The sequence below is a fragment of the Schistocerca nitens genome, chromosome 7, assembly GCF_023898315.1.
Source record: "Schistocerca nitens isolate TAMUIC-IGC-003100 chromosome 7, iqSchNite1.1, whole genome shotgun sequence".
NCBI classification, from domain to species: domain Eukaryota; kingdom Metazoa; phylum Arthropoda; class Insecta; order Orthoptera; family Acrididae; genus Schistocerca; species Schistocerca nitens.
This window is the reverse complement of record NC_064620.1, coordinates 210,200,476-210,272,564: the sequence shown is the minus strand read 5'-3', so window position 1 is coordinate 210,272,564 and position 72,089 is coordinate 210,200,476.

The following is a 72,089-nucleotide window of genomic DNA, read 5'->3' as shown; positions in this document are numbered from 1 at the left end:
TCTACAACTGGACTAAGACACAAAGAGTTGATGGACTTCAATGAACTTTTACTATCAATAGCTGTAGTAGATGTTGAGCCTTTTTACATGGTCATGCCATGGTGTTATAGTTTAAGATCAAAAAATATCATATATACAGCCGTTTACATATTTATAAGTCTAATTAGACAAAGCGGGAAACAACAGTCGGCGGTGGCCTTACTGTCGCAATCAACGGGACATTTGCCAGACGTAACTTATTGACAGCAGCGGAAGGATTAATCAAGGTGGCCGGCTTTAGACTGTCTATATTCCCCGTCTCCCCATAGGTCAGGAGTACCCTAAACAAAGGACGCAGAGTGTTTGTGGAGTGCACTTGAAGTTTTTTAGGCTAGGCGGTTGCTTGAGATGTTCTGATGAACACTCGCCATTCTATTCACATCAAGAAAAGTCAAACGGCGTTCGGAATAAAGACAGATTAACTTAATTTTATCAGTAAATGGTCGAAATATTCGTAATAAAGATCCCTAATTTAATGCCTTCTAGGATAGTCCTCGCGCTCAAATTATACTTGGGACTGAGAGCTGGCTGAAACCTGAAGTGGAAAGCTTTGAGATATTTAAGGAGCCGTAGGAAGTATATCGGAAAGACATAAAAATGGCTCTGAGCACTATGGGACTCAATTGCTGTGGTCATCAGTCCCCTATAACTTAGAACTACTTAAACCTAACTAACCTAAGGACATCACACACATCCATGCCCGAGGCAGGCTTCGAACCTGCGACCGTAGTATCGGAAAGACAGCTAAGAGCCCAAAGGAGGGGGAGCTTTCATTACAGTTGAGAAAAATATTGTCTTTATTGAGTTCGAAGTTGAGTGTGACAGTGAAATCGTCTGGTCGCGTGTAACAGGTGTAGGTGAAACTAAGTTAAGTGTTGGATGTTTTTACCGGCGGCCCGATCCCTTTGTGGCAGTTCTAGAGTCATTCAAAGAAAATCTACGATCAATTGCGCGTAAATACTCAGATCACGGAGGAGACTTTAACCTGCCGAGTACGGACTGGGATGTCTATGGATTCATTGCGAAGTGTACAGACAGACAGTCACGCGAAATAGTTTTGATCACGGTTTCTGAAAATTGTCTCAAGTAGCTATTTCGGCAGCCCACAAGCAGTGGAAATATCTTAGTCCTTGTAGTTACAAATAGGCCGGACCATATCGCTAACGCCAGTATAGAAACGGAGATTTGCGATCATGATGTCATTTTATTAACTATGATTACGAAAGTTATGAAATCAAACAAGAAGGATAGGAGACTGTTTCTGCTAGAGAGAGCAGGTAAGCAGTTATTCAGTTATTAACATCATACTTACACAGTGAATTGGAACCACTCAGTACCAGTAGGATGCATGTAGAGGAATTATGGGCAAAGTTTCAGCAGCCTGTAAATCGTGGTCTGGAGAGTTACGTGCCAAGCAAGTGTATAAAGTGTGGAAAAGACTCACCATGGTTAATAACGAAATTCCTATAATGCTGAGGAAGCTGAGGCTGTTGCACTCTGCGTTCAAGCATACAACTACCACCGTCATATCCTAGCAAAACATGTGGCAAAGAACTCGAGAACGTTCTGGTCGTATGTTAAATAGCTAAGCCGGTCTAAGGATTCCATTTAGTCCCTTGTTGACCTATCTGGCGTGGCAGTTGAAGATATCAAAACGAAAGACGAAGTTTCAAATTTCACGTTCAAGAAATCGTTCATGCAGGAGGACCGTACATGCACACCGTTATTTGACCATAAGATAGACTCCCGTTTGGAAGACATACAAATAAGCAAACCCGGCGTAGACAAGTAACGTAAAAAATTTAAAAACGATTAAATCACCAGGTCTGGATGGAATCCCAGATCGATTTTACAAAGAGTACTCTATGTCATTGGCCCCTTATCTAGCTTGCATTTATAGTGAATCTCTCATCCAGAAAATAGGCCCAAGCGAGTGGAAAAAAAAAACACAGATGACTCCAGTACAAAAGAGAGGTCAAGGAACGAACCCGCAAAATTACGGACCAAAATCTCTAACTTGTGTTTGCTGCAGAATCCTAGAACCCATTCTCAGTTCGAGTATAATAAACTTTCTTCAGAGTAAGCAACTTCTGCCCACGAATCAGCATGGCTTTAGAAATCATCGCTCTTGCGAAACTCAACTTACCCCCCTTTCTCAAATGACACTGAGAACTATGGATGAAGGTCAACAGGCACATTCCATATATACAGGGTGAGTCACCTAACATTACCGCTGGATATATTTCGTAAACCACATCAAATACTGACGAATCGATTCCACAGACCGAACGTGAGGAGAGGGGCTAGTGTAATTGGTTAATACAAACCATAAAAAAATACACGGAAGTATGTTTTTTAACACAAACCTAGGTTTTTTTAAATGGAACCCCGTTAGTTTTGTTAGCACATCTGAACATATAAACAAATACGTAATCAGTTCCGTTTGTTGCATTGTAAAATGTTAATTATATCCGGAGATATTGGTAACCTAAAGTTGACGCTTGAGTACCACTCCTCCGCTGTTCGATCGTGTGTATCGGAGAGCACAGAATTACGTAGGGATTCAGTTACGGAGTGGAATAGAGTCTATCCCGACATGTCAGGCCAATAGATGTTCAATGTGGTGGCCATCATTTGCTGCACACAATTGCAATCTCTGGCGTAATGAATGTCGTACACGCCGCAGTACATCTGGTGTAATGTCGCCGCAGGCTGCCACAATACGTTGTTTCATATCCTCTGGGGTTGTAGGCACACATTCTCCTTTAACGTACCCCACAGAAAGAAGTCCAGAGGTGTAAGATCAGGAGAACGAGCTGGCCAATTTATGCGTCCTCCACGCCCTATGAAACGCCTGTCGAACATCCTGTCAAGGGTCAGCCTACTGTTAATTGCGGAATGTGCAGGTGCACCATCATGCTGATACCACATACGTCGACGCGTTTCCAGTGGGACATTTTGGAGCAACGTTGGCAGATCATTCTGTAGAAACGCGATGTATGTTGCAGCTGTTTGGGCCCCTGCAATGAAGTGAGGACCAATGAGGTGGTCGCCAAGGATTCCGCACCATACATTTACAGTCCACGGTCGCTGTCGCTCTACCTGTCTGAGCCAGCGAGGATTGTCCACGGACGAGTAATGCATGTTACGTAGATTCACTGCCCCGTGGTTTGTGAAACCCGCTTCATCGGTAAACAGGTAGAACTGCAACGCATTCTCTGTTAATGCCAATTGACAGAATTGCACTCGATGATTAAAGTCATCACCATGTAATTGCTGATGTAGCGACACATGAAAAGGGTGAAAGCGGTGACGATGCAGTATGCGCATGACACTACTTTGACTCAGTCCACCGGCTCTCGCAACGTCCCGTGTACTCATGTGTGGGTTCATGGCAACAGCAGCTAGCACACCAACTGCACCCGCTTCTCCTGTGACGGGCCTGTTACGGACCCGTTTGCGTGCTACGACCGTACCTGTGGCATACAGTTGGCGGTAGATGTTTTGCAATGTGCGGCACGTTGGATGCTCTCTGTCCGGGTACCGTTCTGCATACACACTGCAGGCTTCAGCTGCATTTCGTCGACACTCGCCATAGATGAGTATCATCTCCGCCTTTTAAGAGTTCGAATACACCATGGTCACAGTTCCTACAACACTACACTATCACAGACGTCTGGTAACACGGTGTACTACAGTTGGTCTGCGTGCGGAGACGAATGCAGAATAACAATAGCAGCAAGCGCTACATGCGGACACTGCGACAGCTAGACCAAACGACAACAGTGCACTACAGCCACACTCGTAAATGCGGTCGTCATCGTAAACATGTCCCTGCAGATGCTGCTCGCCGACCGTGGCCCGTGTTTGTTACAACACGCAACTGAACGTCGGAGGTTTCAAGCGTCAACTTTAGGTTACAATATCTCCGGATGTAATTAACATTTTAAAATGCAACAAACGGCACTGATTACGTATTTGTTTATATGTTCAGATGTGCTAACAGAACTAACGTGGTTCCATTAAACAAATCGTAGGTTTGTGTTAAAAAATATACTTCCGTGCATTTTTGTATGGTTTGTAAAAAACAATTACACTAGGCCCTCTCCTCACGTTCGGTCTGTGGAATCGGCTCGTCAGTATTTGATGTGGTTTACGAAATATATCCAGCGGTAACGTTAGGTGACTCACCCTGCATAGATTTCCGGAAAGCGTTTTACCCGTTGTGCCATTGCAGGCTGTTAACGAAGATACGAATATATGGAATGTATGTGAGTGGCTAGAAGACTTCTTAAACAATAGAACCCAGTATGTTGTCCTCGACGGCAAGTGTTGGTCAGAGACAAGGATATCGTCAAGATTGCCCCAAGGAAGAATGTTAGGACTGCTGTAGTTCTCATTATACACAAATGATTTGGTAGACAGGGTGGGCAGCAGTCTGTGGTTGTTTGTTGATGATGCCGTGGTGTACGGTAAGGTGTCGAAGTTGAGTGACTTTAGGAAGATACAAGACGACTTAGGCAAACTTTCCAGTTGGTGCAACAAATGACAGTTAGCCCTAAATGTGGAAAAATATGAGTTAATGTGGACGAGTAGGAAGGAAAAAACCTGTAATCTACGGATACAGTATTACTAGTGTCCAGCTAGATGCAGTCAACTAATTTAAATATCCGGGGTAACGTTGCAAAGCGATATGAGGTGGAACGAGCATGTGAAAACTCTGGTCGGTAAGGCAAATTTCGGTTTATTGGGAGAATTTTAGGAAAGGGTGGTTCACCTGTAAAGGAGACGCCATATAGGACGCTAGTGCGACCTATTCTTGAGTACAACCCCAGTGTTTGGGATCCGTACGAGGCCGAATTGAAGGAAGACATCGAAGCAATTTCGAGGAGGGCTGCTACATTTGTTCCCGGTTGGTTCGAACAAAAGTGTCACCGAGAATGCACCTTACTGTGGCTTGTGGAGTACCTATGTAGATGTGCATGTACATGTAGAATACTTGACCGATCTGTTAGAAAACAGTGCTACCTCGTTAGGGTTATCTCTAATGAACATTAATACTCTCTTTATTTGTCGGCCGCGGTGGTCTAGCGGTTCTGGCGCTGCAGTCCGGAACCGTGGGACTGCTACGGTCGCAGGTTCGAATCCTGCCTCTGGCATGGGTGTGTGTGTTGTCCTTAGGTTCGTTAGGTTTACGTAGTTCTAAGTTCTAGGGGACTTATGACCTAAGATGTTGAGTCCCAAAGTGCTCAGAGCCATTTGAACCAACTCTCTTTATTTGAAATTCGACTGAAGTTACTGCACGCTGCAAAAGGCTGATGCTGGACATCAGTCACTGTACACAGTGTATAAACAGCATCAGAAAATATTAGGACAATGACAATGAAGTTTAAGTTTCCCATTAATATTTGTCAATCAGCTGGCAAGCTGCGGAGAAGCTGAGGTTTAATTGAGGTCTGCGTTAGCTCTAATCTTAGTGCACAATTTGGTGCATATCATCGGAAACAGCCGTTATATATATCTTTTATCCTTCATGATTATAGCTTATATTGTACTTAACCAGCAAAACCTCGTCCCTGCCAACCCATAACACCCCCCCCCCCCGCCCAAGGTTCTTTACATAATCGATTCCTCATGTATAAAACAGCATTAAAGGCCTGGTTACTTCACAAATGAGTCGATGTGCTAAGTATCTGACGTTGAGCCAGTAAGCTAGAAGAACCTTAGGAATGATTTGAAATTAGATTTAAAGTTTGTTGGATGTCGCTAAGAGCTCTCTTTATCAAACACTGCAAGAATATAGTCTGAGTAATTTGCACGCCGTGATATATCCTGCGTCAAAACATATACATAGATTGTAACTGTAATGCATGTCTTACTGCAGGTAACAAACGATTATACCTCTTACTGACTATATTATGACAGCACCTTGAAATTTTGAAATCGGCCACTAATTACATGAGATTCATAAATTAAAATTTTTGTTGCACCTCGAAACGTTTATATAAGCTGCATGGTACTGTGACCATGCAGCATGAACTGGTTTACACGTTTCGTAACATAGAGTCACAGTACTCATAAGAAAGATAGACCTCTGAAGTTCACCTCTTTATCCACCAATGATTTCTGTCAATCATCGGAAAATTATATCCAGCAGTGAGATATCGATCTCCAAGAGATAGGTGGCACCTATTTTAACATGTGTAGTGCGACTATTATCCTAACTCCAACGATCTGGTTAATGTCAGTCATCAAGACTACGAGAGTTCATATTGTAGCCTCTTGCTGCAGTTACCCAATCTAAAAAGTTCGGTGACACATTTTCGTGAGTCGCATTATGCAGCCGGAGCAGCGCCTGGGGCACGTTGTCCCTACGTGCTGCGGGGTGCACCTCGCCAGAGAGTAGGGAGTGGGAGCGCCGCTGCATAGCAAGTGGCCGCCGGGCCGTAATGCAAGCCAAAGAGCTCCAATGAACATCGAACGTGACCGGGGTGTGCACTGAATCAGAAGAGGTCCCCCGTCCCAGCTCATCAGCCTGGGCCGAAGATGGTGACGCGCTATGGGTGTCTCACTCAGCCTTTCTTTTCTCTCCGTTTGCTGAAGACGCTCTCGTATACGCGAAAGTTTTCTAGTTGAGCGACTGTAGAGCGATACAGAATGACTTGGACACGATTTCTATTCGGTTTCATGAATATCACATTGCACCAGATGTACTAAAGTGTAAGTAAATGCAGATAAAAAGGATATACAGTCCTGTAATATTCTAAAATGAAATATCTACGCGTAATATTGCAAGCCGATATGAAACAGAATGAGCACCTAAGGCTGATAGTAGGAAAGATGAATGATGGGTTTCTATTTGTTGGTCAAACTTTTGGAAATTGCGGCTCACGTGTAAAGGATAATGCGTGTAGGCCACTGGTACGACCCCTTCTTGAATACTACTCGAGTGCTTGGGATACCCACCACATCGAAGGAAGTCAGTGGTGTGCTGCTAGATTTCTCATCTGTAGGTTCGATCGATACATTATGACGTAGATGATTCGTGAGCGCAAATGGGAGTCCCGGTAGAGACGACGAAATTGTTTTCGGTAAACACTATTGAAAAAATTTTTAGAGAATCAGCATTGGAGGCCGAGTGCAGAGCGATTCTACTTTTGCCAATGTTCATTTCGCCTAAGGACCGCAAATACAAGATAAGAGAAATTAGAGCCCATATGGAGGTAAATCGAGAATCACTTTTCTCTCGCTCCATCTGAAAATTTAACACGAGAGGAAATGACTGGGTTGCGCAGTATGCAGGTAGACATGCAGATGTATTACTCACAAAGATTACTTTTTTAGGTTCTTCTTCATAAATTCATTCGGCCAAAGGAGACAGTGCAGCATCATAATATACTCTCCAACCGTTAGAGTTTAGGAAGTGCAGTGCATGTAAAACACATATTAAGAGATCGTAAAATGGCAGATGATGTTTCCAGAAAATTATCTCACTATGTCTACACTAGATGAACGTCGCGACATCTGTGTAATTGTGCTTCATGATGGTATTTCAACAGGAGGATGAACAAGAAAATGACGACCAGAGTGATGGTGGAACGTAGGATTGGCAAATGAAATGTGTTAAATTTTATTCCGAGATCCGGTGTAGTGAACATGGTCCATACGTGCTTGTGGTAGATATGGTTGCAGTAGTATTAGAGGTGATACATGTAGTAAGGTGGAACAAGATTTGTACAGGGGAATCTAGACGGGAGATAGTGAAATGTACGTGATTCTGAGAGAATTTGCCGATAGAATTAATATGATTGTAATGAGGTCTCTTACAGGTGTGATAATTTTGTGGGATAACCTAGAAAAGGCAGATTACAGCTTTAGTGGCCGGGCCTAAAGAAAGGATTAGGTGGATTGGCGCGTTGATGGAGGAGATAGGGACAGTTATTTCGCCATTTTGTGGGAGAAAGCGCATCGCCTTGTGGTAGTTGTCTGGGCAGGATAAGATACAATCATTGTATTCGAATGGGGACTGAAAGTTCAGGAGACTATTGGATTTAAAATTTTGAACGGGTTAGTTTCTACATTATTGCTTTTGGTAGTCGTCGTTTATTAGGGCTAAGAGATTAACCAAGGTCTACGTTGTGCCTTCGGTGCTGAGTAGGGGCAATAGGTAATTATCTGTAGTTGAGGGACATTTCGAAAATTCACAGACAAAAAATGTGTTTACATAATTGAGATTGAGGATTGGAGTCGAGTCTTCAACGAATTTCGTTCGCTGCGGTACACCAGCTTGAGAACAGTGGTTTGGGTTAACGAGTAACATTGTGTTCAGTGTTCCTTGGGACGTGGGGGGATACGAGGGAACAATGGGGAGGGAGGAACAATAGTAGTAGGGGATTTAGTACAGTACGATAATGATGATTTAAGAATCTAAATGTGGGGCAAGTTATAGTCGGAAAAGTGTATTTTTATTTATGAGGCAAGGTCTTAAATTTAACAGATTGGTTTGCAGTCGTGACAGAGGTCAAGAAAAGGATAGGACCTAAAGTTTGATTCCTTTGGTTCATTGTTTCAGGCACGAATGAACTTACTTTGGTGTCTATGTTCGTTGAGATGTTAGAGTTCCATTGGTTTTGGGGTGAAAACTGAAGAGGGCACCTTTGATACGGTGCAAGCGAGAAAAAGGAGGAAAATGGGGTGCGCGAAAGTAGAGCGTGTGTGTGGAGGCGGATGTCGCGGTAAGATCAGGGCAGAGGTGGGTGTGAGTGATGTTGATGCTATGGTGCTCGGATGATGCGCATTGATAACATCAACATCTGGGTAAGCTCGGCAACAAAGACGAAAGCAGAAATATAGAGAAAGAGAGGAAGGAATGATCAGGATAAGGAGATGACAGTGCAGATGACTGCGATGACAGAAGGAACGACCCTGGACATGGCAGACGGCGGGATAATACATAGGTGACAGACGGAGAGAGTTGAGAATTGGGTTGACCATGAAAGGTGAGGACACCTCAGGCGGTGAGCGAAAAACGAGGCAGCATCGAGTGAAGAGAATTTATTGTTTCACGAAAGAGAACCTAGGAAGCTGTCCTGATATCTGAATGTTGTCAGTTGTGATCGTGTATACTGATGTACTAGGGCCATGTTTGTATCACAAGAAAGTGTGAGACAACATCTACAGTGAACTACGTTGAATTGATACGCTGTTTTACGTAGAATGCGCCTTAATGTTTCGAGACTCTACCACTACCGTTCTTCACAGAATGGCGATCGTAGGTGGTCTGTGCTCGGCTCTTAATAAATGGCGGTCGATTGCAACTGAGTCCGCGCTTTAGCACAAGTGCAGCGCACCAGACACTAACTTGCTGTTGAGAAATGCAATTAGGAAAGTATCGGCCATACTACTGCTCGCCCATTATATCGCTCAAAACAATCAAAACTTCACAATGGGTCCGATGTCAAACAGCTCGCTCTTCTCCATGGAGCGTAAAAATAAAAAATAAAAATAAACATTAAAAAGTTGCATTAAAAGTGAGTTACGTTACCTGTAGTCAACGATTCCTATTCACTTCGCTTGAGTGGCAAGGGGAGGCATGAAATATCGCGTTTGCAGGAAGAAATGGTTGATGATGCCATTTACAAGGCACTAAATAAACTTATAAAAGAAGTAAACGAAAAATTCAGTCCCCAGAGCTTTTTGAACAGCTCTATTTTAATCCATTTTTCCATCTGAAATTTTGATGGGTTGGCCTTCTGCATTTTCTAGCAGCTTCCAAGCGTTATACTATTCGCCAATATGCTGTTATGGCGCGTCCAGAGGTCCGCTGTCTAGAGTGGTGACGGGTTCGGTAAGTGCAAGTCAAGTAGCTAAGTCCTTGTGGCAGACATCATCCTTCTACACTGAAGCGCCAAAGAAACTGGTATACGCACGCCTATTCAAATACAGTGATGTGTAAACAGGCAGAATACGGTGCAGCGGTCGGCAACGTCTATATAAGGCAACAAGTGTCTGGTGCAGCTAGATCGATTACAAGTTTTAAGTGAGTTTGAACGTGGCGTTATAGTCGGCGTACGAGCTATAAGGCACAGCAACTCCGAGGTAGCGATGAAGTAGTGACCTTGCCGTACGACCATTGTAACCTCCCCGCGGATAATTTCAAAGAGACAATATTTATTAGAAATGGAGCCAAAGCTAACCTCCCCGCAAGAAAATGAAAAGATAATGCTCTAATGCAAATGGACCTAGAGCTAAATGTAAGCTCCCCAGAAAAATTTAACGACAGTGACAATAAATGAAAAATAGCAATCTGACCCAAGTACAAGTTCTCCACAAAAAATGTAAGTCAAATTAATGATAATGAAATCTCACTCACAATAAAAAATGCAAATAGACCGAAATGTCGATCTTAGGCCCTGTTCAGTAATTAAACTGTTATTGTTACCCTTACTAAAACTGCATCTGCTCTTATCTGTGACCATAGCTTGGAGGAAATGCATCGCAAAAATAATTTTTTTTTGAATTTAACTGAAAATTTTCTTTAAGGAAATGCAAGGGAATCAAATGATTTTTTTTTGTAAAAATTGCTTTGAAATCAAAATTATTATTGGGGCGATTCTTGAAAGTTAATTACAATAAATATACATTAGATTATCTGATGAGCGCAATGCTGCTTGAATACGTTATTTTAATAAAATATACCTCGTCCTGAATCATGACCAGAGTGCGATGTCGACGCCCGCCGACTCCTCACACACAACTAAACTCTCTCGCATCTAGACCGCGACTACGTCATCTCCGGCGCGCTACTACTCTCCAACCACTAGCTCGCAACTGAACTGTCTCGTAACTCGACTGCAACAGAACTGCACTCTCGCGCGGTCAAGCGCAGACTAGGAACTCTGGTCAAAGATTTTATCATGCCTCACCATCGCTGCTACCGAGTACATACACGTTTCATAACCCTCCACTCGGGGGGCAAAAATTTGGCAGCGATGGTGAGTCATTTGGACTTGCCAAGCGCGGCAAAATTTTTTTTAACTAATTAAATTTACAATTACAGCATATATACAGATGTAGTACATGAATTAAATGTGATGCGCATGCACCGAGTACAAAACATTTCAGACAAAGACAAAATATGAGTACAAAACATATCAGGAAAATGTATATACAAATTATTTGATAGATAACAAAGTGCACACGCACTGAAAGATTCTGTAGCATTTTCAGAACAAATAAATAGAATGGCAAAAAATCATGTTGACAAAAGGTATACAGAATAAGTACAAATCATATTGAAAACTGAGAAAAAAAGCACAGGCACTAAAGTTTAGTAGCAGACATATTAACACATAACATAAGTGCACATGCACTGAAAAACTTTGAACATTTTCATAACAAATAAACGCAAAGGTAAATAAATCATTTTGACAACTGACATAAGTGTACATGCAGTGAAGTTGAAAATATTTCAGCATATCACAAAATGTATTAATAAACGGCAAAAATACACACGCACTGTATATGACTTTTTCATTTTACAAGAATTAGGGAAGGAATAGGAAGGATTGCGTCATGGTTGTAGCACTTAGGTTGCACGCAGCTGCACTGAAAGTCCATATCTCTCCACAGAAGTACAACACCATGTGAGACAATTTGCAGTTCTTTTCCCAGAAGTATTTATCAGCGTATCCAATACACTGAAATGTCGTGGTAATATTTCTTGTTATCATTTAGGCAGTACATCAGGTACACCAAACATTGGGACCATAATAACGTCTCCATCGCTCACGGTGCTGGACAGCATGTCGTGTCAACACCACGCTCTTACAAGGCACACCAACGTAGAATTAGTGCAAAAACCAAATATAGTGCTCCATGATCATGAGGATGGACAAGACAAATAAATATTACAGTAATTCCAGGTAGTTTGGTCAGAAGGTGAAGGACATTAAGTAACAGACAAGTCTTGATTAGTAATTACATTAGTAGTTTGCGGCATTCATAGCCTAGTTATTGAACATTTCTGTACCATGTATTTAGTATTACAGAATATTGTTCTAAAATTAAATTATTGGCATCATGGGTAATTGTATTACAATAAACAGCTGCAGTCTTTGGCCAGTTACAAAGCATATTTAGTATGACAGAATAATGTTTTATCAGAAGTCATCATGGAAAAGGAGAGTCAATTATTGTCCTAACATTAACATAATACATTGAGTTATACAAATTATTGGCACTCATTGGCCAATTACCAAAACATGAAAAGTCATCATTGAAAACAAGAGCTAATTTAGTTACATTAATTATTGGCACTCAGTGGCCAGTTACTAAAACATGAAAAATCATCATTGACAACAGGAGCTAATTCATTTAGTTACATTAATTATTGGCACTCAGTGGCCAGTTACGGAACATGAAAGGTCATAAATCATTTAGTTATATTAATTATTGGCACTCATTGGCCAGTTACTAAAACATGAAAAGTCATTATTGAAAACAATAGCTAATTCATTTAGTTACATTAATTATCGGCACTCAGTGGCCAGTTACAAAACATGAAAGGTCATAAATCATTTAGTTATATTAATTATTGGCACTCAGTGGCCAGCAAGTATTGAATAGTATAAAACATTGTTCATCATTCAGTATTATTCAGATCATTAAGAAGTCATTATTAAAAATCAGTTAATTACAATCATAGCATTAATAATCATGGGCATTATAAGTAGTCTCATTACAATAAACAGTGGCAGTTATTAGCCAGTTACAAAGCATTATTATTATTATTATTATTTTGTAAAAATTGCTTTGAAATCAAAATTATTATTGGGGCGATTCTTGAAAGTTAATTACAATAAATATACATTAGATTATCTGATGAGCGCAATGCTGCTTGAATACGTTATTTTAATAAAATATACCTCGTCCTGAATCATGACCAGAGTGCGATGTCGACGCCCGCCGACTCCTCACACACAACTAAACTCTCTCGCATCTAGACCGCGACTACGTCATCTCCGGCGCGCTACTACTCTCCAACCACTAGCTCGCAACTGAACTGTCTCGTAACTCGACTGCAACAGAACTGCACTCTCGCGCGGTCAAGCGCAGACTAGGAACTCTGGTCAAAGATTTTATCATGCCTCACCATCGCTGCTACCGAGTACATACACGTTTCACCATTTCACGAGTGTACCGTGAATATCAGGAATCCGGCAAAACATCAGATCTCCAACATCGCTGCGGCCGAAAAAAACATCCTGGAAGAATGGGGTCAACGTTGACTGAAGAGAATCGTTCAACGTGACAGAAGTGCAACCCTTCCGCAAATTGCTGCAGATTTCAATGCTGGACCATCAAATGTCAGCGTGCGAACTATTCAACGAAACATCATCAATATGGGCTTTCGGATCCGAAGGCCCACTCATGAATCCTTGATGACTGCACGACAGATCAGCGACATTTGACTGTTGACGACTGGAAACATGTTGCCTGGTCGGTTTCAAATTGTATCAAGTGGAAGGACGTGTACGGGTATGGAGACAACATAACGACTCCACGGACCCTACATGTTGGCAGGGGCTGTTCAAGTTGGTCGAGGCTCTGTAATGGTGTGGGGTGTGTGCAACTGGAATGATATGGGACCGCTGAACGTCTATAAACGATTCTGACAAGTGACACGTACGTAAGCATTCTGTCTCATCACCTGCAACCATTCATGTCCATTATGCGTTCCGACGGACTTGGGAAATTCCAGCAGGACAATGCGACAACCCACAGCGTGACCCCAACAACATTCTCAGAATGTCTCCAGGAATAGTCTTCTGAGTTCACACACTTCCACTGGCCACCAAACTCCCCAGATATGAATATTATTGAGCATACCTGGGATGCCTTGCAACGTGCTGTTCAGAAGAGATCTCCACCCTCTCGTACTCTTATGTATTTATGGACAGCACTGAAGGACTCATGGTGTCAGTTCCCTCCATAACTTTAGACATTAGTCGATTCCATGCCACGTCCTGTTGCGGCACTTCTGCGTGCTTGCGGGGGCCCTACACGATATTAGCTGGGTGTACCAGTTTCTTTGGCTCTTTAGTGCAGTTGTAGTGCTGTAACTGAGCCAAAGTTGGTAGTTTATGCAATAGTGTCAGGGCCAATTGACGTAAGCTTCGGCAACTTCTCCTAGCGAGGAAACGGCATTTGTGCTTATCGGTTTGCATGCGATTCATTCTATCAGACAAGGGTTGACGCGCCTTTTCCGAAATAAACGTCTGCACGCTAAATTTGAAGAATCTTATTTATGTAGATGAGAATCTTCAGAAATTTGGCGATGTACACTGGCCGAAAATATTTGATGTAAATTTTACCTCAAAAGAGAAGGAAAAACATCATTTCATTGTCAGGCAAAGGAGTCTGTCATAAGATTCCCCATTAGCCTAGTATTCCCGTGTGTATCCTTAATTAAAGACGAGTAGTGTTCTCTTCTTCATTCTAGCCTCTTGTAGTGCCTCCAAGAACTAATATTTTGAAGGATGAGCGTCAGGTGCGCAAATTTTCTGGTCTTTACCAGGTTTCGGCTAAATTAATCTGGCCTCCTTCAGAAGCACACAATTACTATAAAATGCCAGAGTAAGGCACAGTCAACATTAAAATTAAAACCTGTAGTACCGTGGTACCATGTCGAATTAAAACTGCGACATGGTACCACAGTACTATAGGTTTCAATTTTAATGTTGACTGTGCCTTACTCTGGCATTTTATAGTAATTTTATGCTTCTGAGGAAGGCTAGATTAATTTACCCGAAACCTGGTAAAGACCAGAAAATTTGCGCAACTGGGACTGATCCCTCAAAATATTAGTCTTTCACAGTTGCCGAAGGGGCTGCAATATGCTAAAAATTGTTATATGTCTCCAAGGAGTCTGAGTGTTACTTCGGATTTGTCAGTGTTAGTGGTGGCGAGAAAGAAGTCCTTCTTGACGCTACACCTCGCTCCTGGACGGAACTCGTGTACCCCATGTGTCTGCGCTTAGTGTTATGTTGAAGTGTGTGAATTTTTTTATAAATATTTGTGTAACGTAGTAGTAGGTGGCAAACCGCCTAAAAATCAGTTCCGAGCTCTTCTTCTGCACATCCGGCCGCCGGGCAGTTTCTATCCGATGACAGCGCAATCCCCCCCTCTTTTTTTCCCGAAAGAGTGACTTTTACGTCGCTCGACTACTCGGACGGGTTCCTAATGTCTTTCTCATGATAATTACACATTTTCGATCATGATTTCAAGGCATAACATCTTTGGTGTCTTGGAAATAGCTCCAGCATAACTATCTAGTGTACAGAGGTCGTTTTGCGACAGGCAGCACTTAAAAAGTAGTTATTTTCCCCTATAATCATCCAACATAGCTTCCAAGCGAAATACCTCAGCACAGCTATGCACATGAAAGCAACGACAGGTGTGAAAATATAAGGCACGCTTCACAGGCGTCCTTTATAATAGCTGACTGGATACTGAACATCCTAATTAACTCACACTGGCCTAATAACAATCAATATATCGATACAACACATTAATTTCGTGCACCCCTTTTAAACTACTCCGCTGTGGCACTGGACCCACAGGATTATTAGTCATTCCTTTGCATCAAAGCCTGTGTGCATTCGAGGGAAATTTCAATATGGTACATAATGTTTACGCCTATGAACGTAGCTGGGTTGATGTAAACGTCTCAATTAAAAACACGGACCACTTAAACTGTATTCGTGGAACCGTAACTCTTTTATTAGAACAATCATCCTCCATCGAACCCCAAACATAACTGGTCTTTAGCTACCGCACGAATAGGTGACATAGGTTTTCGTCGGTCTCTTTCCATCTTGTAGTTATTCTTTGCAAGCAATCGATTATTTTCTTCCAATAGTTAATATATTTAAATCTGAGAGAAAATAGCACGTTAATTCTCTTTTATTCAGTCGTCTTTTCATCCAATGTAAGTGTAAGAAACTGACAACATTTATATTAAATGTTTTCTTTTATTTTTTCCTTTTCTGTAGCAAATATAGCAGCTTCCAAAAACTGTCGGATTTTAGGAACGTTTTGATTCCCTCTATACCACTAATGATAAATATGTACCTACGTACCAGATGTCTTAGAGGTGTGCCTGCACTAATACGGTAATACTAGTAGTATTACCGCCCATTGCTCCAAGACATTGTCTTACACACCGCCATTCACTGTTAGGAAGAGAATAAGGAAGAATGGGCTGAAGATATGGTCATTAGAGATGGACTATGGAAGGTTTGGGAAGAAAGTAGGCTATCAACTTTCCAAAGGAGCCATCCTGACATTTTATTTAATCGATTTAGGAAAACCAATCTCCATGATAAGACAGAGATTTCAATCCATGTTCTCCAGTGCCTAACCACAGCGTCCCTTCACGGTAGGGTCGATAGTGATATCGCTAAGGGCTCTGTCAGGAATTCGGTTTGTCTCTAAGCCCAAGGAGCACGAATTCCGTTACGTCTCTCTCCTTAAATTATAGTCCCTCATGACAGTCACATATCACAGTTTTCAGTAATAATGTCAGCACGTCCTATTGTCGGTGAAACTTATTGCCGAATATGCGTTAACGATGACGGAGAGACAAAGGAGATGGCTAGAAATAGTAAAGAGAGTAGTGACTTTCTCACTTCACGTTTGAGGAGGACACAACGGAATCCAAAATCATAAACGTAATGAGATATCCCCAGTTTCAACCTTTGCTTGAATGACTCCCGCTCCAAGTAAGTAATGAAACAAGGCAGTCATCCAGATGTGGCACTTCTTGAATTCAGAAGAAAAAATGGTTCAAATGGTTCTGAGCACTATGGGACTTAACATCTGTGGTCATCAGTCCCCTAGAACTTAGAACTACTTAAACCTAACTAACCTAAGGACATCACACACATCCATGTCCGATGCTGGATTCGAACCTGCGACCGTAGCAGTCGCGCGGTTCCGGACTGCGCGGCTAGAACCGCTAGACCAATTCAGAAGAGCATTTCATCCACTACCATACTAAGGATTACTAACAAAACTTCGTTTCCATGGGATATGAATCGTAATATGTGGCTGGATTCAGCATTTCTTGGTAGGAATGCCAAATGTTAAATTGGATAGAGAGTTGTGGATAGATGTAGAACGAACTTGAGGGGTGCCCTTGCTATTAATGTTGTACATTAACAACCTGACAAACAAAGTCAATAGGAACTTCAAAGTTTCATTAGGTAACCCAGTTATCTTTAATGAAGTACTGTCTGAAAGAAGCTATAAAGTACCCAGTCAGATCTTGATAAGGTTTCAGACTTCATTAAGACCGTATCTATTGGACTCTAGACGACTGGAAAACGGTGGCCGGGTCAGATCGGTTTCGATTTCGGTTGGTAAGATCTGATGGTAGGATTCGAGTGTGGTGCAGAACCCACGAAGTTATGGACCCAAGGTGTCAACAAGGCAATGGTGTGAGCTGTGTTGACATGGGATGGACTGGGTCCTCTTGTCCAACTGAACCGATCATTGACTGGAAATTGTTACGTTCGGCTACTTGGAGAACATTTGAGTCATTCGTGGTCTTCATATTCCCAAAAACGAGTAGAACATCTATCGTTGACACTGTGCCATATCACCTAGCCACAACCGTTCTCCATTAGGAAGAACGTTCTGGGAAAGTTCGAGCAAAGGATTTGACCACAGAGATCGCCAGACATGAAGCCCATCGAACATTTATAGGAGAAAGTCGAGAGGTCACTTCGTGCGCAGAATCCTGCACCGGCCACACTTTCGCAATTATGGACACATTTAGAGCTAGCATGGCACAATATTTCTGCTGGAGCCCCCGGACGACATGTTGAGTCCACGCCACGTCGAGCTGCTACACTGCGCGAGGCAAAAGGAGGTCCGATTCGATATTAGAAAGTATATCGTGACTTCTGTCACCTCAGTGAACGACCAAAGGCCCTTCTGACTTCAAAAGACTTTCACTGAATGTACGCAGTATGTCGGTGGAGCATGTGTGGGAGACTTGCCTCACACATACCACTTCTCCGTGCGATTGCGCGGGAGCCAACGTATGGTTCAACTGCAGCAGCAGCAAGAACATCAACCTCCAGCCTCTTCCGTCGCTACTTGTTTCCTTCTGTTACGTTTCTATGTGTTACACTACCACTTCCATGTAGCTGATTGAAGAGGATTATAAATAACTGCCGAGATGGTTGACTTCCATTGGGATATGTTGCTGTATGCACCGTACAAGAACAACTGCATTATTTCTACACTGTTCACACACTATGAACATGTCGGATTTTTCTGCGTTGGTAAATTCTATCGTCCACTCCGAACTATTGCCTAGACTGTCACGTACTAAATGACTAGCAAGTCGCACTGCACTCAAGGAACACACAAGCACACATAACAACATCGTACCACGCAACCACGCACGTTGAATGGCACAGACATGCTTCATGTGGGAACTTTTCAGAATACGATATCTCGTAAATGACTCGCACCAGAATCATGCAACCGACATTCTTACTGACCCTACTTTTAGTTTGTTAATAGTGGGTTGTTAGAACTTTAATAGTGGCGCCTATTTATTTAAAGCTCGTACAAAATAGATACGTGTCTCAAAGTTTTACTGACCTTCAAAGTAGTCACCAGCACTGTATATAGCCCGTTGCCAGCGATGTGAAAGTCGTACGATAGTCTTAGCAGTACCAGTTGTGTTGACAGTTATCTCCGGTGCGTCTATTGCCCGACGAATCTGTAGTAGTTCTGAAGCGAATGGCGTGAAGTGTTTCCTTCAGTTTAGAAATCGAGCTGAACTCACGAGGGCTTAAGTCAGGGAAGTGCAGTAGGTGGTATAGCACTTAGCAGCCTCATCGGTTAAACAAATCAGTAACAACTTACACTATACGTCCTTGAGGATTGTCCTGCAAATTGATGGCCAGGTACCGCAGGAAGTGTTATCACTTCTGTCTCTAAGCTGCTCTTAGGTTGTGTTCCAAAAATGAACGGCATAGAGACAGAAGTGATTACACTTTCTGCAGGACTTTACCATCATTTTGCAGGACACTGCTCAAGCACGTACAGTGCAAGCTCTTACTTTATTTAACTGATGGGGCTGCTAAGTGCTATACTACCTTCTGCACTCCCCTGACTTAAGCTGTCGTAAATTAAAATCGATATCTCAACTGAAGGAAACACTTCATGGCATTCGCTTCAGAATTGTTACAAATTCGTCGAGCAATAGACCACGCTGCTCGAACTGTCAGCACAACTGGCTCTGCTAAGAGTATACTAAGACTTCCACATCGCTGGCAACGGGCTATACACAGTTCTGGTGACTACTTTGAAGGTCAGTAAAACTTTGTAACACATATCTATTTTGTACGAGCTTTAAATAAATAGTTGCCACTATTTAAGTTCCAACCCTCGTATCAATAGGCATTGTTCCATTTAAAAAGCATATGTTCGCACAAAAATACACTTTCTAAACATCATTACACTCTGTGTATTGACTAACTATACGAGCCTCTTACTGCCAATCCATTATGTGAAAACCGCACACCAAAAGCAGTTTTCATCTGCGCAAAATATGTGGTGTAAGCTCTAGGTGATTCACCTCGCATGCGTGATAATTTCTTAAGGTGTGTTAATTATTGGTGAGTCACCAGATCAAATGAACTGTAAAGTAGATCATGAAACAGCCTGGAGAAGAACTCTGGGAACAGAGAGCGGTAAAAAAGGAGAGGAGGAAAAAGCCGAGTTATCTCATGAGAATTGGAGACAACAGTCATAGCGGCACAGTACACCACCACCCAGACAAGCTGTAAATATGACCCGAGATCGCATGCCCACAGAGCTTACATATGAGCGAAAACGGCATGAGCGAAGTATTGGGCTAGTAGTCAATACGGGCACCACGGCCGTCGTCAATATTAGCCATAGTAAGTTTTCCATATCACAAAGCCACGATGGAATTCAGTAAATTTCAATTGTAACTGTGGTCCTACAAATGGAAGTTAAAAATTCAGAGGGCGTACAATGTATGAAATAAAACATAAAGAATAGCCTCGGAAAGAAATTTATCTAAAAACACATAAAGTGGTCGCTTGGTGAGACATGTGGTATGGCCTCCACACATGTAATTGACAACTCGCGCAGGAAGAGGCAGTAGAATTTAAAGCGTAGCAGCGGACAATAACTGGAATGCGTGAAACAGATCGTGAAAAATGTTAAAAACAACACTTACGTACATATGGAAAGACTGGTACTGACTGGAGCAGGGGAAAAATCAAAATAGTTTCTACAACGAAATAAATGAGTTGGATTATTAGGAATCTTAAAGAATGGCAATTCAAAACTCTATTCGAATGAATATTTTAAGACAAAATAACATTTCTGTGAGACAAATTCTCGAATCTGGATTAGCCGTTTCTACACATTTACTTAAACGATGAATGATCAGTGATACTGTTACCATCTGATGTGTAGCACAATGATAGGTCACCCTCTTCATATATAAAATAGCTTTCTGCTGAATTCATCCGTCTGTTAATCTTTCATAATTTAAACAATAATCTTTTAACTGTCAATAACTTGATTCAGTTCCCTCAAAAGAGGTAGTTTCGCAGCAGGAGAATTCACTGAATTGTTGTAGGAAACTACATATTGAATACGTTGCTGCAATGAAAATGCTTTAACTGCCGTTTTCCTCATCTGCAAGTTAAACGCAGTTTTTAATGAAGCCTTTGTTTCAGATGATGTTCGTCGATTTATTAGATTTTCAAATGGTTCAAATGGCTCTGAGCACTATGGGACTCAACTGCTGTGGTCATTAGTCCCCTAGAACTTAGAACTACTTAAACCTAGCTAACCTAAGGACATCACAAACAGCCATGCCCGAGGCAGGATTCGAATCTGCGACCGTAGCAGTCGCACGGTTCCGGACTGCGCGCCTATAACCGCGAGACCACCGCGGCCGGCTATTAGATTTTCATTGTTCACATCTGATGTGTTACTCGTAGAACTTCTTTCGATCTTAATCAAATAACGCGTTTACCCAAAGATTCTTCTGCGAAGTCTGAGTGAAGTGGGACAGTGGTAAGACATATCATATTCAGTATGGCGGTATTTCAAATCCTCGTCTGGCAACCAGCTGTCCCTAAATTGCTGAGAAGGATCCTCAGAGAGCATACGGCTGCTTTGTTTCCACATTTCCGTCTCTAATCACCTTGTCGAAGTGACATTAAACCTTAATCGTGTTTTCCTTTCCTTTCAAGCGAAACACAAAATTTTTCTGAAAGGCACTGATAGTATCATAGCAGTCGGCAAGTGTAACATAGGACCCCTTGTTTTGCTTATGTTGATAATGGCGCCACTTGGCCTAACATCCTTACACAAAAATAACTGCTCACCTGTGCTCTTAACTTACGTTTATGCATGACTAAATTTATGAACCCTAGTGTAAACAGACTGTCCACGAATAGTATTGTCGGTTATTTAAGTCTCAGATGTTCATTCCTCTGATCTCTTTCAGTAGCCACTTCTCCTCTAGGCACACTCCTCTTTCCTTATTGGCTGAAAAAAAATGGCGTTTAGTAACGTCATAAATGAGACTGACCACCATCTCCAGTCCCCCTCCCCCCCATCAACAAGTCATTGGGGTACACTACCCATAAGATGGACTGTCATTCGTACACTATACATCGACTGATCACCATGATCAGTACCGAAAGTACCCTCCGCCACACACCATGAGGTGGCTTGCGTAGTTTGATGAAGATGTAGATAAAGCGTCAGCAGCAGCCGCGACTGCTGCACAAATCAGCCACAGCCCCCAGGCACAATAAAAGACTGTCACATCCGTATGTAATTATTATTATTTATTATTTCTCCCACAGTGCAACAAGTCACTTAAGCAGTGGAGCAGAACACGCAGCAACTTTACGTCTCCACCGCAGCAGCACCACACTGACAGTTCGCCAAATATAAAGGATGAGAACATGAAGCCATTCGAGTTTGCGCTTCAGTAGCAGAACGCCATTGACCTACCTGATATACAGAGTGTCCCATTTATCTTGACCACCCTAAATAACTGTTTGCCCAGATGCAAATTACAAAATGTTTCAAGAAAATGTTCTTTAGCCGTCAGGGGGACATAAATCTGCAACATTGCCTTCGTTGTTGCTTTGGCTCTTACAAAGATATGAACAGCGGTGTGACTTTTTTAAATGGCATCCTATATTTTTTTATTCGGTAATTAATTTTCTCTCCTAAATGCCTATTCAAAAATGTATCACAGTGTACCATTCACCGAAACACGACGTTATTAATCAATAACACAACACTGACTTTGAGCCCGGGATCACAAACCCGTCCTCTTGCTGGAGTTGTCAGGAAAGCAATAAAAACCATGTAAAAGCATAAGACAAAATTGCCTTGGGCTCTCCTGTACACTTTTCGAGTAGTAGAACATTGAAAAGTGCTCAGAGTGGTGACCGATACACTGGTGGACACCGATACACTGGTGGACACCGATACACTGGTGCACTCGTTGAATGAAAGAATTATGTACTGCTTCCAGTGTTGCCTACTGAAGAGAATTACAAGCAAACACGATACGTTCCTGCATGTCCTCTGGAGTTGTTGGAATATCGTGATAGACACCGTTTTTAATGCATCCCCAAAGAAAAAAGTCCAGAGGATTTAAATCAGGAGACATAGCAGGCAAAGTAACTATTCCTCCTCGACCAATCCATCTGGCAGGATACCTTCGGTTTAGAACACGACGTGCAAGCAAGTCATTATGTGCTGGACGTCCATCGTGTTGATACCACATAAGCATTCTTGTTCTTAGCGGCACTTCCTGCAGAATAGGTGGAAGAATTCACCTGAGGAAGTTGGCATACGCTGTGCCGTGTAAAATTGATGAAATAGGGGCCAATATTTGTAGTACCAAGCATCCAACACCAGACGTTAAGTCTCCGTTGAAGCTGATGTTCCACCTGTCTTAGGCATCGTGGGTTGTCGCTGAACCAATAATGCATTTCCCTTGTCTTTACCTGTCCTTTGTTTGAAAAACAAACATTGGAGAAGAATTTCGGGTTGGCGAGTATTTGCTGCTGTGCCCACTGACACAACTGTACATGATTCTGGAAATTATTCCCATGCAATTCTTGATGTAGGTGTGCATGGTAAGGATGGAACCGGTGACATGTAAGAATACGGTGTACACTGGTTTTAGGAATGGCAATCTCGAGTTAAGGCTGTCGTGTGCTCACATGTGGATTCATAGCAACGGAAGCGAGAACAGTAACTTCGGCAGCTTGTTCTGTGCGAGTGCTACGACGATTGCGTTGTCGTGCGTTGAAACTTCCCGTATCCTGAAGCGTCGCAACAAGACGAGAAAAATCCGTCGGGAAGGTGGGCTCTTGTCAGGCTATCGCCCTCTGTATAGTTCCGCTGCCTGCGTAGCAGTTGGCCTATCTTCAACAACAACAACAACAACAACAACAATAAAAGAAACGTTATGTCGATGCAGTTTGTAGGAACGACAGCCTTTACTGTATGCCAACTCTACATAACGGTATTTAAAAGTGCTAAACTGTTGTACTATATGTACCCGTACGTAACAAAACAGTATTACAATTACTTTTCTGCTAACTTACATTCCGCATAGATGGGTAGCATTTCTACCTTCTCTTCCATGGTGTACATTCTACTCACACAACTCTTCAAATGACGATGGTTGACGGAATGACGGGTGTGCATTCTACTGATGTTCACATTTGTCCCCTGTCAACGTCAGCACGTGGATGTGTTCCCTCACCCCGATTACTTGCACTAAGAGCTGGGAGCGTTAACGTCAATGTTGTGTTCTCTAATTAATCACGTTGTGTTTCAGTGAATGGTACACTATCATACGTTTTTGAATAGGTCTTTAGAAGAGGAAATTAATTACCAAATAAAAAACACAAGGTGCCATTTAAAAAAAGTCATAGCAGTGTTCATATCTTTGTAAAACACAATGCTACAACGAAAGTAATCATGCCGATTGATGTCCCCCTGACGGCTAAGGAATATTTGCTTGAAACATTTTTTAATTTGCATCTGTACAAACAGTTATTTAGGGAGGTCCAGATAAATGGGACTTCCTCTATAGGAGCAAATGTTTCGAGATTCCATCTCCATAGAAGCCAATGAGGGATGCATTTCTGCTTAAGTAGTAGATATCGGTAGGAGTATAAGAGGAGTGAGTGGACACTTGAAAACTTCCTCCGAAGTATTGGACAGGCCAACAGTGTACTGCTGCTGTGATAAAAACTCGGAAGCCTACGTGTTCTGATCCCATCTGTCAGGGAGGCTGTCGGTGTGGTGGTGCGGCGGTGTACACTCAAATAGTTGCAGCACGTCCTGCCCCGCTGCACCAGGGACCTAATGCACTAGGGAGAAACAGTACTAATATATGAAATTCACACACACATATCGAATTGCAATAAGGGTAAGGATCAATGGATCAATAACATTACTATCTGAATGTGATAGTCTTCGTTTAGTTCTGTTAGGGGGAGGGGGGGGGGAGGGGCTGGTCTCTGTGGCTGGTCTCTGCAGCTGCTGTTGATGACACTTCATGGTGATAGACATCTACAGAGCACGAACGATGAATCCATCTCATGATGATGGGTGGTGGTCATGGTAGTGTGGGAACTTGCGGTTTGGGTCAAATCCTTCCAGTGGTTTAACTTCTCATCATTTTTCAAACAGTAGGGGAGAGAAGTTTCAGGGGGACAGAAGGATGATCGTAATATTAAAGGGGTCAGTCGGATAAACACCTGGGACGGCTCTGAGCAAAAATGGTTCAAATGGCTCTGAGCACTATGGGACTTAACTGCTGAGGTCATCAGTCCCCTAGAACTTAGAACTACTTAAACCTAACCAACCTAAGGACATCACACACATCCATGCCCGAGGCAGGATTCGAACCTGCGACCGTAGCGGTCGCGTGGTTCCAGACTGTAGCGCATAGAACCGCTCGGCCACACCGGCCGCAAAACACCTGGGACTCAAATAAATGACTGGTAAAACATTGGTGGACAGTTCGTTTACGTTAGGGTCGTAAATTAGCATTGCATAAATGTAACTTAAGAGCACAAGTGAGCCGGTTGTTTATATAAGGTCGCTAAGTGACATCAATGTTTATACAGGGTGGTCCATTGATAGTGACCGGGCCAAATATCTCACGAAATAAGTATCAAACGATAATATTGCAAAGAACGAAACTCGTCTAGCTTGAAGGGGGAAACCAGATGGCGATATGATTAGCCCGCTAGATGGCGCTGCCATAGGTCAAAAGGATATCAACTGCGCTTTTTTAAAAAGGAACCCCCCCATTTTTTATTACATATTCTTGTAGTACGTCAAGAAATATGAATGTTTTAGTTGGACCACTTTTTTCGCTTTGTGACAGATGGCGCCATAATAGTCACAAACGTATAAGTACGTGGTATCAGGTAACATTTTGCTAGTCCGGACGGTATTTGCTTCGTGATACATTACCCGTGTTAAAATGGACCGTTTACCAATTGTGGAAAAGGTCGATATCGTGTTGATGTGTGGCTACTGTGATCAAAATGCCCAACGGCATGTGCTATGTATGATGCTCCGTATCCTGGACGACATCATCCAAGTGTCCTGCCCGTTCGCCGGATAGTTATGTTACTTAAGGAAACAGGAAGTGTTCAGCCACATGTGAAACGTCAACCACGACCTGCAACAAATGATGATGCCCAAGTAGGTGTCTTAGCTGCTGTCGTGGCTAATCCGCACATCAGTAGCAGACAAATTGCTCGAGAATCGGGAAACTCAAAATCGTCGGTGTTGAGAATCCTACATCAACATAGACTGCACCCGTACCATATTTCTATGCACCAGGAATTGCATGGCGACGACTTTGAACGTCGTGTACAGTTCTGCCACTGGGCACAAGAGAAATTACGGGACGAAAAAAAATGGTTCAAATGGCTCTGAGCACTATGGGACTCAACTGCTGTGGTCATAAGTCCCCTAGAACTTAGAACTACTTAAACCTAACTAACCTAAGGACAGCACACAACACCCAGCCATCACGAGGCAGAGAAAATCCCTGACCCCGCCGGGAATCGAACCCGGGAACCCGGGCGTGGGAAGCGAGAACGCTACCGCACGACCACGAGATGCGGGCATTTACGGGACGATTACAGATTTTTTACACGTGTTCTCTTTAGCGATGAAGCGTCATTCATCAACAGCGGTATCGTAAACCGGCATAATATGCACTATTGGGTAACGTAAAATCCACGATGGCTGCGACAAGTGGAACATCAGCGACCATGGCGGGTTAATGTATGGTGCGGCATTATGGGAGGAAGGATGATTGGCCCACATTTTATCGATGGCAATGTAAATGGTGCAATGTATGCTGATTTCCCACTACCTCTACCGATGTTACTACAAAATGTTTCACTGCATGAAATGGCGATGTACTTCCAACATGATGATTGTCCGGCATATTGCTCGAGTGCGGTTGAAGTGGTATTGAATAGCACATTTCATGAAAGGTGGATTAGTCGTCGAAGCACCATACCATGACCCGCACGTTCACCGGATCTTACGTCCCCGGATTTATTTCTGTGGGAAAAGTCGATGGATATTTGCTACCGTGAACTACCGACAACGCCTGACAACATGCGTCAGCGCATTGTCAATGCATGTGCGAACATTACGGAAGGCGAACTAAACGCTGATGAGAGGAATGACGTTACACGTATTGCCAAATGCATTAAGGTTGACGGACATCATTTTGAGCATTTATTGCATTAATGTGGTATTTACAGGTAATTACGCTGTAACAGCATGCGTCCTCAGAAATGATAAGTTCACAAAGGTACATGTATCACAGTGGAACAACCGGAATAAAATGTTCAAACGTACCTACGTTCTGTATTTTAATTTAAAAAACCTACCTATTACCAACTGTTCGTCTAAAATTGTGAGCCATATGTTTGTGACTAATACAGCGCCATCTGTCACAATGCGAAGAAAGTGGTCCATCTAAAACATTCATATTTGTCTACATACTACACGATTATGTAATAAAAATGGGAGTTCCTATTTCAAAAAACGCAGTTGATATCCGTTTGATCTATGGTGGCGCCATCTAGCAGGCCAACCATAGCGTCATCTGGTTTCCCCCTTCAATCTAGACAAGTTTCTTTCTTTGTAGTTTTTTCGTTTGACGCTTACTTCGTATAAGGAGAACATAGAGCCTTTTGTCACAGCCTGCTCAACTGGAATACAATCAGAATTGGTATGCTTGCTTAATGGATTCATTTATGTTACTTTGCTATATCGAGGTTATCTACTTGTAAATTATTCATGTTCGCAGCTGCATGTGACTCGAATTCACAACTATTTACAACGTCTTCTTTGGCGAATGAATTTCAGAAAACGGTGTATAGTAACTACGGTTTATTGGATATGCCTCGCTATCGCACAATGAAGTTATAGCTTGTATCTTGCCGCATACATTGGCGTGTAGAGCGTAATCTTGAGGTAGAAGACAATATCAAATCCTTGCATGATTGGATAGACATGACATTTAATGTGTTTATCAGGTGAGAACTAACAGTCGGTAAGTGCTTCAGAAGATGCATTTAACCATCAGCGTAACCTATAGCTCATCTTCAGATTTCAGTTATACACCTTCTTCATTGAATGTAAGGTATAATCGGTAAATATCCCATTTTTGCTGATACAACATGAAGGTTGTCATAGTAGAACTATCCAAACAATTATAGTACCCGACCTTGAAATTCTACCGATCGTATCTCACAGTGCTTCCAGCCAAGCTATTTGACATGAAGCATTGTGGAATAAGTTCGGAAGTATTTCGGGGACGGGTTACTATAGTTGTTTGGGTGGTTTCACGGTGACAATCTTTATGTTGAGGAAAATAAGATATGTGTTTAACTGATCTTTTCATCTTACATCCAGAGACAATGGTCTATGACCGAAACCAGTAGATGAGATAAAGGTGAAATAAAACAGCTGATGGTTAAAATGCAATTTCTAGGAAATAAAATCCCTTGTGATTTCCAGTGTAGTATCCAGAACGTAATAAATAACTCTACAATTTTGGAGTAGTTGATTTTGATTCACGTTGCTGTCATTATTGCCAACTGTCTCAATACAACCCTACCGTGCTACAAGCGACTTCAAAAAAAGTCATGCGTTCAGATAAGTGAATAATTTAACTGCGTCCTATCTCGGCATTGTAGGTAAACAGGCCGCGTTCCAGCTGAAAAATTAAATGAGATGATAAAGTACCAGTGGGAGACTGTCGTCCATAATGGAATTCCGTTCTGGACACAGCAGTTGCGTGGCTCCGGTAACCACAGCAGTGATATGAGGCAGATCGCATTAATATTGCTGCGAAATTGCATCGGTGCCCACCCACTCAGTACGGGGTCGGAGGCAGGGGGCAAAAAAGTTTTCCGGGTACAGCGCAAAAATTACGGTGCATTTTATGAATGTTAATGCGACAGCAGGGAGGTGTTTACAGTACGTTACATTTTATTTCATTTAAAAAGCTGGAAGCAGAGGCAATTTTTTCCCCTGAGCCAGTATTGAAAGCGCTTTGTGCGTCCTAATTAACCTAAAAATACACGACGTGGGGGAACTAGGAGGGGAATACAAGCATCGATGAAAATGTTGTGAAACCGCTCAGTGTTTTTTTCTTTCTTGTTTCAAATTGACACAAAAATCGCTCTTGCCTTGTTAATCACAGCTATATTCAAGAAATATAAATTTTCGAAATGCAGTAGCGTTAGATAAGTAACACGATGTATTTCTACCGTTGACACGGATCAGATGAAGGTACGGAGACTGATAGTCGGGTAATTTCTACTCAATTCGAAATATAATAAGGCAATGTCACTATATAGCATCAATTGGATCGCCGTTACTTATTCTTAACCTTTTTCTATCTCACCTTCCTCCTCATAAATGATATATGCACCAGTCTCATGTTCTGTACGTTCTACCACGAAAGGAAGAAAGAATATATAAAAGCAGAGGATATTTTGCTTTTATCCATTGTACTGAATGCAACATTGGGAAAACGAAATATGAACGACAATAGTGAAAGAATTTGCCTGTACTGGACAGACGGTTGAACGACGACAAATCATCTGTTGCGTAGCCAGCAGGCGAAATAGGCCTTAGCCTTAAGGTAACAGAAGTGAATTAGAAATCCTGCACATAGAAAAATGGCTATAAGCACTATGGGACTTAACATCTGAGGTCATCAGTCCCCTACAACTTAGAACTACACTCCTGGAAATGGAAAAAAGAACACATTGACACCGGTGTGTCAGACCCACCATACTTGCTCCGGACACTGCGAGAGGGCTGTACAAGCATTGATCACACGCACGGCACAGCGGACACACCAGGAACCGCGGTGTTGGCCGTCGAATGGCGCTAGCTGCGCAGCATTTGTGCACCGCCGCCGTCAGTGTCAGCCAGTTTGCCGTGGCATACGGAGCTCCATCGCAGTCTGTAACACTGGTAGCATGCCGCGACAGCGTGGACGTGAACCGTATGTGCAGTTGACGGACTTTGAGCGAGGGCGTATAGTGGGCATGCGGGAGGCCGGGTGGACGTACCGCCGAATTGCTCAACACGTGGGGCGTAAGGTCTCCACAGTACATCGATGTGGTCGCCAGTGGTCGGCGGAAGGTGCACGTGCCCGTCGACCTGGGACCGGACAGCAGCGACGCACGGATGCACGCCAAGACCGTAGGATCCTACGCAGTGCCGTAGGGGACCGCACCGCCACTTCCCAGCAAATTAGGGACACTGTTGCTCCTGGGGTATCGGCGAGGACCATTCGCAACCGTCTCCATGAAGCTGGGCTACGGTCCCGCACACCGTTAGGCCGTCTTCCGCTCACGCCCCAACATCGTGCAGCCCGCCTCCAGTGGTGTCGCGACAGGCGTGAATGGAGGGACGAATGGAGACGTGTCGTCTTCAGCGATGAGAGTCGCTTCTGCCTTGGTGCCAATGATGGTCGTATGTGTGTTTGGCGCCGTGCAGGTGAGCGCCACAATCAGGACTGCATACGACCGAGGCACACAGGGCCAACACCCGGCATCATGGTGTGGGGAGCGATCTCCTACACTGGCCGTACACCACTGGTGATCGTCGAGGGGACACTGAATAGTGCACGGTACATCCAAACCGTCATCAAACCCATCGTTCTACCATTCCTAGACCGGCAAGGGAACTTGCTGTTCCAACAGGACAATGCACGTCCGCATGTATCCCGTGCCACCCAACATGCTCTAGAAGGTGTAAGTCAACTACCCTGGCCAGCAAGATCTCCGGATCTGTCCCCCATTGAGCATATTTGGGACTGGATGAAGCGTCGTCTCACGCGGTCTGCACGTCCAGCACGAACGCTGGTCCAACTGAGGCGCCAGGTGGAAATGGCATGGCAAGCCGTTCCACAGGACTACATCCAGCATCTCTACGATCGTCTCCATGGGAGAATAGGAGCCTGCATTGCTGTGAAAGGTGGATATACACTGTACTAGTGCCGACATTGTGCATGCTCTGTTGCCTGTGTCTATGTGCCTGTGGTTCTGTCAGTGTGATCATGTGATGTATCTGACCCCAGGAATGTGTCAATAAAGTTTCCCCTTCCTGGGACAATGAATTCACGATGTTCTTATTTCAATTTCCAGGAGTGTACTTAAACCTAACTAACCTGAGGACATTACACACATCCATGCCCGACACAGGATTCGAACCTGTGACCGTAGCAGCAGCGCGGTTCCGGACTGAAGCGCCTAGAACCGCTCGACCACCGCGTCCGGCCTGCACATAGAATTGAAATAAATTTGACTTCTGGAAAAACTGGAGATTGCCATTCATGAAAACGACATAACAATATTCTTAATGCGCAAGTGTATTACAACGGGACGTGATTTTTTGACGTCTTCTTAGCATTATTTTAAATTAGACGCATAATTATAAACTTGTGATACAATTTTTAGGAAATAGGTAAAGGCTGACGACAGGAGATAACACGCGTCTTTGAAAGGAGTAAAGGTAGGAAACCAATAGAACAGAAATAAGATTGAGTGAACGGCTGCAGCGTTTATACAGTAATACCATTGAGAAATCAGTTCACTACCACACTTGCACGTCCCCAGATGAGTCCTTTAGACACTCTAGGACCCCACAGCTGATGTACTTGGTCTGGTGGGATGTGAGAATGGACGACTACGAACAAAATCCAACGATTTTAATGTAAGACGAGGACCCGCATTCCAACGTGGTTTTCTTCTATTTTACTGAAGGAACGCCGCAAATGTGTTGGTAAATCTTTTAGTGCTAAACAAACTGATGATGAGAGCACTGTTTCACGAAGAATGTTGTTGAGTCGTGTGTGGGATAGAAAACGACTGAATGCCAGACTATAACAACTGTTAACCGCACATCCTTAAACTACCGTGGCGGAACCCGAGTAGAGCTCGTGCAGCGGCAGTTAGGCGCCCGAGTCTAGCTGGTGCAGTGTGTTAAAATTCGTAGCTACCATTACGCTTACCTTCCTTTTCCGGTAACGAAGGAGAGTCTCTGCATTCCGCTACAACGACGTGTTCGAATTCTGACCTATCTGTATTCGAAAACAGCCCCATGTATTTTTCAGTTCTGAGTATAGAGGATAAATCAGACCAAACGATTGCTTATTATGTTTGCAAGAGAAAAAGATTCAAATTGTGTACAGAACTGTTCTTTCAGTTATCTCGGATGGGCAGCACGAAAGCATTTATGCTGTACAAGGAGACATGGAATCTGGGTGAAAGACAGACCTGCGCCCTCTCCTAATCTCACGTACGGCTGGAAAATTATTTTGCTGGAGTCCAGAGATTCTGTTTTCTCCACTTCATGGATTGAACAGTCTTACAGGGCGACAGTTTGCTGTGAAATATCGTATCCAACGCTCGTCTGCAAAGTGGGCTCCGATGTCAATAAGAAAGAAAATAGAAAAGCATGCCGAAAAGAAACGTTTTGCTGATACCCAAATAGTCATGTAGTTCTTTCTATGTCTGGGTTTAGCAAAGCATACTAAAGTATGAGGCAAAGTATGGGTACGAAGGTGCATGCACAAGGTTTTACGGCATAAAAATATGTTGCCGTGTAAGTGTTCCTACATCTGCTAATTTTACTATCTCATAATCAACATTTTATGACTAGTCACACATAGTACGTCGTTTCAAATGAAAGATATCATGAATTTATTGCACTTGTAGTTATAGTGCTGCGATGGTCGACAGGTGAAAAGTAAATTGAGTCACATTTTTCAATACGTGAATTTAGTTTTTATTTGAGACCTGATTTGGTTAGAAAATTTTAGTAATGACTAAAAAGGGCTTTCCGTGGTCTTCTTAGAAAGACTTGAGTGAATGAAATGTTAAGGAAGCAAGCAGCATCCCTTTGCTGTTATGCCATTCTGATGATTCATTGTAAGCTACCTCTCTTTGTTCTCAAGAAATAATGTCAACTATTGGAATACAACAAAGGAGAACCAGACCTTCGATACCTCTTTGCGAATCGATTAGTGGCAGCAGATCCCAAGAAAGTTCTAGGATTTGCTTGTGAAAGTTCTCCGTTCTCAGTGGTGTGTGGGATTATTTTCGTTTCTTGAAACGTTGAACTGCTCAGCTGTACATCTCACAGCAGGAGTGCCTTACGTGCCTAAGCAAGCTCTAGTCAAGGGCGTATAAGCAGTGCAGAAAAATGGGCACAACGAGATGGAGTGAACACACAGCTATCATATTAGGAAGCCAGTTCTGTTCCAAGTATTCCATTACGCGTTCGACATACATGGCCCTAAACAATGTTTATCAGAGCATTACCCTGTCGCTTCTCCACACAATTTTGCAACTAAATACACGTACATTTAGCAAGTGCTTTCCTGTGTTCTGTGTTATGCGCGAAGTAGCGCAAAGTTTAATAGTCGTTGTTTATGTACAGGTTACAAATAAGAAGCGGTGTGTTTGTTGTCTCCGACGTTTGTGCGTTAGCGGAAATCAGGGGTGTTTTCTTTACCTATCAGCCCTCTGTGAGATGCTGGTTTAGCCCAGTACCGGTATCCATTTAGATCGCTATCAATGAATTCGTCCCGAACTTGGAAGCAGACTACCAACAACATGCTAAGAAGTTTTTGCGAGCACTGGTCTAAGCGTTTGGAATTTTTCTGCCTTTTCGTGTGGATATTATTATTTCAATTGTGTTCCTCCCTTTTTTCGTTCTATATATAAATGATTCGTCTCATTCATGAAGAAACGCTCAACGAAACACGTATGTTGGGCAATTTGTCGTTTCTCGCCCGTCTCATGCCCTGGCGCACTTCAAAGCTCATGCTATTGCAGTAAATCATCTTTCCTTCACAACATGTACTGTCTTGTGAAAAGATGAGATCGCTCATTCAGAATTTCAGTGACTTCCATAGATAATATGATGTTTTTGAAAAATTTGCTAAACTCTGTAATACACAACTAATACATATTGCAACGTATTAATACATGAACGTGTGAGACGGCAGGATATGGACTATATCTTTTTCAGAGGTACAATTCCGACATTTACCTCAAGGAATGCACTGGTACCAGAGAAGACATTCGAATCATCGGACAAGGGTTCAAACATATGAACTTTCTTTAAACATCTGTCTCGTCACTGTATCATGCGTAAACTAGTATCATATTAGAATTGTCTAATAATCATTATTTAATGTACAAAGGTGACATTGGACTCTGAAGCAGACACTAGCACGTACGCCACCATAGGTTATTGATAGGGAATTCCAAGACCCTAAGATTATTGTTTAATAAGTGTCATTGTGGTCTATTTCAGAACTCTAGTTCATTATTTCCTATAGCATGAGATACTTGTCTCAGTCATGTATGTCTTTGTGTCCTGGCTAATACTATACTTTAAAAACCACAGAACCTCACTACTATCCGAGAGCCCTTCTGCACAAATCACATAGAGAGCAATATCTTGCGCACAACGCCAGCTTGAGTTCGTGTTACTAACCTTCCCTCTTTTAAATGATACTATATCACTGTATGCATCTACATTTGAGCAAGCACAATGCATACACGATGGAGTATGTCAGTCCTAATGTCAGTTACAATGTTACTTGTGAACATGAGACGGTTTATATTAATTATGTTTACAACAGAAAAATGTAAATACTGTATAAATAAGTTTCTAAAAACAAGTTTCGTTGGTGTATTAGAGCAGTTAAATTAGAAGAAGAATACCTCTTAATATGGTAGGATACATATAGTGTATCTAGCTTTCAGCAGTCCTCCGGCAACCGTATTTTGTGTGATATGTGAATTACTTGAAGTCATACAACGTGATTCACAGTACTGTTCATTCGACATAACCTCGCTGGATCCTACCCCATTCTCAATGCTTAATCATTAGTGATACATATTTTGTAACAATAATGCACTTAGCGAGGCAGCCCGCCAAACATTAATGACCATAATGTTCAGCTGCTTTGTACGACGTAGTACGGAACGACAGCATGGAGAACTGTCTAACAACATTCTCTGTTTAATATTGCTACCATTAGCAACAAATATTTCTTAGTTGTAACTTTAATTAGGCCTTGTCATACAAACAAGGAATATTGCGTATGTTTTTCAACTGGAGGTTTTATTTTTGTCTACCAAATATATTGATCAGATAAAACAGTATGACTACCGCCCACTGCAAAGTTGATGGCTCTTGTGGCGTTTCCGGTACATGACGCATTACGAAAAGTATGTAACCCGAGCAGAGACCGATGGGGGAACACACTAGCGAAGATACGAGCTGCAAATGGAGAAATTCACTGAGATAAGCGACTTTGACAAAGGACAGAGTATTATTAAGCAGAGCCTATGAACGAGTATCTCGAAAACGGCTACGCTGAGGGTATGTTGACGTGCTGCTGTCGTGAGCATCTACGGAAAGTGGTAGATGGACATTGAAACTCCCACTGTACACTGAGTGGTAGGACGTCCACCACTCTTCACAGAGCATGGAGTTTGGAGGCTCGTCAGCTCTGTAAAGTAGGGTAGGTGACGATTGTGGCACCTCTGGCGAAAGAGCACAAAGGCGGTGGACGCCCGTCTGTTTCCGAGCACACCAATTAGTGCACAGTGTTGAACAAGGGGCCTCGCAGCAGACGGTCTCTGTATTTTCACATGTTGACCCAACGACACAATCATCACTGGAAACGTGTCGGCTCGTCGGATAAATCACGTTATTGCCTCACCAGGTGAGTGGTCGTCTCCGCAAACGAAGGCGAACAGCTGCTCGAAATGTGGCCCTCGCCACGGATGCAGGCTGGTGGAGCAGTATTATGTTGTGACAGACATTCTCTTGCGCTTGGCTGGGACCTGTGGAAGTAATCGAAGACATCATGTCAGCTGCGGACCGCCTGCGTCCCTTCATGTTTGATGTCTCCTCTGACGACGATGTCATCTTCCATCAGTATACGAGGGCTATTCGGAAAGTAAGGAACGATAGGTCGTGAAATGGAAACCACAGTGAAAATCAAAACTGTTGTATTTGCAGTCGTTAGGTACACCTGCCAGCTACTTCTCTACACAGTCGCCGCTCACACTTAGACATCTGTCGTAGCGTTGTACCAACTTTTCAGTTCTCTCGTTACAGAAGACAGCCACCAGTGCTTTTCGACAATTTTCTACTCTGGACTGCGGCTCGTTGACTGTGTCAAAATATTGTCTTCATAGCCAGCGGTTCATTTGAGCAGAGATGAACCTCAGGGGTAGCCAATTACGGGCTGTATTGTGGGTGATCAAACGCTGAAGGAACATCTTCATTGCCCCTGCAGAGTTCGGCCGATAACTGTCATGTAGAACGAACCACATGACAGTTATGTTATGTGGATTGCATAGCTTCAGGCGAAATCTTTCGCGAGGCCCTCATACTTGGCGGGAGACGATAATTTATAGCCATCTTTAAGTTCTCAGAACTGAAAAGAGCGCCATTTCGGTCCAAGGGCGTACTAGACACAGTGCCCAACGCATCTGTGCAAAGCTTTATCAGATCTTCACTGTATTTTCCATTTCAGGACCTCACTTTCCGAATAACCCTCCTAAATGTCCGTGTCTCTACGCTAGAATCGTGTGGTACAGTGGTTCGAGGAGTATGATAGTAAAATTACGTTAGTGTCTTTGCCACCTAATTCACCTGATCTCATTCTGAGGCGTCCCATCTTGGTCACTATCGAGCGCTATCATCGTGTACATAAATCAGCGACGAGTTATTCGTATCTACGAGAGTTACATGACTTGTGCATATACAACTGCTGCCACATAGCTCCACAAATCTATCAACGAACAGTAGAATCGGTTGCAAAGATGGCCCAACAAGCTGTTAAGCAGATGGTCATAATGTTTTGATTCGTCAGTATAAGTTCGCCTGTTCATACTAGGCATGTCCTTGCACTGCACGCAAGCTCTACTGCAGCAAACTACACGTCATGTTGCTCACTTGCTGTAGGGCATTCAGGCATGTAAGAAAGAGGCCGCGAAGTATTGAAGGATAGGTTATGTGCAGTGAAATGTTTAAATGTGACCCAACAACTGGAAACCTGTACTATGTGCATACAGAAGAACAAAAGGACAGATGAAAAGAATGTAAAGATTAATGCCACACTGATGACATGATGGATAGGCAAAACTTGTTTGGAAGACAAAAGTAAAAAATTTGGTTGAAAAAGACCGATTTTCTTCTGATATATATTATAAAACATAAACGAAAGCTCTGCTTAACAAAGACACTAAGAGTAAAGTAATCCACATCGAACACACGAAATTTGTTTTTTGAGGCTCCGAGCTGTCGTGCAGCCGTGGGCAGGCACAGTACCGATTCATTTTGTGCTGCCAGATAGTCTGATGTTTACAGACCGCAGCGACTGTTCGATGATTGATGGAGACGGATCCGCCGTCAGCTACCCACAGACTGCGTCCGTACGCAGAAGCACGTATGTACTGTAGGAAGCGCGAGTTTCCGATAATTATCCAGAAGGACTGCCAAGTAATATTAGCATAAAAGCAATGTATGATCTGTTGCAGCTGTTGGTAGTAATCTCCAACGTAACCCCCCCCCCCCCTTTGAAATTAAAAAAACTAGAAACCTGGTGGCAATACCAGTCTTTTCGCTTCTTCCCTTCCCACTTTCTACATTTATTTATATAACTTGTTAACTTCTAATTACGTTAGCTGCACCGCTGTAAATCTGGCGGACCTCACTGGAAGCGATCATTCTACATATCATTCCCTTCCCAACAATCGACACGTGCACGCACACTCCTAATTCCAGTTCAGATCTTATCCAAGACTATTTCCACATCAGTTAGCATGCTTACTGGGAATACACAGATAAATTAAATACATCTTCAGAAACCGTGATATTACTCTTCACGCCATTTCCTTCCCACGAAAAATAAAAAAAGAAGACTACACAAAAATGTCTTCTCAGGCCCATCAGACGTTCTATTATGCCTCCTTCGGTCCATTCTAATGAATTGTTCATTTTTCGAGGCTTACGGCTTACCGAGACCTACTTACAGGTCACAACCAACCTATAATCTGCTTGGCCCAAAACAGTACTACCCGAAAATTGTTACAGACACTGGAAGGCCTTCCACTGCCTTTTTGGAAACAATCCCACTCCCTTCAGTTCAGTATTACACAATATTCAACATTTTCCTGCCAGCCATTTTCCATCATGCGTACCAGAAAATTTTACAATTCCTGCTTACTCTCCATTGTCTAGGAACGAATCTACGAGTCTGCCCCACCTCTGTCTCAGAGCTTTTCGTGCCTGTACCACACACTAATAACCGACCTTATTACACGAATCACAGTACGAGAGATGAAACAAGTATCCCACTAGTGACGAAGCACTTATCCGCATCTCGGCTGTTTTTCCTAACTTCCCTGGAAGCAATGTCCTCATTCCTTCCTACACATTCTTCTCCACACCTACAATGTGATCCTTCACACAGCTACTATGCTGAGCTGTGGAAAATCTTTCGATCCTTCTCTTCTTTAAATTAAACCAGCTTGCCAGAGACGTCTCATCTCGATGTTCGGCACTGTCTTGCAATCCGTCCTCTCCCTTAGAAGTTATAAAAAACTAAACCTGCACCCACCCTCTCAGTCGAGCATTGTCGATTCCGTCCTAATTTCCATCCCATCTAGCCTTTCTCCAACTTAGGAAACACAAATTCTCCATATTCATTTCCCTTGATCTTGATAAAACATGTGACTCTGTCCATATACCCTCAGAAACTGAATAAACTATGTGCCATTACTACTGATTTCCACACGGCTAATTGTGAATACAGCTACTGATTCCGAACTGATAATTATGTCAAATTCTTATAGACTCTGCTGGTATGTCTAAAACTGTTTAAACCTAAGGGATAACGCATGAAACATTATTTATCAAGCAAACTAATGAGTCTCATAAAGGTAACATTTCTTTTCTAATCTGTAACGCAGAAAGTATAACGTCCTATGATCGCTTAAAATGCCTTCTCGACTACCCTGAAATTAAAGATGCGACTCTTCTACCAACAAGTGTTGGCTGAAATAAAAGTAGTGGCATGTGAGCTTGTACTGGTACGTATAAGAAAATGTTACAGTTGCGTCCCTCATTAAACCATGTCACAATGTCTCAAAATGAATTTTTAATATCATTTACTGTTCAATAATTAAAGTATTTTAAAATGAAAAAGTTTTAAAACGAAAAAATATTTAGTTGAATAACCGACAGGCTTGTTAAGGGTCACTAATGTAGGTGAGTTGAGCTCGCATAATGTTAGTGTATTCAACAGATATCACAATGCACATATTATTCATAAGAAGGTTTTCTTTTGGACTGAATAGAAACTGCAGCGACATACCTTAACTATGCAAACATAACACCTATTTAGTGGTGGGAAGGGGTATTAGCAACTCATTATGAAACTTCAGTACCAACACTAGGTTCTAGTTTACATATGGTAAGACCACACAAGCAATGCTATACAGTGGATCTTCTTAGGAAAATCACGTTTGTAGGTTAATTATTGGAAAAAAATTTAAAACGTGGGATAATACTAAAGCAGATCGCCTTCCTACTTGTATTAGGCATAAAACTTGGTTAAAGTTGTTGATCGTTCCACGATTTCTTCGGTCTTCCTATCTTGTGCCACCGAGTAATAATTCATTGTTATGTTCCGTATTACACCATCTTCCATTCTTGTGAAATGGTCCAGCCAGTTTTCCTGTTTACCGTAACCTGTTCGTATACGCCTTTCAGCCCCAGTTCTTGCCTCACGTCAACATTCATGTTCCTGCGGATGGTGCATGTTCAGATAATCTTGTTAGGAATTGTTTTATTCATGCCGGCCGGAGTGGCTGAGGGGTTCCGGGCTCTACAGTCTGGAACCGCGCGACCGCAGGTTCGATTCCTGCCTCGGGCATGGATGTGTGTGATGTCCTTAGGTTAGTTAGGTTTAAGTAGTTGTCAGTTCTAGGGGACTGATGACCACAGCATTTAAGTCCCATAGCGCTCAGAGCCATTTGAACCATTTTTTTTATCCGTACTTGCAATCTTTGTTAATTTCTTTTTGTAACAGTCCACGTCTTACTGCTGTATGTCATGGCTATTAGAGACATGGGTTTTGTAGAACTTAAATTTTGAGGATGCTGTGGATTGTTCCGTTTGCGTATAATTAAATCTTTCTACTTTCTTTTATTGTTCCTTTCTCTCATGAATGAGAGTATCTCCGAAGCAGTTACACGAGTTTACGCATTCTATTTCAAGATAGTTTGCTATTGTTTTGCTCGGAATTGGCTCTAGGCCAGTCAAAGCAATAACTTGTGTTTCCGCTGAATATGTTGACAGATTGCATAAAATAGCTGCTATCGATGAAGTATGAGCAGAAGTTTGATCATCAGCAAAATATAGTCTCATAGAGTATTACTTTTATTTGAAATCGGAGGTATAAAATGTCAATTTACTGATCCATTGTCTCAACACATCGTCCAGATAAATATTAAAAAGAATCGGAGACAAACTGCATCCTTGTCTTACTCCAGAATTTCTTCCATTTCCTGCAGTGTCGATTTCTGATCCTTGGTATATGCTTTCTGCTACTTTGACGTGCAGCTGTGTCCATATTTTGTTCATTATCTCCCAAGCTTTTCTCTATTATCTTTATCAAAACTTTTCACTTACGGAGGCGAACAGAAGTTTTCTAATATTTTAGAATAATATTTAATCTAATGTATTGTTTGATTAAACGTGGCTCAAAACGGTAAGTCTATACTGACAGGCGTAGTTCACTTAGTGGTGCAGTAGTCCTGTGAAGAAATCTTCAGGTAGTAAATTACGTGATGTGTCCGCAGGACGACTGTGCCACGCAGAGAAAACACAACCAACTCATTGACAGTTTTGTAAGGACATCACACTCGCTGTTGAAATAAGACATTATTTGTCTCACAATTGCAGTTTAAGCTTTTGGGCCATTTTCAAGTGATACTGCAAAATATTTTGACTCAACATATGTCAAACACTAAAAATCTTCCGACACGTATGCATGTCATCGTCGAATATGTGTGTACATGTTAACGAACAACATATAAAAAGTATTATCGCTTACACTCGTTACATCCTGTATGTGTATTTTCAAGAATATTAAATCTGTAATTGAACAGTGTGTCATTGAGGTTTAACTTTTGTGTACTCAACCCATCTCTTGGGAGGGGTCGGCGGTGGGGCGGGGTGGGGGGTGGGGGGGGGGAGACGCCACTCGTTTTCTGAGCAACAAGAACTGTATTTTCATGGTTAATATGTATTGTCTTGATTATTGTTAAATTGGCTCTTGAAGCGAGGTGTAAAGCTTCAGATCTGGTTGTTATTAATAAATATTTTTAAAAGATTTTTTTCCATACTAACTTCAGCACGTTCAACATTCCATTCCCATAGTCACTAACATTATTCAATGAAAATATGCAGAATAAACTGAAGTGACAAAGAAACTGGAATAGGCATACTTATTCAAATACAGAGATATGTAAACAGGCAGTACACGGCGCTGCGGTCGCCAGCGCCTATGTAAGACAACATGTGTCTGACGCAGATGTTAGATCGGATACTGCTGCTACAATTGCAGATTATCAAGATTCATGTGAGTATGGATGTGGTGTTATAGTCGACGCACGAGGAATAGGACACAGCATCTCCGAGGCAGAAATGAAGTGGGGATTCTCCCGTACGATCATTTCATAAGTGTACCATGAATACCAGGAATCCGGTAAAACATCGTATCTCCAACATAGCTGCGGCCGGAAAAAGATCCTGTAAGAGCGGTACCAACGACGACTGAAGAGAATCGTTTATTGTGGCAGAACCCTTTCCAAATTTCCGCAGATTTCAATGCTAGACCATCAACAAGTGTCAGTATGTGAATTATTCAGCGAAACATCATCGATATGGGCTTTCGGAGCCGAGGGCCCACTCGTGTAGCCTTGATGACCGCACGAAACAAGCTTTACGCCTCGCCTGGGCCCGTGAATAGATTGGACTATTGATTGCTGGAAACATGTTGCCTGGTCGGATGAGTCTCGTTTCAAATTGTATCGGGTGGATGGACGTGTACGAGTATGGAGACAAACTCATGAATGCGTGGACACTGCATGTCAGCAGGGGACTGTTCAAGCTGCTGGAGGCACTGTAATGATTTGGGGCGTGTGCAGTTGGAGTGATATGGGACCCCCAGACCCGTCTACATACGCATGTAAACATTCTGTCTGATCACGTGCATCCATTCATGTAAATTCAGCATTCCTACGGACTTTAGCAAACCCAGCAGGACAATTCGGCACCCCATATGTCCAGAAATGCTACAGAGTAGCTACGGGAACAGTCTTCTGAATTTAAACACTTCTACTGTCCATCTAACTCCGCACACATGAACGTTACTGAGCGTATCTGGGATGCCTTACAACGTGCTGTTCAAAAGAAATTTGCAACCCCTCGTACTCTTCCAGATCAATGGACATCCCCGCAGGATTCATAGTGTCAGTTCCCTACAGCACTGTCGGTTAGCCCGTCAATGAGAGAGCACAGCGAGTTCCTGCTGCTAATAAGGCGAATACACCGTTTTTTATTACATATTTCTACGAGCTTCAAACAGGAGCGAGTTCAGAAATGGATAGACACTGTTATTGCTGTGTACACATGCGAACTGAGTTGGTGACCCTTCGCTCACAGATCCAGGCAGTGGTGCCTTCCGTCGCACAGCTTGAGACTGCTGCCAAGGGGCATCACTGTGGGCTGTCGGACGCGGGAATGGGAGAGACGTCGAGCATGACCCACGTCTCCCCCGATCGATCCACTGCTGTGGCCGCCACGGGTACCGCCAGAACTGAGGTTGACCCCTCACCCGTGGTCGAGTGGGAGAGCATTCCAAAGTCTGGCGGGCAGCGAAAGACTTTGTAGGGCCTGCCCAGATCATTTGACGAACAAGTTTCGAACATTATCTGCGGCTGACGAAGTCTCTGAGACAGATGCAGTTGTCCAACCTGTTCCAGAGAAAGCGTCTCGGTCCGCAAGGTCTAGGCATTCACAGAGAGTGGATTTACTAGTAGTTGGGAGCTCCAACGTCAGGCGCCTAAAAGGGCCCCTTAGAGACATGCCTGCCGAGTAGGGGAAGGAACCCAGTGTGCACTATGTGTGCATACCGAGGGGAGTCATTCCGGCTGTGGAAAGCATGCTTCCGGACGCCATAAAGAGTGCAGGGTGCAGCCAACTGCAGGTGGTAGCCCATATCGGTACCATAGCCGTGTGTTGCTTTGGATCGGAGGAGATTCTCTCTCGTTTCGGGCGGCTAGCGAAAATAGTAAAGACTGCCAGCCTTCCTTCCGAGATTAAGGCGGATCTCACCATCTGCAACATCGTCGAGAGAAACGACTGTGGTCCTTTGGCGCAGAGCCGAGTGGAGGGTCTGAATCAGAGGCTCAGGCGGTTCTGTGACCGTGTAAGCTGCAGATTCCCTGACTTGAGCCATCGAGTGGTGGGTCTCCGGGTTCCGCTTAATAGGTCAGAAGTCCACAACACACAGTAAGTGGCTACACGGGTTGTGGGGCCTGTGTGGAAGAGACTGGGTGGTTTTGTAGGTTAGAGGGTCTCAGGAAACCACACAAAGGGCGTCCTTCTAGAAGGGGGCAGGTCAGACACAGTAAGGTAGTTGTAGAAACGATCGGTATTGTAGCTGTAAATTGTCGTAGCTGTGTTGGACCCTAAAAGGAAGCTCCGCAGCTTAATATAGCTATGGGTACAGAAGCTGGCTAAAGCCGGAAATAAGTTCAGCCGAAATTTTTTCAAACGATCAATCAGTGTTCACAAAGGCTACATTAAATACAGTTGGTGGTGGAGAATTTATTGCTGTCAGAAGTTGTTTGCCTTGTAGTGAAACTGAAGTAGACAGTTCCTGAGACATAGTACAGGTAGAGGTTATATTTGACAATCGGACTAAACTATTAATTGGAGCGTTTTACCGAACCCCCTCCCCCATATCAGAAGATACAGTTGCTGAAAAGTTCAAAGAAAACTTGAGTCTCAATTCAAATAGGTACCCCACTCATATGATTATAGTCGGTGGTGACTTCAATCTACCCTCGGTATGGTGGAAAAATTATACCTTTAAAGCCGGTGGCAGGCATGAAACGTCATCCGAAATTGTGCTGAATGCATTGCGTAAATGTTCGCGAAAGCATACTTGAGCTCTTAGCAACAAATAATCCTCGACAAATAGGGAGCATCATGACGAATACAGGGATAAGTGACCACTAGGCAGTTGCTGCTAGGCTGTATACCGTAATACCCACAACCATGAAAAAGAAACGAAAAGAACATCTATTTAAAAAAGGCGATAAAAATGCTCTTAATGCCTTCTTAAGAGACAGTCTCCACTCCTTCCGATCTGATCACGTAAGCATAGAAAAGATGTGGAATGATTTCAGGGAGATAGTATCGACGGCAATTGAGAGATGTATACCACATAAATTAATAAGTGATGGTACTGCTTGCCCACAGTACACAAAACGGGTCAGATCGGTGTTGCAGAAGCAACGAAAAAAGCATGCCAAATTTAAACGAACGCAAAATTCCGAAGATTGGCAAAGTTCCGCAGAAATTCTAAAAATTGCGCGTGCTTCAATGTGAGATGCTTTTAATAATTTCCACAATGAAATTCTGTCTTGGAATCTGGTAGAAAACCCAAAAAGTTTCTGGTCATATATAAAGCACACCAGTTGTAAGAAGCTATCAATACTTTCACTGCACGATAACAACGGTGATGTCACTGATATCGTGTCACCAAAGCAGAGTTACTAACACGGTTTTCCGAAACTCCTTCACCAAAGAAGACCAAGAGAATATTCCCGAATTACAATGAAGAACAACTGTGAAGATGAGAAACATAGAAATACATATCCTCGGTGTAGCAAAGCAGCTTAAATCACTTAATAAAGGCAACGCTTCCAGTCCAAATGGTATACCAGTCAGGTTCCTTTCAGAGTATGCAGATGCAATAGCTCCATATTTTGCAATTATTTACAACCGCTCGTTCACAGAAAGTTCCGTACCTAAAGACTGGACAGTTGCACAATTCACACCAATATCCAAAAAGGGAAATAGGAGTAATCCGTTGAATTACAGACCCATATCACTAACGTCGATTTGCAGTAGGGTTTTGGAACCTATACTGTATTCGAACATTATGAAGTACCTCGAAGAAAACGATTTATTGACACATAGTCAGAACTTATTAAAAAAATGTTGTTCATTCGGAACACAACTAGCTCTTTATACTCGTGAAGTAATAAATACTATCGATAGGGGATGTCAAATTGATTCCATATTTTTAGATTTCCAGAAGGCTAAAATGGTTCAAATGGCTCTGAGCACTATGGGACTCAACTGCTGAGGTCATTAGTCCCCTAGAACTTAGAACTAGTTAAACCTAACTAACCTAAAGACATCACAAACATCCATGCCCGAGGCAGGATTCGAACCTGCGACCGTAGCGGTCTTGCGGTTCCAGACTGCAGCGCCTTTAACCGCACGGCCACTTCGGCCGGCTGATTTCCAGAAGGCCTTCGACACCGTTCCTCACAGGCGTCTTCTGTCCAAACTGTGTGCCTATAGAATATCGCCTCAGTTGTGTGTCTGCATTTGTGATTTGCAGTCAGAATGGGCACAGTTCGTTGTAACAGACGATAAGTCATAGAGTAAAACAGAAGTAATATCCCGCGTTCCCCAAGGAAGTGCTATAGATCCTCTATTGATCCTGATCTATATTAACGACATAGGAGACAATCTGAGTAGCCCTCTTATATCATTTGCAGATGATGCTGTAATTTACCGTCTGGTAAAGTCATCAGATGACCAAACTAAATTGCAAAATGATTTAGATAAGATATCTGTGTGGTGCGAAAAGTGGCAATTGACACTGAATAAAGAAAAGTGTGAAGCTATTGACAAGAGTGCTAAAAGAAATCAGCTAAATTTCGATTGCGCGATAAGTGACACAAATCTAAGGACTGTAAATCCAACTAAATACTTAGGGATTACAATTTCAAATAATCTAAGTTGGAACGATCACACAGATAATGTTGTGGGTACAACAAATCAAATACTGTGATTCATTGGCAGAAAACTTAGCAGATGCAACAGATCTACTAAAGAGATTACTTACACTACACTTGTCCACCCTATTCTGGAGTACTGCTGTGCGGTGTGGGATCCGCATCAGGTGGGACTGACAGATGACATCGAGAAAGTACAAAGAAGGGCAGCTAGTTTTGTATTATCGTGAAATAAGGGAGATAGTGTCACAGACATGATACGTGAACTGGAGTGGCAATCATTTAAAGGAAGGCGTTATTCGTTGCGACGGGATCTTCTCATGAAATGTCAATCACCAGTTTTCTCTTCAGATTGTGAATACATTCTGTTGGCACCCAGCTACATATGGAGAAATGATCATCACGATAAGATAAGAGAAATCAGGGCTCCCACGGAAAAATTTAAGTGCTCGTTTTTCCACTTCTCGCACCAACAGATATCTTATCTAAATCATTTTGCAAGTCGTTTTGATCATCTGATCACTTTACAAGACGGTAAATGACAGCATCATCTGCAAACAATCTAAGACGACTCCTAAGATTGTGTCCTATGCCGTTAATATAGATCAGGAACAAAAGAGGTCCTATAACACTTCCTTGGGGAAGCCGGATATTACTTCCGTTTTAATTGATGACTTTTCGTCTATTACTACGAACTGTGACCTTTCTGACAGGAAATCACAAATAAAGTCGCACAACTGAGGCGATAAACCGTAGGCACGCAGTTTGATTAGAAGACGCTTGTGAGGAACGGTGTCAAAGCCTTCTGGAAATGTAAAAATATGGAATCAATTTGACATCCCCTGGCGATAGCACTTATTACTTCATGAGTATAAAGAGCTAGTTGTGTTTCACAAGAACGATATTTTCTGAATCCGTGCTGACTATATGTCAATAAATCGTTTTCTTCGAGGTACTTCATAATGTTCGAATACAGTATATGCTCTAAAACCATACTGCAAATCGACGTTAGTGATATAGGCCTGTAAATCAGCGGATTACTCCTATTTCCCTTTTTCGGTATTGGTGTGACTTGAGCAACCTTCCAGTCTTTAGGTACGTATCCTTCTGTGAGCGAGTGGTTGTATATAATTGCTAAATATGGAGCTATTTCATCAGCATACTCTGAGAGGAACCTGACTGGTATACAAGATGGACCGGAGGCCTTGGCTTTATTAAGTGATTTAAGCTGCTTTGTTACACCGAGGATATCTACTTCCACGTTTCTCATGTTGGCAGTTGTTCTTGATTGGAATTCAGGAATATTTACTTCGTCTTCTTTGGTGAAAGAGTTTCGGAAAACCGTGTTTAATAACTCTGCTTTGGTGGCACTGTCATCTGTGACTTCACCGTTGATATCGCAGAGTGAAGGTATTGATTGTGTCTTTCCACTGGTGCGCTTTATGTATGACCAGAATCTCTTTGGGTTTTCTGCCAGATTTCGAGACAGAATTTCGTTGTGGAAATAATATAATATAATGTAAAATAATAATATAAAAGCACCGTGAATTGAAATACGCGTCCAAATTTCGAACTTCTGTAAAACTTTGACAATCTTGGGGATTTTGCGTTCTTTTAAATTTGGTATTCTTTTTTCTTTGCTTCTGCAACAACGATCTGACCCGTTTTGTGTACCATGGGCATTCAGTACCATCACTTATTAATTTACGTGGTGTATATCTCTCAATTGCTGTTGATACTATCTCTTTGAATACATACTACAACTTTTCTACACTTACATGATAACATCGGAAGGAGTGAAGACTGTCTCTTAAAAAAGCGTTAAAAGCATTTTTCACAGCTTCTTTAAATAGATATACGTTGCGTTTCTATTTGATGGTTGTATGTGTTACGGTATTCAGCCTAGCAGTAACTGCCTTTTGATCGCTAATCCCTGTATTCGTCACAACATTATTTGTCCAGGGTTATTTGTTGCTAAAAGGTCAAGTATGCTTTCGCAAACATTTACGCTTCCAGTGGGCTCATGAACTAATTGTTCAAAATAATTTTGTGAGAAAGCACTTCGCATGATGTTTTGCGCCTGTCGCCGGCTTTAAACGTATAATTTTTCCAGCATATCGAGGTTAGATTGAAGTCGCTGTATGAGCTGGGTACCTATTTGAAATAAGATTCAAGTTTTCTTTGAACTGTTCAGCAACTACGTCTTCTGAGTCAGGTGGTCGGTAAAACGATTGTCAGGTACAACCTGTATCCATACTATTTCACATGAACAGTCTACTTCAATTTCACTATAAGGCAAACTACCTCTGACAGCAAGAAATACTCCACCACCAACTGTATTTAATCTATCCTTTCTGAACACTGTTAGATCGTTAGAAAAAATTTCGGCTGAACTTATTTCCGGCTTTAGCCAGCTCTCTGTACCTACAAGTATTTGAGCTTCAGTGCTTCCTTTTAGGGTCCAACACAGCTACGACAATTTACAACTACAATACCAATCGTTTCTACAACTACCTTACTGTGTTTTACCTGCCCACTTTCTGACGGACTCCCCTTCTGTGGTTCCTCGAGACCCTCTAACCGAAAAACAGCCCAGTCGCTTCCACGCAGCCCCCGCTATCCGTGTAGCCGCCTCCTGTGGGTAGTGGACTCCTGTCCTATTAAGCGAAACCCGGAATCCCACCACCCGATGGCGCAAGTCAAGGAATCTGCTGCCTACACGGTCACAGAATCGCCTGAGCCTCTGATTCAGACGCTCCATTCGGCTCTGCACAGAAGGACCACAGTCGGTTCTATCGACGATGCTACGGATCACCATCTGCCTTAATCTCGGAAGCAAGACTGGCAGTCTTTACCATTTCCGCTAGTCGTCCGATACCAGACAGAATCTGCTCCGATCTAAAGCGACACATGTCATTGGTACAGACATGAGCCACCACCGGCAGTTGGTTGCACCTTGTCCTCTTCATGGCATCCTGAAGCACCCTTTCCACTTTCGGATTGACTCCGCCGGAATGCACACTGGCTTCCTTCTCCTCCTTGGCGGCCATGTTCCTGAGAGGCCATTTGGCGCCTGACGTTGGAGCTCCCAACTACCAGCAAACCTACCCTCTGTGAATACCCAGACCTTGCGGGCCGAGAAGCTTCCTCTGGAACGGGGTGGACGACTGCATCCGGCTCAGAGACAAAGTCAGGCGCAGATAACGCCCGAAACCTGTTCGTCAAACGAACCGGGGAGGCCCTACGATCGGCCACACGGAAAGTTTTTCGCTGCCTCCCAGACTTTGGAATGTTCTCCCACTCGACCATGGGTGATGGGTCAGCCTCAGTGCAGGCAGTACCCGGGGAGGTCACAGCAGTGGACCGATCGGAGGACACGTGGGACGCGCTTGACGTCCCTCGCATCCCCGCGTCCGATGCCCCACAATTACGCCCCTTGGCAGCAGCCTCAAGCTTTGTGACGGAAGCCAACGCAGCCTGAAGCTGTGAACGAAGGGTCCCTAGCTCAGCTCGCATCTGTACACAACAATTACTGTTCCTATCCATTATTGCACTTCTCCTGTTTGAAGCTCGTAAAAATATGTAAAAAGTGAACGGTGGACTCGCCTTATTAGCCTGAGGAATTAGCGATCCGCTCTCTCTGACGGTCTGACTGACACTGAGCTATTCTAACCAAACAAACAAAAGCCTGAACAATATAAGAGTCGATACAACGATCAATAGCAACGGCGGTACAGTGCACTAGACCGTTATTGAAATAAAAGTTTGTGCCTAGTAAGCACTCGAAAATTACAAAAATAAACTAGTAACTACATAGATAACTGAAAATAAGTCGCTCCTGTTTGAAGCTCGTAAAAATATGTAAAAAGCGAAGGGTGTACTCGCCTTAGTAGCAGAAGGAAATAGCGATCCGGTCTCTCTGACGGCCTAACTGACACATAGACGTAGAGGTACTTCAGACATTAGTCGCGTCCATGCCACGTCGTGTTGCGGCACATCTGCGTGCTCGCGAGGACCCTACACGATATTAGGCAGGTCTGCCAGTTTCTTAGGCTCCTCAGTGTATTTGAACTTATTGATATGACTGAATTTGTTTCGTTTATCTTCTAACAGTTGTATCTCTGTAGACACTAAAAACTGGACCCATCATGTAAAGATTGTTGCGTCCCAAATAGTATGCGCTAGAACCTCCTAAAATATTTACTCGTCCTCTTGGAACACACTGTGTGCACGGGGGTAAGCATTGACGGAGTCCATTGAATATCTCGCCGTCTGCTGACCCAGCAACTGCTGAAACCGTTGTGGTGGGCGAATTTGAGTTGCGGTACCGCACTGGCCCGTTCCCAGATAACAAGTAGAGTGCGGGCAGCGGCGGCCACTCCATAAGGAAGGGAAGGTGGCAGCTCGCACGGAATCTCATTAAGCCCCCTGCACCGGCCCGTCCCGGCACGGCCCAGCCAGCAGACAGCTAATCCCGCCGTGGGCGGCGTTATTACTTACTGGAATTCAGTGTCGCGGTGGCCATTTGCGCGCCGCCCTTATTACACAAAGCTTCATTAACAAAGCAGACTTAGCCACCGGCTGGATCGCACACCGCCCCGCACTGCCTCTTCCTGGTCTCCACTCTGCTTGCTAACTCTGCGCATCTTTCTTCCAGCAGCCGGTTCGTCGTTACTTTTCGTATTACTTTCGTAACTACCATTAATACCAAGAGAAGAGGTGGCGGTTTCTTCACGATGCCGTGCACTTATTACGCCCACGCCGTGCTTCTTTGATGTACTAAAGCCTTGTCCATAGATGACTCTGGAAACTTTTTTCTTGTTTCTCTTTAGAAGTTTACTAAGCTGCTTCGAAGATTGTGTTATTGCATTTTCTTAACCTCTCCTCCAACATGAAAAACGAGACATGTGTCAGAGTGAGAAAGAAGAAGTCAGCCGTTTAATTGTGTCATCACAGTAGTTTGCGACACCATTTCCATTTCCGAGTAATATATATATATATATATATATATATATATATATATATATATATATATATATATATATATATATATCGGGTCAACCACTTGTTTATAGTGCAAAACACTAAGATTGACGCGTTTCGGAAGTCACCCTTCCATCATCAGAATAATAAAAAAAGTAAAAGAACCTGTTAAAACTCGCTAAAATGGAACATGCAACAGGCACTATAAAATTGATAATAAAATTAAAACATCTTTTTTTTATTATTCTGATGAAGGAAGCTTGACTTCCGAAACGCGTCAATCTTAGTGTTTTACACTATGAACAAGTGGTTGAGCCGATATATTTTTTAACATTGACATTCACAACCACGACTTCTCATCCAGTATGGATAAAATCAAAGCCAATTTCCGAGACTCCAGTGGCTGTTCTTTATACTTCTCCCACGTTGGATTAGGGATGGATGGAATAGACCGGAGTCCATGCTCTCTGGTAGTAAAAGGCAACTAAAAGCAGTTCTTTATGTGATTTCACGCTGATGACTGCTGGTGTCAGGACCCACACCAAATGACCCCACTATTTCGGCTTAATTACTGACGCTTCCCATTCCGAGTTCACCTTAACTTCCAAAATTCTGTTGAAGTGTGGGCCGTTTCGGATAAGAACTCGAGAATAACCTGTCTGCTGTCCATGACGATCTTACGCTCCCCTCAAGGCGCGTACACACTAGCCCAAAAAAGGCAAACGAACAACGGCCAGTGGATTTGGGGGAACGTTGGTCGCCAACTCATCGGTTTTCGGCCTGTCACACTCACCAAACCAAGGAATTCGGACCAACATGTTCGGCCTTGTGAAATCGCCCTTGGCTCTGATAACTTGTCGAGGTTGCTCCCATTGTGTTATTGTTATAAAGCAGCGTTTTAATATCAGTTCCAGCAGCCGGTTTATTAAGGAGAGAAGACGATTTAGCAGTTGTAGCATGTTTTAGCAGTCGTGGCAAGTACATAATATATTTTATTGCAAGAAGCTAATCTTTAAAAAAAGAATAAGAAGGAACGACGCTGGTGGACAACTTTTTTAATAAGTAGGCATCAGTATGGTGGGACAAAATTAACGTCTGACTTAAAGCTGATTAGGAAAACGAGCTATTCCATATTTTTTTGCGAATGAGAGCTGCAGTTTTCGGATTGTTATCGATTTGTGTAAGCCTTACAGTTTCCGAAGATGACACCTCTTCTAAGAGTGCTTTATCCACATTAAAAATTTATCTAAAAAGATTGTGTTCTCTTTTCCACATCGTGCACATTATTTTTAAAAGCTCACTTATTTCCCTCTAAGCGTCTAATCTTTTCGGGTCCATTAAACATTGCCGTTCAGGATATAAGTATGAATTTTAATGCTGTCTCCATATTCCATTCAATGCTCCAACAATTTTAGACACAATAAATACGCGCTCGTTCAATAGCCACAGCAAATCGCTACTGAACCAACGAACATTCGACCCTGTGTGCACACTAGGAGGTGGATCCCACGCCGAACTCATCGCCAATGCTTTGATGTTAGAGCCGGCAGTCCGAATAACAACCAAGGCCAACTGCCAACCGCTTCGTTGGTTTCGATTGCCGTCTATGTACTAAGCAAATTTCGGGCAGCGAAGCGGTTGGTTGTACATCGCTGCCCTTCGCTGGTCTAGTGTATATCCGCCTTTATTCAAGCGGATTTATGTTCACACCCGAAATCCAGCGTGGTAACCACACTGCTGATGCCTGAGCTGCAAACTCACCAAGCATGCTGCGGAGTAAGTGACCAACCAGTTAGGGGTATTGAGGCTTCGGGTAACGTCTTCAATGCCGGCTGGTGGCCAACACCTGCCAACGTGTTTCCCTCCACCTCCAACTTAAGAAATTGATTAGCAGCTCACAATCAACCAGTGGACGAAGTAGCCACGTGCTACAGATAGTTAAAACTATGTTCGCCACCTACATCACAAGTTAAGCCATGGGAATCCTAATAGGCACCTCACAAGAACATTGAGGAAAAATCAAGTGTGAAACCAAATTTAGCGGCTCGCCATTTCGTTGAGAATGAGCTTATGAATTTTCACGTAGAAGAACATAGATAGAACTCGAGCCACTAGTAAAGAAACTCGAACGCTCTTTAAATAAAATCATTGTAGGTATAATTATGAAACGCCAGAAAGAAATAAAGCACTGACGTTCCTTCCGGTTTTGCTGTGGTACTCTTAAGTGTGTCGCCCTGAACGGATTCAATGTTATGAGGTCTAGGGAAAGTGTAGAAAGAGCTCCAGTTTCAAAGGGGGCAGGACAGACACACGAAGAGGATGGACGTAGTTACACTCAATATTGTAGCTGTAAACTGCCGTAGCTGTGTTGGGAAAGAACCGCAGCTCCAAGTGTTAATACAAAGCACTGAATCTCAAATCGTTATAGGTTAAATGAGACCGGAAAGAAGTTCATTGGAAATTATTATGAAGGATACAGCCATGTTCAGAAAGGATACATTTAATACAGTTCATGGTGAAAAGTTTGTTCCTGTCAGAAGTAGTTTACCTCGTAGTGAAATTGAAGTAGAGGCCTTCTGTCGGTTAGTGTGGATAGAGGTTATATTTGACAACAGTAATAAATTAATAATTCGTTCCTTTTACCGACCACCTGGCTCAGATAGTAAGATTGCTGAAAAGCTCAAAGAAAACTTGTGTCTAATTTCAAATAATTACCCCACTCATACAATTATAGTTAGGTGTGGCTTAAATCAATCCACGATACGTTGGCGAAAATACATGTTTAAAGCTGGTGGTAGGCATAAAACTTCGTTCGAAATTATTCTACATGCTTTCCCAGAAATTTGTTTTGAACAAGTAATTTAGGAGCCCTCCCGAAGTGTAAATGGTTGCGATAACGTACTTCACCTCTTAGAAACAAATAATACTGACCAAACAATGAGCATTCTGACGGATACAGGGATTAGTGACCGTGAGAATGTTCTAGGAAGACTGAATACCGTAACATACAAACCCACCAAAAATAAACGCAAAGCAGGTGTACTTAGAAATGCAGATAAGAACTTGCTGGATACCTTCCTAAGAGACAGTCTCCAGTCCTTCCAGACTTATTGTGTAGGCATAGAACAGATGTGGTTCAAATTTTTTTAAAAATAGTCGACGACAATTGAGAGATATGTACCAAATAAATTACTAAGAAATGGTAATGACCCCGTGGATCACAAAACAGGTCAGAACACAGTTGCAGAAGCAATGAAAGAGGCATGCCAAATTTTAAAAAACGCAAAATCCCGAAGATCGGCGAAGTTTTACTGAAGCTAAAATATTTGACACCTACTTAAATGTGAGATGGTTTTAATAGTTTCCACAGCGAAACCCTGTCCCATGATCTGACAGAAAAACCAAAGAGGTTCTGGTCCAATGTAAAGTGCACCAGTAGCAAGACGCAATCAATATCTTCATTGCACGGTAACGGTGAGACAGTACTACTAAAGCACAGTTACTAAGCATGGTTTTCCGGAATTCCTTAACAAAATAATTCGAGGTAAATGTTACAGGATTAGAACTGATTTCAGTAACTTAGAATCAGATATCCTCGGTGTGGCGAAGCAGCTTAAAACACTCCGACCAAGAGTGTCTGTCGGTCAGGTTCCTTTCAGAGTACGCTGACGCAATAGCTCCATACTATCACACGCAACAACATCTTATAGGGACTAAGTGACAGAGCAATTACTTTATGATCTGGAACTCGATCTGCTTAAAGTAGAAATATAATTGTGAACAAAAGGACATCATGGAACAATTTACTTTAACACGTAATCAGTTGACTAGACACATTGTGAGGCATCTGCCCATATTCGTACTGGCGACAACAACAAAGAAGAGAACTCCTTAGAATCCGTTCAGTGGAAGGTGAAAGCTTATCTGAGCAATTAATAGTGTACTCGTATCATCAGTTGGGTCTTAAAGGAGAGGGTGATAGAAAACTAGGCGACGTAGCTGACGCAATAGCTCCATACTATCACACGCAACAACATCTTATAGGGACTAAGTGACAGAGCAATTACTTTATGATCTGGAACTCGATCTGCTTAAAATAGAACCCAATTACGTTTCAGTGCGGGCCAGAGAGTAGGTTTTTATATAACTATTTCTATCTGCAGCCCTAGAATCTCCCCCTTCTGATGGAACTTCTATGACATTCTCAGCTACGTGGCCTAGTTTTCTATCACCCTCTCCTTTAAGACCCAACTGATGATACGAGTACACTATTAATTGCTCAGATGAGCTTTCACCTTCCACTGAACGGATTCTAAGGAGTTCTCTTCTTTGTTGTTGTCGCCATTACGAATATGGGCAGATGCCTCACAATGTGTCTAGTCAACTGATAACGTGTTAAAGTAAATTGTTCCATGATGTCCTTTTGTTCACAATTATATTTCGTATCACTTCGTTAGTTGTTCGATCTAGCAACCTAACTCTCGACTTTCTTTTGTAGCACCATATTTGAAAAGATTGTGTCCATTCTTTGGTGAACTGCTTATCGTCAACGTTTCGCTTCCGAACAAGGCCTCTATATTTAAAGAACATAACGACAGTAAAGACTTCCTAGCACTTTATATTCGATGTTAAAATAATTTATTTTTCAGGATCACTTGATATACGTATTATATCCTCTTTATTTTTGCATACGTCAATTATTTTGCTGCCGAAGTTCCAAAACTCCCAGACTGGTTTCAGTGTCACCTTTTCTGATCTGTTTCCCTTAGAATCGCGATTAGATTCGGCTAAAGTACATTACACTACTCTCATTGATGTTCATTTTGTACCCTCTTTTGAGGGCGTTCAGCTGCTCTTCCCTTTGCCGTCTCCGACAGATTTACAATGTCATTTGAATATAACCAAGTTTTAATATCTGCTTCCTGAATTTTACTCCCTTTTTCACATACCTCGTTAGCTTCCTTTACTGATTACTCAATGTACATATTGAATAACCATTGTGCTTTGTTTTCGTGTATGTTCGTGGATTCTGAACTTTCGCATAGTATCTGTACTACTTGCAGATAACTTTACTTTCCCTAGTATGTTACCCCTGATACCAGCAGAAATAAAATTGTGTTCTAATAACACTGACAAAACCTTTCTCTAAATCCACAAATACTGTAACAATAGGCTGGCTTTTTTTCACTTATCTTGTATGATAAGTCGTGGAGTCAGCACGGCCCCGTATGTTTTGATCTTCGCCGAGGTGGGCTCCTATCTGTATTATCTGTTTTTGTGTGAGTAATCCGTGTCAGCGTAATTGATGTTCCGTAAAATTCACACTTGCCAGCACCTATCTTCTTTGAAATAAAATTATTACATTCTTCTTGAAGTTTGTGACTACTTTTCCGTCCGTCCGTCATGTACACAAAGTGGAATAGCCTGCTGGCCCTCACGAGGACGTCTATAATTTTGAAGGAACGCTGTCTATTCTAGACACGTTTTCGCTTAGCTCTTTCACAGTTCTGTCACGTTCTTCTGGCTGTATCGTATCTCCTATCTCATCTTAATTTACTTCATCTTCTTCATCTACAATATTTCCTCCAAGTTCGTTTCCTTTACATATACCCTCTATTATTCCTCTCACTTTTCTGCCTCTTCTTCTTTCTTGAGCACGCGCTTGCCTTCTCAGATCTTGCTATTCAATGTGTTGCTTCTCTGTTTTCCAAAGGTCTCCTTAATTTTCCTAAATGCTGCTTCTGTGCTCCCCATAATCATGCATACTTCTAAAGCCTTGCATTTCTCAGCCTTTTGTTGTCAGCCTCATTTTGAGACGTCTGTATTCCACTTCGCTCGTTTATTTTGCTGTGTTCCTGCTTCCTCATTTCTTCAGTTACTTTCTGCACCTCATGTGCTGTTGGCAGGATTATATTCGCTGCGGAAGTAACGATCCTCCATTCCCTGCCACCCACACCCCACTCCCGTCGTAACTTCTGCCATGACGGTCAAATAAAATATCTGCAGATGAATGGGAGTGTGGAATGTAATTCAAGCTGTTACGTCATTGTACTGCGGAAAATTTAATAACATTCAGAGGTAGTTGGGTGAATTCACTGTTTCCAATTCAGAAAGATAACCAGTAGTGCTGACCATTTCGTTTCATTTGTGCAAACTGAAACCCCATAGTATCAAGCGTCAAGTGTGGAGTAAAGTAAGCCACCCACAGTAGTTTCCAGCGTATATCGCAGTAGCGGTATTTGTACCGACCACTTGTCATTGATGAACTTCTCGCGGCTCACTTCAGTGAAGTGTCCGAGTGTAGCGGCTATCACCGCAAATCCCCGGCGTAGCGAAGCATGTTATTCTGATATGTGTAATGACTAGAATCACGCAAATTTCATTACGTCGATAGGACCTCAGAATTGCTTCAGCAAAATGTGGAAAGATCTCCTGGTTACCGAGCGAGGTGGCGCAGTGGTTAGACACTGGACTCGCATTCGGGAGGACGACGGTTCAATCCCGTGTCCGGCCATCCTAATTTAGGTTTTCCGTGATTTCCCTAAATCGCTCCAGGCAAATGCCGGGATCGTTCCTTTCAAAGGGCACGGCCGACTTCCTTCCCCGTCCTTCCCTAATCCGATGAGACCGATGACCTCGTTGTCTGGTCTCCTTCCCCAGACACAACAACAAGATCTCCTGGTTACAATAATAATCCGTAACCAAAAGGTTAAATGCGCTAGCAATGACAGCAAAAAACACATTCTCGGGATCGTTAATCGTATTTGGTGGAAATGAGAATTTCCCTGAAAGTGACGAAAGACTGAAATCAGGTAAATACTCACGAATTTTGACTAATTACCGACCAGTCTCCTTAAAGAATGGACAGTGGAAGTTACTTGAATGAGGGGTCGATCGGCATGTGTGTTGAAGCCAATAAACCTCAGGATATCGGTTCCAATTCCAAAGCAGTTTTCGAGCATTGTGGTCCACCAGAAACCATGTAATACGTCAGGAATCTGATGTAATAAATGTTATCGTTCATCGCTCATACCGGATAGCCGTGTTCTTTGATCTGAAAATGGAGTACACGATACAACCTAGCTGTGTTCGCCCTAATTACAGGAGTGTGGTTTACGGTATTGTTTACCGATTTTCTACACAACTTGCTTTCCGTCATTTCGAGGCCAGAAAGGTTTAATCCTTAGAAACCGATATGTACTGGAGAGTCGATTTCATCAATGTTTTGGTTTTGAGTAGTTCCTTAGTCCCTCTAAGAATCAAAGGAAAACGTCAGTACCGTTTTCACGGTAGCATTGACTCCAAAATTTAAAGTTTTCGCGTAATGTTATGTTCTTCCATCAGAACTAAAAGATTTACTTGCTACGTTAAGCATTATCTGATCTTAGAAGAGTTGAATTTTAAATAAATTACTACTAATGTTATAGAGTGTGTTCCCCTAAAAGCATGCTAAAATGTAACAGGACATGCAGATGCTCCACTGAACAATTTGTGGTAAGGACCGTGGGATGATGATGTTTGGTTTGTGGAGCGCTCAGCTGCACGGTTATCAGCGCCCGTACAAATTCCCAACCTTTGCTCAGCCCAACCTCGCCATTCTAATGAATGATGATGAAATTATGAGGACAACACAAACACACAGTCATCTCGAAACAGGTGAAAATCCCTGGTCCCGCCGGGAATCGAACCCGGGATCCCGTGCTCGGGAAGGGAGAACGCAACCGCGAGACCACGAGCTGCGGTCTAAGGACCCTGTGGTCAGAAAAGTCAGCTTGAGGAGGTATGGAAGTAAACTTGTCTACCGCTTTGTCTAGCATTACTGTTTACCAGAATAATTTTCAAAACAATCCTTCATTATTTTAACATAGCGAGAAGTTTCTCTTGGCTGATCGACTTTATTAAATGTTCTACTTTTCCTTCACATTTTAATTCTTTCTCATTATTTTTCCTTTTTTTTCTTTCCAGAAACACCTTATACTCATGGTCATTGTCCCGGTCGTTCAATCATAGTTACATCGCCGCTATTATCACTGGATACTTTCCTTAATTCCGCAGTTGTTATTTCTCGTATATCCTCTTTGAAAAACAAAACATGGTGACGCAGTTCTCAACAATACAGTAGTCTCTACAACGGCCCACGCCGTTGCCTGGCATCATTTTGAGACGATTCAACTGGCGTGCAACATGTATATCGCCGTCTGCAGCTCGCAAAATCCTGAGAAAACTGTGTAGTGCAGTTAGAACATGGAGCAACAATAGCAGAAGGTAAGTCATCTCAGTCTCGCCAATCCATGGTATTCAAAACATAGGCATCAAATGGACTGCATTTTTCTGCGGACGCACAAGATAAATTCCCTCCGGCACGTATATTTAATGAATATGGAGGACATGTATACAAGTTTACGCGTTTATTTATATGTACATTCTTTATTTCCTAGAAGGAAACAAGAGGACGAGCATGATTAGTAGGACGTATGTCTGCCCGTCTCAATAACCACCTGTACTTGTAGTTCGTGTACAGAGTTCTAGATGAGTTGTTGGAGAACGTATCCTAGGCTATTCGTGAGAGGATGTGGATACAACTTGACGGTGCACCGCCTCACTTCAGTGTGGATTTCCGCAACCATCTCAGAGGAGTATTCCCTGGACTCTTGATTGGGAGGTGCATTCCTGACCTGAATCGCCTTGATTATTTCCTATGGGGAAACCTGAAGTCACTTGCTATGAGGCCCTGGTGGATATGAAGAGGGACTTAGTTGCCAGTTGTAGCCGCTTGTGATGTGATTCGAAACACACCACGGATATTTGTCAGGGTGAGGCAGAATCTTGTTCGCCGATGTCATGCTTGCAATGAGGTTGATGGTCGTCAGTGTCAACCAGTTTTGTAACATGCAGTACAAATGGTACGTTCGTTGTGTCATTGATGGTATTTGCAGTTAACTATAACTAATGTAAATATAAAAGTACACCTAACGTGATTTTATTTCTATTATCTCCTTAAGCCGGATTCTCCGACCACAGGTTCTCTACCTCAAATTATGGAGCAATTTCAGTAGAGCAACATCTACGTCCCGTTAAATTTTAGCACGCTCTTACGGAAACACTATGTAGGTGCTGTCCAGATGGAAAGTATTCTCGCAGATAATAATGTCTACTCCTTTTTATTAATAGAATCCCAGTATCTAGATGCGTGTAAGACATTAGTGTTCAGCGTCCGGTTGACAACGAAGTCATTACAGACAGAGCACAAGTTCTTATTCTGGAAGGATGGAGAAGGAAACCTCTCGGATTTACCCTCAGAGAATTAGAGAAATTAGGATAACCCAAATTCAGGATGGCCGGACATGGGACTGAACAGTCGCCGCCAAAAATCGAGCCCATAGTGCCAAACACTGCGCTACAGCGCTCGGTTCCAGTATGTAGGAGCGTGGGACAAAATTATAGGAACAGGAAAGGAGGGAGAAATAAAGTGGTCGTGTTCTTTCGAAGGAAACAACCTGTGGTTTTGCCTTAAGTAATACAGTGTTCAGCGTCCGGTTGACAACGAAGTCATTACAGACAGAGCACAAGTTCTTATTCCGGAAGGATGGAGATGGAAACCTGCCGGATTTACCTTCAGAGATTTAGAGAAATTAGGACAACCCAAATTCAGGATGGCCGGACATGAGACTGAACAGTCGCCGCCAAAAATCGAGCCCATTGCGCCAAACACTGCGCTACACCGCTCGGTTCCAATACGTAGAAGCGTGGGACAGAATTATAGGAACAGGAAAGAAGGGAGAAAAAAAGTGGTCGTGTTCTTTCGAAGGAAACATCATGTGGTTTTGCCTTAAGTAATACAGAGTTGTCACGGAAAACCTAAGTCAGGTTGTCTGGATGCAGAGTCGAACCAGCGTCCCCACGAATGCCAGACAAATGTGCCAACGACTGCGTTACCTCACTTGGTCTCAGTATCTAGAAGTGTGGGACAGGAGTAAACGATTGAGGAAGACAGCAGCCATGCCCTTTCGATTGAAACATCAAGCATTTTCCTTAAGCGATACAGAGCAGTCACGGAAACCTAGATCAGGATGGCTGGACGCGGGCTTGAACCGTCGTTTCCCCAAATTCGAACCAGTGCCCCGACCATTGCGCTACCCCGCTCGGTCTCAGTTTTTGGAAGTGTGAGACAGGACTGTTAAATGGTCTGCACATCGGCCTCCAAAGGTTTGGAGAGACTGTCGTCTGAAGATACTTTAGTCTGCAGAAAGACTACCACGTCATGAATTCCAGCGACCGTGACATCTAGGGTGCCCTTTAACCCAGTGTTGCTAACCATAGCGGAATTTCGCTATGTTCAGCGGAGCTTTTTGAATCTCGCGGCACAGCGGCAGAATTATAATATTAGTGGTCTGCAAATCGGCCTGTAGCGGTTTAGATAGACTGATGACTCAGGTAACTTCAACACGCAGAAAGAGTAGAATTTCATAAATTCCAGTGATAGTAACACCGAGAATGCGCTTAACGCAGTGTTGGCAACCGTAGCGGATTCCACAATGCGTAGAGAAGATTTTTTACTTCCGCGGCGTAGCAACAGAATTCTAAAATTTTTAACAATGTAGCACAATTTATCTTCCTTTGCTGAAAGTAAACACTTTTTTATTTCCATTCCAAAGTACAATAATTTTTAATTCACTACTACGCTATCCAGCGTGGCTTAAAACGTTAGTAATTCACAGGCTAATACAGACTGCACGTTGCATACAATTTAATCTGCACGCTTTCACATTCTTTCCGATATGAGTGATCTGCAGTCGTCGGAGACGATAGCAATAAACTGAAGGATGACACCGACAGTTAGCATTTGACTATAATAACCGGAACTTTAAATTAAAGCGCCAATTCACACAGGAGGGATAACAGTGCGTCACTAATTCAGTTCATTGCTAACAAGTCGTGTGAAATGGGCATGTGTCATTTGGACATAGTTACGTTAAAAGTTTAAGACCAATAAATGATGACTGCTGATACTACCTCTTCAACACCTAAGAAGAGAGGGAACATACGGGTGAACTTACACGAGTTGAGAAAAATTCCAGCATTCGAAAATAAGAATCCCGTAGGGAACATGTTCTTTTGTCAACTTCAAAATCACTACAAAAAGCCTTATCCTCATTCCTTGAAGCACGTACTGCCTCTAGTTAATCAGTACAATGCGATATTTTAGTCAATGAAACTCCTGTTTCAGTACCCGTGTGTAACACGGTAATGAAGAAGTTAATTTGGTTAACAGACAGTAGAAGTGCCGAAATACTGAAGTGAAAGTGACAAAGAACAGTTCAGGCTCATGTGTGCGTACAAGAGCTTCCTAGTTAACAACAGGTTATACAGGAGCATGTGATTTGTTATTCCAGAAGTCGTCCTCAGTCACGAGACAAAAAGGTATGTGATATAACACAACTTGCCTAGTCGAATGAAAGGAAGGTGTACTATTCTGACAAAGAAAAAGAAGCATTAAGCTCAAAGAATAGCGTCGAAATCTGGAGTGCAGTAGGTGACATAAAAAATTTTTATCAACTGTGTGTGTTCTCGAATACTGCCAAAGTAGCAAAAGTTATACTATTTTCATCGCATGGAGATGCAGACGTCGAACGAGCTATCTCCATTGTGACAGACATTAAAACTAAAAAATGTAAAAGGCCGAAGCCATAAACACTAAGTGACTTAATTGGTTAGAGACTTGATAAACAAGCATCATTGTTGTATTTCTAATAAAATATGAAAGAGCATATCCTCAATTTTGTAAAAGGTATGTATCAGCTCTCTGACAAACACGAACAAGTGCTGGACTCGTCTGATGCACAGTTACGATACGATTAATGAATGATCCACTATACTGGATTATAATATCGTTAACAATTTGTGTAGGCTGTATTACAAACTGCATTTGACATTGTAGTGGAATGTAGCAGAATGTGAGTACGCCCGTAGAAGAAATAATTTATTTTTGGCTGGCAACACTGCCTTCACCGATAGCAGGCTTTCCATCGTTGTAGGCTGCATGAAAAATACATCTCGTGCCTCTTCTTTCCAGGACCCCACCAGTTACGTTAGATGAAGAACCACAGAAGGGAAGGAACACAAATGACAGCAGAATAATGTCTGCAGGAACTAAAGCCTTCCATCACGTTTCTATATACTGCGAATCAGTAGACATTGGAATGTGGGAGAATAAGATCAACTGCGCCAGCGCTTATGTACTTACGAGAGGACTGCACCCACTCGTCATCACCGATCTTATGCAAAGTTAGGGTAGATGCAGGGCTTGACCAAAAATGAAAGCGACACCAGAGGGAGCTTTTGATGGTCGAGCGTTTACAAAAAGTAGCATTTCCGACGCGGATCAGGCAATACATAGTTGCTAAAGCAGGTGATGCAAGGTGTGAATATTACGGAACTATCAGTTTAACAACTAATGGCTGCAAAATACTAACAGGAAATCTCTACAGAGGAATGGAAGAACTGCTAGAAGCCGACTTCGAGGAAGATCAATTTGGATTCCAGAGAAATGCAGGAACACGCGAGTCAATACTAATCCTGCGAATTGTCATAGAAAACACGTTAAGGAAAGCCTAGCCTACGTTTATAGCATTTGTAGACTTGGAAGAAGATTTTGACAGTGTTGACCAGAATATTGCCTTTGCAATTCTGAGGGTAGCAGGGCTATAGCGAGCTAATGGTTGTTTACAAATTGTACAAAAACCAGACGACAATTATAGTCAAGAGGCGTGAAAAGGAAACAGTGGTTGGGAAGGTAGCGAGACAGGAATGTAGCCTTTCTCCGATGTTGTTCAGTCTGTACACTGAGTAAGCAGTAAAGGAAACCAAAGAAAAACACGGAGTAGAAATTAAAGTCCAGCGACAACGAGTAAAATCTCTGAGGTTTGCCGATGATGCAATTCTCTCACAGACAGCAAAGGACTTTGAAGAGCTGATGAACGGAATGGAATGGGCGTAGAAAGTAACAAAAGCGTTTCTAAAGAAGAGATGTTTGTTGACATCGAATATAGATGTAGGTGTCAGGAAGTCTTCTCAGGAAGTACTTGTATGGAATGTAACTATATATGGAAGAGAAACATGGACGAAAGACAGTTGAAACAATTTCGACAAGAAGATAATAGAAGCTTCTGAAATGTGGTGCAACAGTATAATGCTGAAGATTAGATGTGTAGACCACGTAACTAATCAGGAAGAACTCAATAGAACTGGGGAAAAAAATTGTGGTACGACCTTACTAGATGAACGGATCGGTTGATAGGACATATTGTGAGACGTGAAGGGATCACCAATTTAATAGTGGAGCGAATTGTGTGGGCAGTACAAAATGTAGAGGGAGACAAAGAGAGAAATACAGTAGCAGATTCGAAAGTTATTCAGAGATGTAGAGGCTCGGAAACGATGGGTAGCACGGTGAGTTACATCAAACCAGTCTTCCGGCTGAATACCACAGTAACTACAGTTGTTACGTAGCGATAGGCGTAGTGGAAAAAGTACAGAACGCTAATCCGACGGCCGTGGGGTCGACTCCATCGTCGAAACCTTCTTTTACTTGTTTGTTTTCTGCTTACTTTCTCTACGAATGTTTTCATTAACGTCATGGAATGGAAGGCAAAGAGAAATTTTGGATTTCAATTAAATTTCCAAGACAGAATTTTGCTTACAGCGTGCATAAGGAGTATTCATATATCTTGCCACGGAGGTGGTATTATTAAAGCGCACTGTTTCGTTAGTTCCATTTTGACCTTCGAGCAAGCCTCGGCGGATTCCCATTGTATGTAAAATAGACCCATCAATAAAGAAAAAAAAATCACATCCGGAGAGGTCTACACCAAAATACATTTCATTGTACATCATGACCACTCCTCGTTAATATTTGGCGAAATGACGGGTTACGCTTGGTAATTGCCAAATTGTGCGATGAGAGGCAACCTTTTGTCAACTTAAATCAAGTTAGTTTTTTATAGAAACCTTAAAACAACGATATAATTATGAAAATGCTACATTTTTTACGTGTGCGAGATTCCGGGATACTTACTGCTCTCCCTGTATTTGTGGGTTATATTGAGCCAACACGTGTAAATCATCAATTGTAAAATAATAAATTATGTTCTTTTAAGTAGTCCACGTGTACGACTTACCATGCCTTCCTGGAAACTTATTTACAACCCATATTTTCCTTTGCCTTTTCTTTCAAGTCTTTTTTTTATAATTTTCATAAGTAAAATATACAAAGCATTGTTTAGGTTTATTTGACGTGTAAGTAACGTAAAAACTGAAAATTAAAGGAAAGAGACCGCATTGGGAACCGTCATATTTCGGTTCTGGTCTCTTCAGTACGCCAGCCACTGCCCAGTAACTACCCTAACGTAAATGGCTGATGGCCTAGCTGCTCAAAAACTACTACTTCTTCTTTTCGGTTAGCTATCCGGAGCTCGCACTTCTATCACTTTCATTTCTGGGCAAGCCCTGCACATGCAATGTGTTTAGTAGAGGTAAGTGATGACAGGTGGACGTTATCCCGTTGTTACTAGAACTTGGAAGTGAGATCTCGAAGCTGAGAAGACACAGGAATGTGCGCTGAAGTTTACTTTCCTGAGAGAGCGCTAGCACCACTGCTACAGGCAGCGACACCGTCTCTGACAGCATGACGTAATAAACGCAAATGCCGACTAATCACATGACGACAATGGGTAACAGCCACAGCAGCCACTATAGTCGGTAGTTCGTGACAGGGAGCATGACTGATGAAACACCTGGACACAACAATTCAGAAATAAATAAAACAATATTCCCACTGTATGCGCGACCCCGAGAGAGCACTGATCTGACGAGGGAAGAGCTGTTGGTCACTATCTATATCACTATACCAAATCCGCTTGGCCGGCCGAAGTGGCCGCGCGGTTCTGGCGCTGCAGTCTGGAACCGCGAGACCGCTCCGGTCGCAGGTTCGAATCCTGCCTCGGGCATGGATGTGTGTGATGTCCTTAGGTTAGTTAGGTTTAACTAGTTCTAAGTTCTAGGGGACTAATGACCTCAGCAGTTGAGTCCCACAGCGCTCAGAGCCATTTGAACCATTTGAACCAAATCCGCTTGAAAAGTGACGAATGGTAAATACGGTAAACGATATGAGGAAGTTTCTGGTAATTTTAGGAGCCTTCCATTTGACGATAGTATAACCCGCCAGGAGAGAAGAAGGCCTGACAAAATTACTGCCATTAAATATGTTTTTGACTACTTTGTTCAAAGTACAAGAAAATCTTAAAACATGAGTGAACGTATTTCTCTTAATGAAATGTTGCAACAATTTTGTGGACACTGTTAATGGATTCAGTATTTGCCTTCGAAACCTGCCAAATACGGCTTCAAAGTTTATGCAATGGCAGATGCAATGACGTTTTATTAGGGAAGCTTGGAGATCTATGTTGGCGAACAACCTGTTTCAAACTTGCAGGGAGAAGTTGTAAAATGTCTTGTTGAGGACATAGTAAATATAAAAAGAAATTTAACAAACGATAATTAGAATATCACTGTCCCCCTAGGTACAACCCTCACATAAAAAAGTATCACTACTATGAGAAAAGATAAAAGCCTTACTTTTCCAAAATTTTTGCCTAATGAGATGAGAGCTGTCGGTTCTTCGATATTTGGTTGCCAAAAACGACCGAATATCATGTTGCATGTAACCAAAATAAAACATCGTGAAAATTTTATCAAGACCAAGAAGAATAGTACGACATTCCATATCCCCAACTGATTTATTATGGACACGTTTTGATCCAAACATGCTATTTATGTCTACTATGCACGATACTGGAGACATAGACCCCGTACAGTGGAAATTCGAAAATTATATCGCATTATAATAGGACAAAAAGTAGAGGGGATACGGAACATATAGCGCAGCCAGAACAGCAAGAATGTTACCCTTATCGGTTTTCTTCGCCTTAACAAATACAGCTGCCGTGAATATCCACATGTTGTACATCATGGTAAAAGCAAACGAATGACACATTTTACATAGCATTTTTTAAAAACATGTTGTGAATTAATTTAGTAACATAACTATGTGTCCCAGGAGTAAAAATTATCTGGCTCCCAAGTGACCTCGAAGCACGTCTACGGCTCTAATACCCACAACAATCACTTCAGATTCACGAAATCCTGAAGAAAAAAGGATACATGGGAGGTCGAAAAACAGATCGGAAACAATGATGTATACGGTGTACGCTTGCTTTGTATGTAAAAAACACTCTACAATAAAATTTTTTGCTTCCATTTTCAAGAACAATAACTTACAAATATAAATAATTAGATTCAATTGTAGTACACACAAGAATAAATATTTCTGGTTTTAGAATTCTCTTCCTTTTGTTTACAGCTTAAAAATTATAATAAACAATATACGCCAAAACGCATTACACCTTGAACATAAAATGGTTAAAAATGGTTAAAAATGTTAAAAATGGTTAAAAATGTTTTTAAGGCATTTAGTCTGACATAAGACAAACAACTGAAGCAAAAGAACGTGTTGTGATCTGTGCAACGTGCGACAGCTTATGTGAACAGTAGAAGTTTAAAATATGATAGATGAGATTCCTGTGAGTCAAGAGACCAGCAGTGACATTTTAATTCTTGCTTGTCACGAATATCTGACCGCTTTTTCCGCACATGTCGCGGTTCCCTATGGTATGGTTAGGTAAGAACCTTAGGGCACAGCTTAAATTGCTACGAGTGAAAAGAGCACCAGAGAGATTGTCTTGCTTGTCACAAATTCACTGACATAAAAATATCATAAAATCAAGAAGTGGTGGGGGTGCTCCAAAACGAAAGTTGGTATTCATGGTTCTTCATATGAAAGATGGTGTCTAATCAAATTTCGCACCAGTCGCTTATGACCGGAGCTAGTAGCGCCACTATCAGGATGCATATCAGGTTTGCTTTAAATACACGCTCTGACGGTCGTGAGCGTCAGTTAAGTCTGAGATTGGACGCTGCGATTTGATGTTAGGCAAGAACGGCCTTAAGGCGACAAAAATGCCAATATCACCGAGTTTAAACGAAGTTGAATAATAGGGCTACGAGAAGCTGATTCCTTCTGCGATGTTGCAGAAACACTTGGCAAGAATGTAGCCACTGCACGTGACTGCTGACAGAAGAGGCCACGAGACGGACACTTGGCACCATCGCGAGGGAAGACCAACGTGTTCGGCATGTGGATGTGGAACATTGTACTACACCTCCAGTTCGAGCACCAGCTGCCACCGCCCTGCCACAACGAACAGTTACAAATTGGTTACTTCAAGGACAGATCCGAGCCAGACACGCTATAGCGTTCATTCCACTGACCCCAAACCACAACCATTTCTGCTTTGAGTGATGTAAAGTAAGAGCGCGTTGGAGGATAGTGAGGAGGTCTGTTGTGTTTCCAGACACATTGGATCTACTCCTGGGGTTATGGTCCGGGGTGCGATTTCGTATGAAAGCAGGAGAACCCTCGTGGTTATTCCACGTACCCTGAATACAAATGTGTTCGTCAGTTTGGTGATTCGACTTAATGTGCTATCATTCTGAACAACGATCCAGTCGGATAGCGCTTGCCCAAATAACACAGATGTAACCCAGCACGCTCTAAAGAGTATCGACACGTTGCCTTCGCCTGCTCGACTAACACGTCTGTCTCCATTCAGGCACATATGGGACATAATCGGAGGACGACTCCAGCGTCATCCACGAACAGCATCAACCGTCCCTGTACTGACTGACCATGTGCAACAGACTTGGAACACCATCCGACAAAACTGACACCGGGCACCTGTACAATACAATGGATGTACGTCTTGCATTCAACATTCTGGCGGCATCACCGGTTATTAAGGTACCAGCATTACACATTTGCAGTGGCGTATGCTGTGCTTACATTAGCCTGTGACCTTACAATGTTAATCACTTAAATATATAACCTACACAACTAGATGTACATCTACATGCATACTCTACAAATCACGCAAAGGTGCCTGGCAGAGGGTTCATCGAACCATCTTCAGAATAATTCAGTTATTCCAATCTCGAACAGCACGCGGAAAAGGCGAACACCTATATCTTTCGGCGCGAGCTCTTATTTCCCTTATTTTATTATAATGATCGTTTCTCCCTATGTAGATTGGCGTCAACAACATATTTTCGAATTCAGAGGGAAAGTTGAATATAGAAACTTCGTGAGAAGATCCCACCGTAACGGAAAACGCCTTTGTTTTATTGATGTACACCGCAAATCCTGTATCGTGTCAGTGACACTCTCTCTCATATTTCGTGATAATACAAAACGTTTTACTCTTCTTTGAACTTCCTCGACTTATTCCGTTAATCTTATCTGGTTAGGATCCGAGACATTGCAGCAATATTCCAAAACAATATGGACAAGTATGGTGAGGGCATTCTCTTTAGTGGTTCTGTTATATTTTCTATGTGCTCTGTCAATAAAACGCAGTCTTCTGTTTGCCTTCCCCACAACATTTTCAATGTGTTCTTTCCAATTTAAGTTGTTCCAATTGACATTCCTTGGTAGTTACTTAGATTAACGGCCTTTAGATTTGACTGATTTATCGTTTAACGGATTCCTTTTAGCACTCATATGGATGACCTCACAGTTTCCATTATTTAGGGTGAATTGCCAATTTTCGCACTACACAGATATCTTTTCTAAATCGTTTTGGAATTTTGTTTTGATCTTCTGATGACTTTCCTAGACAATAAACACCACCAACATCTGCAAACAACCTAAGACGGGTGCTCAGATTGTCTCCTAAATCGTTAATGTAGGTAAGGAGACTACCTACACTACGCTTGTCCGTCCTCTTTTACAATACTGCTGCGCCGTGTGGGATAATTACCAGATAGAATTGACAGAGTACATCGAAAATGTTCAGAGAAGGGCAGCGCATTTTGTATTATCGCGAAATATTGGAGGGGGTGTCACTGAAATGATACAGAATTTGGGGTGGACATCATTAAAACAAAGGCATTTTTCGTTGGAAAAGGAATCTTCTCACGATATTCCAAACGTCCTCTGCTGAATGCGAAAATATTTTGTTGACACCGACCTACATAGAGAGAAACGATCAGAATGATAAAATAAAGGAAATCAGAGATCGTAAGGAAAGATACAGGTTTCTATAAAAAAAATTATCACAGGTGTTCGTTCTTTCCGCACGCTATACGAGATTGGAATAATAGAGAATGGTGAAGGTAGTTCGATGGACCCTCTGCCAGGCACTTAAATGTGATTTACAGCGTATCCGTGTGGATGTGGATGTAGAAGCAACAACAGAAGGCCCATAGCAAAAAAACTAGTTCAAATTGCTCTGAGCACTATGGGACTTAACATCTGAGATCATCAGTCTCCTAGAACTTAGAACTACTTAAACCTAACTAACCTAAGGACATCACAAACATCCATGCCCGAGGCAGGGTTCGAACCTGCGACCGTAGCAGTCACGCGGTTTCGGATTGAAGCGCCTAGAACCGCTCAGCCACCGCAGCCAGCGGCACGTAACACTACCTTGGCGAACGCCAGAAATCAATTGTTTCACTCGATAATCTTATATCCAGTACTGCGAACTGTGACCTTTCTGACATGAAATCACGAATCTAGCGACCGGCCGCTGTGGTCGTGCGGTTCTAGGCGCTTCAGTCTGGAATCGCGTGACCGCTACGGTCGCAGGTTCGAATCCTGCCTCGGGCATGGATGTGTGTGATGTCCTTAGGTTAGGTTTAAGTAGTTCTAAGTTCTAGGGGACTGATGACCATAGATGTTAAGTCCCATAGTGATCAGAGCCATTTGAACCATTTGAACGAATCTAGCCACATAACTGAGACGATATTTGATAAGTAAGCAATTTCACTACAAGCCACTTGTGTGGTAGGATGTCAAATGCCTTCCGGAAATGTATAAATACTGTATCAATTTGAACTCATTTTGGAGTCAGTGCCAACCAAACTGCTCATCAGTTGGTTACGTTGCAGCTCTTTTACAGAATAGTTTCAGGTAACCAATACTACCGAGAAGTATCAGTCTTCCCTTAAAGCTAAAAGTTAAGCATTTCTGTTTTCAGTTTGCTCGTGCAGGTTAGCTTTAATCGCCGCGATCGCAGCGATAGTGATATGAGTTTTGAAGCAGGTTGTTGGCCGCTGTTTCCTCCGATACACTGCATATGACAAGGTTGTGGTTAGGTTAGGACATGAGTTTATATTCAGAGCTACTACGTGCGTCCTGTGCCTTAGTTCAGTCATCGGTCACCTAAAATCGGCTGTTGACAGAGCATCTCGCATTTCTGACATACCTCGCGCGGTCAATTCCAAAATTACTTCGCGTTACACATTAACAGCAGGCCTTGTGATCCACTGTGTTTCTGTGTCACCTATGACCGTGCGGTGGCCGGCAACCGATGCTGACGACGACAGCCTACAGTCTGAACTGCAGAACTTAAAACGTGTTTTCAGGGAAAATGGATACAGCAAAAGAGAAATCGCAAACGCTTTCATGGGCCGCCGACGAAAGACACCTGCTGTATCAGTAGATCAGGCCAAACCGACTGTATTCCTGTCATACTGTGGAGAAACTAGGAGAAAGTTAGGACGTCTGCTGCGTGGGCTAAGATCAGTGTTCAGCCCCGCCCTCAAGATACGAGATATTTTGCGCCCTGTTTAAAGACGGCATTGCTCTTCGAGAGTCCGGTGTGTACGCTGTACCCTGTGAATGTCGCAGCATGTATATTGGACAAACAATTGTCACGGTTGCTGAGCGTTGTACTGAGCACAAGAGCCATTTAAAACAAAGGGAGCTTGACAAGTCGGCCATAGCGGAACATTGCCTAGAAACCGGACATAAAATACAGTTCGAAAATACCAAAGTGTTAGCTCATGCGTCTACATATTGGGACTCCGTTATAAAGGAAGCGGCCGAGATACGTTTGAACAACAGCAATTTCAACAGAGACCAGGGATACACACTCAGCAAGGCATGGGGACGGGCGTTGGACTTCGAAAGAAAGCAAAGACCGATGCACGACGCAGGAGCGGCAGTTTCAAATGTGGCGCCTGCCCCTGGCGCCACCTGACGTCACCAGTACTGACACGGGCAATAGCTCCGCTAGCTGCCCGGGTCGACTTACGCACGCGCGCCACATTGGATCTTTCTGATTGGCTGCT